Consider the following 66268-nt stretch of genomic DNA (forward strand, 5'->3'; position numbering starts at 1 on the left):
ATTAACAATAGTTTGAAATCTTCCAAACATGGTTTGGATAGATTCATTTTCTTCCATCTCAAAGAGTTCATACTTACGGACGAACAAGCTTAACTTGTTGCTTTTACCTCCAGGGATCCCTCATAGAATATGGCTAGTGTATCCCACATTTGTTTGGTGCTCCTGAAGCTGTGTACTTTGGTGTATTCTTCTTTAGTTAGAGCACACATGAGTGCATTTCTAGCTTTGGAGTTTAGCATAAATCTTTGTTTTTGATCTTCATTCCAACGTCCCTTAGGTATCTCCCTACCAGCATCATCATGTGGAATGTAGTCTCCCTGTTCTACTACCTCCCACATGTCTATATGACAAGCATCAAAGAATGCGATCATTCTTTGTCTCCAATAGTCGTAGTTGGTTCCTCTGAAGAGAGGTGGACAATTTACTTCCTGTCCTTCATTTTCCATGATCATTCCCCTGTAGTTTTAGATGATCCACCCTAGGGGTCAAGCTCTGATACCAATTGAAGATTAGTGAAAAAAACACAGAAGGGGGGTTGAATGTGTGTGTACGAAGGATTTTAAAAACATTTTTGCAAAGGTGCTATTTTTCGTTTGAAAATAATGTTTCAGCTGCGTAAGGAAAGTGCAAGATTGATTAAAAGGAACTACGTGTCTGATGATCTATCATCTAATCGAAAATGGTTTTCTCAGTCAAACAAATATAAGTTCGTCTAGATATTGTGTAGAAAATAGGTAGTAGTGAATGAGGTTTTTTCAGAGTGATGAGTTAATATGAGTAAAACAGCTTTTCTAAAATAAATAACAATGCACAGAGTTTTTATACTGGTTCACTCATTCTAAGCTATGTCCAGTCTCCTTCAACTGAAGGGTTCCACTAATCATAACAGATTACAAGTATTCTCAACCACCTTTGGTTCATCAACCTCACTTGCTGACGCTAGTATTTTTAAACCACTTCTGGTTCCCCAAGTATTCTCAACCACTCTTGGTTCGTCAACCTTACTTGCTGACGCTAGTATTCTTAAACCACTTCTAGTTCCACAAGTATTCTTTTGCTAGCCTCTTTAGGCTTTACAGACGATAATTGTTTTGAGTGTGTTTATAACTCTCACAGAGAGAATGAAAATGGTTTCAACACTCACTAAGGTTTTCAACCCTAGTTTTACAAGAAAGTGTTTTGAGTGTGTTTGTAACTCTCACAGAAAGGATAAGATGATTTCTACACTCACTAAGATAGGTTGTCTTAGTTTTACACAAGTATTCAACTTTTGCACAAGAAGAGAAGTAAGACTGTTTTCACGCATGTTTTGGCTTGTTACTTGTTGTTTTTCTCTTCTACTTCTTTTCTATTCAGATCTTGATATTTATAGCCTTATGTTGGATCTGCCTATTATTTTAATTTGAATGTTTCTGTTGAGGCGGAGCTTTCTGTTGGTGCAAATAAGTGTTCTTTCATGGCTACACAAATCTCCTTCATTTAATGCATTTGATTTTTGCATTAAATTCTTTTCTTGCTCAGTTTGTCTCACGTGAAGTCCTTTGCATGATTTTTCTCCTTTTATTTCTGACTTCAATCATGCCCTAGGTATGTTTGTCCTTTTTCCTTCATTATAGATGTGAAGGCGTTACTTTTCTGAAAAGTAGGTGTACTTGTCCTGACACGCACAGTTTTAACTTGTGGATTCGTGCTCTTGCATTTTTCTCCCTTCTTTTCGTATCTTTGATAACTCCATGCACTTTTCTTATAACTGGATATTATGTATGATCTTCCTCGTTGTGCCTAGTGGATCCTAGACGGTTTTCATCACGCTTATTTTGCGTCTGGGAAATTGAGTCTCCGTCTAAGATTTAAACTTTGACTTTTTCAACTTGTCTGATCAATCTTGAGGATGAATAATTCTTATTCCGTCTGGAATGCTTCTTCGTCTTGGATTGTTCAGCGACCGATGATTATTCTCTTGAGCATGTATGATTGACCCTTGAGCTTCTTCTTGATGTTTGTTTGGTGCTTGAGTCAATTTTTTCTTAGGTCTTGCTTTGCTTTTGTTTCTGATTTCTTCTATTGTGCTCTGGATTGTTCTTGGCGTATCTTCGTTTGGTATTCATTATCGACTAATATGCAAGCCATGATTCTTCTATTGTTTAACTTGTCTTGTTGGATCCTTGTTTTGCTCGACCTTGCTCTTATACATATCTGAAACACTACTACACAGTTTAGTAATAATAATATATATTATATTTGTCATGTTCAAAACTTTTCTAATAATTACTTCATCTGACTTAACAAGTTGGGGTGGATTTTACTCTCTACTTCCCCACCCTCGTAAAAGGCAAGTTAGGTTTGGGTTCAAGTTTTAAAGAGGTGGGTTTAAATTTTTAAAATTCATTCTCATCCATAAAGGTTTTGTTGGGTTTGAGTAAACTCACGAGGACCCAACACATTGTTTTTTTTACAATTTTAATTAATTTACACATTTTAAATAAATGAAATTATAAGTTAATAATTATAATAAAATAATAAAAAAGAAAGAACTTATAAATAGAAAAATTAGGAATTAATTAAACATATAATTTTAAATTTGTTACTTAATTATTGTTATAATTTGAATTATTTAATTATTAAAATATTTAATTTTTATTTTTAATATTTATAAAAATTAAAAATTTAACTTTAATATATATATATATATATATATATATTTGCTACAAAAAAATGCAGTGGGGCATGTATAAAGGCAAGGGTAGGGCTGAAAGTTACATACCTGAACCCGATTTTCCAACTTGAGGAAAACTTGTACCCAAACTTGTACCCGATCAAAATAGGTTTTTCTCGTCAAAATTGGGTTGAGGTCCACGGGTACCCACAAGTAAGGGTTTAGTTATCATGCCTAGGTGGTTGAGGTATTTGGTCCCATGCACACTGCCCATGGCCCCGCATGCACATCAAACAGGGCTCAATTCACAAAAGTGCACTATGAATAAAAATTTATAATGTAATTCTTGACTTTTAATTATTGTACCAACATAAAATATATACAAGAGTTACAAAAAAAAAAAAAGTTGTCTCAATCTATTCTAATTATTCACTAATTATACCTAAACAAAATCTGTACAGATACTAATGGAGGACTACTCATGAAGATACACATTGGGCCTATCACAAGGTCCATGGCTAGGAGCACTTAGGATTGGGCTAGCATAAAGATTGGTGGGCCAAGCTCCTTATTACTTGGGCTACTTCATGAAGCCCATATTCTTTCATAATGTATTAGTATAGTATAGTATAGTATAGTATAGTATAATATAGTATAGACATCATACTTGTGGCCTTGTATTTTCAGCCTTCTAGATTAGGCTTTTGGGCCTTAAGTCTTAATGGACCTGTTTTTAGGCTTATTAGGCCTTGGGCTTTATATGGCCAATATTGGTCTAATTTTTTTGGATTTTTTATTTTAGAATTTATTGTATAGGATTTATAGGTCTTGTATACGTAGGCCATCTAGTATAGGACTTTGAAGGTTTATGTAAGTTGCATTTGAAATTATATGTAATTTAGAGCCCATTTGCATTACATTTGAGTCATGGGCCTAAAACATGCTCAAATCAAATGCAAATGAACTCAAAATCACATTTTAGTTCAGGCATAAGAAGCTAGAAGCATGTATAGTCCCATATTGAAAGTTTTGACCAAACCAAATTGAATTTCAAATTAGTTTTGGCTCAACTTTCAAATTTGGCCCACCATCTCTGCTACTTCTCTATAGAAGCTTTCTCCCTTGTATTTACTCTCACTTTTTATATATGAGAATTAGAATTCAGAAACCTCTCTCTAAATTCTCTCAATTCCCTCAAAAGTCTCATTGGAGAAATTTTCTCCTTAAGATTTCTTTACAAGGAAACCTTCCTTGTGGATTAGGGTTCTTGCTTCATCTTATTGAAGCTTTTGGGACGCCAACTCCTCCATTCTTCCTTCTTTTACTATTTTTTTCTTTTATTTTATTCGGTGGAATTCACTCTTGAAGCTCAAGGAAGAAAATCAAGGTCTTAAAAAGCCATCGAAGAAGGAATAATGCTTCATCCTTCAACTAGCTTCCAACAAATACACACAATATCATAACAAATCAATCCTAATAAAAATAAAAATAAAAACAAAAGAACTCACATGATCTCAATACCCCCCTCAAGTTGGAGTAGATGAATTATGGATGCCAAACTTGGATAGTATGTAATCAAATTGAGTCTTTGATAATGCCTTAGTGAAGATATATGTTAGTTAAGTATGAAATGACACATTATTTTTGCATAACCATGGTATAGGTATGAAATATCAACCACCAAAATTAGTGTAATATTCATCAAAGACACTGAGTGCACATAAGGTGGGTATTCCTCTATCAACATAGTTTATTCTATACCCAAGGCCAAGATTACCCTGGACAACTTGGTTCAGGGACACAAGCCACTACCATTGATGACATATGACTTGTAGTAATTGTTCCTTGCAAATGTGCATCATGTATAAAGTGATAGCCCACCTCTATGTGTTTCGTGCATTCATGGAAAACATGATTAATAGTAATATGAAGAGAAACATAATTATCTCAATAAATCTTTATATAACTAAGAAGAATACAACCAAAACATGACATAATTCTTTCAACCATCTTAATTCACAAGTAGTAGCCATTGATTGATACTATACTTCAAACGAAGAGTGAGATACGATGTGTTTCTTGGTTTTCCAAGAGTAGGAGGATATAAAAAAGAATGAACCAGTCAATAAGTGATCTTATAGTCAAAGGACAATTGGCTCAATTTGAATCATACCATGTATATAGTTGTAAATCACAATCAACATGCATCATAGTTCCTTGTCTTGAATTTCCTTTCAAATAACACACAACACACAAGGCGGGATCCCAATGTTCTTATCTCAGATGTTGCATGAACTATGTAAGTGTATGAACATTATAAGAAAGTTTGGGCCTAGTAACATCTAAGTAAACCAATATGTTCACCAACTTGTGATATCATTCTAGAACTAGAAGAAGATTACCTTTAGCCAAAGTTGGGCAATGATGTTGATCCATGGGAAAACCAATAGAGTTGGCTCCTAACAATCCTACTTTAGATATGATAACCAATATATATTTGTGTCGACATAAGAAAATACCAATAGAGTTATGCATAACCTCAATACCCAAAAAAAATTTATAACTTCAAGATCTTTCATATGAAAGCAAGCATTCAAGTACAACCTAAAGGTTTTGATGGAAGCATTGTTATTCTAAAAAATTACAAGATCATCCACATAGACCAACACATCATGTTGAACATTTTCATGTTAAAGAGTAAAGAGTTAATGATATGAAAGGATTGCACAAATCCATAGCATCTCAAAGCTCTTGCTAATTTGGCAAAACCAACATTGGGGAGATTGCTTCAATTCATACAATGACTTATGAAGTCTACAAACTTTATTTGAAGTTTGAGATTGAAATCATGAAGAAATTTTCATGTCCACCTATATCCATTTGATGAAGCTCCCATTTTCTAGCAATTGCAACGACAAGAAATGTATGTATTGTCACCATATTTGCTATCAAGGCAAAGGTTTCATTGTAGTCAAGTCATTCAACTTAGTTATTTCCCAATATCACTAGCTAAGCTTTAAATTATTCAATAGAAGCATCAAAACTATATTTGATTTTGATAAATCCATTTACACCCTATAGATTTATTTTCAAGTGGGAGTGACTATAAAGTCTAGGTCCCATTATTTTCCAGTGCTTGTATTTTAGCCTACATAACTTTTCGCCATTGTTTATCTTTCATGTCTTTGGAAAAGGAATGAGGTTTAATTCCTACACTAAAAGTTGCTAACAAATGTCAGTGGTGCACAAAAAAATCATCATAATTTATATAATGAGTTATAGGAAAGAGTGTACCTAAGGAGTGAGAAGTAGCAAGTGAACTTGGAGAAGGGTCCAATCTACAAATGGTGTTTTGTCACAAAATCTCTCAATTGAGTAAAAGGTATTTTAGCATGGTATCCATGGCCTAAGGACTATGTATCCAAATCAACACTTGTGGCCCCTTTTTCGGTTGTAATGATCTCAATATCATGAAATTCAACATGTGAAGCTTCTAGTTCTTGCAAAGACAATGCATTGTTCTTATTTCATAATTAGGCTATACAATCTCCATTTCTTTCCATTGTCAACATTGCCCCAAGATGCAAGTTATTTGGGTTTGCTTCTAATGTCGAAGTTTTCAAATCAACATAGGAAAATTCATTTTTAGAAAACACATCATCGACTACGAGTTGTAAATTCATCTTTATTAGAATCTCATTTATGCACATAACACAAGCTCCTAAATAGACACAAATGATTGAGAAATGGTGGTTTGTTGCATAACATCTCATAAGGAGCTTTCTTGTTCAAAAAAATTGAGGGTTTGTGATTGATTAAGTATCTTGAAGTTAAAATACATTTTCCCCAAAACTCAATTAGAAGATGAGATTGAAAGTGCAGTGCATGAACAACATTAACAATATGTCTATGCTTCCTCCCTGCTCTTCCATTTTGTTGTGGAGTTCTGGTACAAGATGTTTCATGCATAATCCCATGGTTTTGAAAATAGTTATCCATCATACAAATTATGTACCATTCTCACTAAAACAATTCTCACCTTTTTACCAAACTAACATTCTACCATAGTAAATAATTGATGCATGTGTGTAAAATCTTCTTTCCTTTCTTCCAAAAGATAAATTGACACGACTCATGTATAATCATTTACAATGGTTAAAAAATATCGAGCACCACAATAAGAAAATAGATCTATATGGTCCCCACAAGTCACAATGGATTAACTGAAAACTCTCCAAGGTTTTATATGTGCTAAAAGGGAAACTTTGTCTACATTATTTAGCATTAAGGAAAACATCACAATATTACATAACTTATTAAAGCTTGGAGAGTTTTCATTTAATCCAACTCAAAAGCCTTAGGTGACAAGAGCCCCAATCACTTGTGCCATAAATAAAACACATTTCCACCATCAAATTTTACAACAACACCAACATCCTCTTGTAGGTAGTAGATGTTAAGAGTGTTCAAAGCTAAACTAAACCAACAAAAAAATCACAAACCAATCCAAAATATTAAAAATCGATAGAAATCAACAAATTAATGGTTCGGTTTGGTTAGTAAATTTTCAAATCACTCCAAACCAAACCAAATTACTCTTATTTGTAATTTTTTTTTCCAAATGCATAATGCATGTATTCAAAATTTTCACATAACATAAAAGGTGTTTTACAAAATTGTAAATTATTAAAAGGTATTTTTCTCTCCAAATACACATTAAAATATTTAAAAGGTGTTTTATAAAATTGTAAACTACTAAACTGGATTTTAAAATGAAAGATTATGATGTATTTATAACATTTGAAAATAATTTTTTTTAAATGATAAACTACATATATGAGAAAAAATATTTAATATGATAACTAAAATTGTATTAAGGAAATGTCTTTACTTAAATAATAAAATAACATTTGGTGTTAAATACATTAAGTGACCAAAATATTATAGTATTTGCATACTTTTAGTTTTATTTTTTACTTATGATCTTAAACAAATAATAAAATATTACAAATTTTAATTGATTTTTAAATAACAAATTTTTAAAACCACAAAAACATAATCAAACCAAATCGTAAAAGATTTTTTTGGTTTTGTTCAAATTTCATAATTTATTCAAATCAAATTACACTTAATTTTCTTATGTGGTTTAGATGACTTTTAATGTGATCAACCCGCATTGCAAACACCTCTAGTAGATGTCAAAATCTCTTTCTTTTCCATCCTTATTGATCATAATGTCTTGTTTAAATATTACATAGACACGTACGTTTATAAAAAAACACTAATGGCATAATGATTTTAATTCCTATAATTAAGAAATCTAATTATGCACATTGAATGCATGGATTATATACATCATAAAATCGGAATCATATTAATGACTAATTGACAAAATTCTCTATTGACATCCCCCCACAAATTGATACAGCTTGTCAAGAAGCATCAATTTTCTAATGAGAAACTAATGGTGGGCTCGTGGTATAGCCTTGGTCAATATATCTATAAGCTGAAGTTGTGATGTGACATGAGAAAAAGATATTACTTGATTGTCCAATTCTTCCCTAACAAAATGAAAATCCACCTTAATATGCTTCATGCAAGAAGACAGATTATTAGCCATCTAAATGGCCTTATTATTGTCAACATAAAGTGAGGTGGCAGTGATTTGAGGGAAGTCAATCTCAACCAAAAGTCCATGTAGCCAAATGATCTTAGAGAAAGATATAGACATAGCCCGATACTCCAATTTTGTTGAGGACCCAAAAACATAGGATTATTTTTTTACACTTTCAAAAGATTAATGCAAGACCAAGAAACATACACCAACCAATGACTAATCTTTATGTATCAAGACATCTAGCTAAATATGCATCATTATAGCCAACCAAAGTAAGAATTTTCCCAATAGGAAAGAATATGCCTTGATTAAAGGTGCCTTTCAAGTAACAAATAATTCAATGAACAGTGGCCAAATGGAGATGGCACAGAGTGTGCATGAATTAGCTCACTTGCAGGAATACAAAGGCAATGTTAAGACGTGTGATAGTCAAATAATTGAGGCTACCCACCAATTGATAATATAATAAAGGATCAAATAATATATCACCCTCATCATTGGGTTATCCAAAGTAAGACCAGACAAATAAAGCAAGCTTGTGGTATACTTATGTTAATGAAGAAAAAATCCCTTGGAATCATAACAAACCTCAAGGCCTAAGAAATAGCAAAGACTAATAAGGTCTTTCCACTAGTGGAAAAATAGGATACTACGTCACCCATTTTACGTCGGATATACAAAGAACCAACGTAATAAAAGCGCGGTGGCACGTTTGGTAATTTTCTTAAATTATTTACGTCGGACCTCTAAGGGTCCAACGTAAATTTTAACATCTACGTCGGCTATTCATTGTGTCCGACGTAAATAACCCACAGGATGCATAAAAGAAGGTGTCTTGCGCGCACTAGCTAGTTCAAAAATTTCATGGCTTCCTTCTCCCGCCTCCTCCTCAAATTGTCCACTTTCTTCTATCTGTTTTTCTTCCTCATCCCTCCGCCTCCTCCTCAAATCGTGGCTGTTTTTCTTCGCGTGATGATGTTTTTCTTCTTCGGAGGGTTGCATTTTTCTTCTTCGGAGGGTTGCGTTTTTCTTCTTCGGAGAGTTGCGTTTTTCTTCTATGAGGTAGTATCTTCTATCAAGTTTGTGTTTTCTGAGATGTTTTTTTTCGTAATAATGTTTCTGTTGCATTTCGCGCATGTTTTTGAAGCTGAAGAAGTGACCAAGTCTGGGTTTGGAAACGCAGTCCTGGGTCTATCAAGCAGAACGGGTCGTTCTTCTTGCAGAACGGCCCGTTCTGCTTGCACTCAAATTTTTTTTTAAATTTTTATAACTTTTTTACGTCGGACCTAGGCATGTCTGACGTAAATTTACGTCGGTTTTCGTGCCCCAACGTAAATTTACGTCTCCCGCTTCTATGTCGGATGTTTTTCTGACGTAAAAACCCCTAAAATGACCGACGTAAAATGTGTATTATGTACTAGTGTTCATATGAAAAGAAGCTTGGAGTTGTTGTTTAATTTGTTGTGAATAAAAGATAAACACTAGAAAGGGGGTTGAATAGTGTGTATCTAAAACTCATACATTCTTCATAGTGAAGTAATAATACTAGTTAGATGAACACAAAGAGCATTCAAATGGAACACTAAGTATTTTTATACTGGTTTGTCTCAACCACCGAGACTATGTCTAGTTCTCAATCTAACTAGATTGAGTTCTAGTATCTTTAAATAAAGATACATATATTCTTTTAACAAGCTACTTCTACCTTAACCCTAAGTATTTTCTGACTTGTCTCTTTAAGAACTTATCCAAGTATTCTTTTAATAACAAACCTCTCCAAGCTTACCAACTAAGTATTCTTTTATAGTCAAGCTTCTCTAGGCTCAAAACAAGAATTCTTTGTCACTTAGACGTTATAACAATGGTTATGAATGTTACACAAATATTGTGTTCATTTCACTTAGATGTTATACAACCACTATAGAGTAATAAGCTTTTTACAAGAAAGAAAAAATGTATAAAGAGTGTTTCTTTCTATATGTCTTTTTTTGTATATTGTGCATCTCTGTTTTCTTGAGCTTTGAGACTTCTTATATAGTAGCTTGGAGAAGATGACCATTACAACACTTTGAGTCCAACGCATAAGTTTGTTTCATTTGTCTTAATTGTTTTTCTTATGATGGCAGGTAACCATTCGACTCATTTAATGTGAGCATTAAACGCATTTCACCAAATAGTATCTCTTATTAGATCAATGAGGCTACTTAACAACTTTTCATACCAAACGGAGCTCATAGAAGTAATGTCAACATAGAGCAATAGCAAAATTGACTTCATTTTCTTTTCTCCGTGATTCTAGGGATCTTTGTCCTTGGTCCTGACAAAAAGTATTATCTTGCTTTCTTTAACAAATTTGTGAGTTCCAAGATATTCTTCTAATTCAAACTATTAAGAAATAAAGCATTCAAGAAGCTTTCTTGTTATTTTCAATAAATAAGAAGCATTTAATGTATATGAGATAGATTATATGTTTTGTCTGATTAACATTATCTTATACACGATTTGCGTCTTACACTTTGTCTCATAAGTATTTTCAAAGATATTTTTGAAGATGTTTTTTTAAGACATTTTCTCTTATAAAAAATATTTTGTTTGTTAGCATTAAAACTCTAAATTCAAAGGATCCAAGATCGCCTTTTAACTTAACAATTCCCCCTTTTATGGTAATATATAAACACATTTTTGTATTTTTGAAATATCCATTTTTATTTCTCTTAGAAAATATTTTTCTTTAGTAAGATGAAAATAATTTTGTCTTTTTATTTTTCGAAATGTTGTCATCTCTGAAAAGTTATTTTTCTTGAAAAGATTTTTGACCTTTGTAACCTTGAAAGATAACAAAATTTTTCAATATTGCCTAAGACATTTTCCTAAAAATGCATAAGTGATTTGATATGTTTTTATTAAAGTGATGTAAGGCAGACATCTAAGAAATTGTAAGATCACTCAAGAAAATTGATTTTTACGAGTACATTCTTTTAAAGACATGTATCGTCTCTCATTTACTTAGTTCTATCATCATTTCAAATAGCATTTGAGATAGACTAAAGAATTATCTCAGGTCAACTAGAATGATATTTAATTAATCCTTAGAGCGTGTCAAGCTAAGTGTGCATAAAGATCTTATGAGATCTAGTCTTGGCATTTTACAGTAAAATCAGAGCGTACAAAAGTATTTTTGTATATGGCATAGCATGTTTGTTTTATCTCTCTCTTATCATGCATATCAGAGTATATTGAAGTATATCAGAGCATGTATTCTACCTTAGGTGTTACAGCATATATAATCAAACCATATGTCTACCTTTGATGTTATATGCAATGAATAGGGGACTCCCCCTGAAAATGTTCATGATCTAAAGAATATAACTTGCATAAGTCAGAGAAAATATAATGTATACTAATTAGAGCATATTTTTCAAAATTTTAAAAAATTAAATCTAGGTATTTAGAACATAAAACAAGATCAAAGAAAAAACAAACCTAATCACTTTCCCTCTTTTGACACCAACAAAAGCTATTCTAAGGCATCCTCCTCATCAAAGCTTAGGTCGATATTAACGTGAGATAGCAGCTTGTTAAACTTCCTTTTAGTGTGAGCTTGCCTCCTCAGAGTGTAGTGTAGTGCTCAATAGAGGCCAACAGTCACGTCATTGCGGTCCTCTTTAGTAGCGAGTGGAGAAAGAGGTGGAGTTGGTGGTGGTGAAGCATGTGAAGTTTCTAGCGACATCGTCAACAAACTTCATTAGTATGAGCATGGGTTTGGATTGTGTTTTAACAATGTAGGAAATATAATTAAGTGAGTCATAAGTTTGGTATGGTGACAAGATTGGTAAGACATAAGTTGTTACTAATGTGACAAGACTCTGACTTTCACACTTCTTCACGCATTACTTTCCCAAAAACCAATGCATTTAATGATGTCTCGCATTAATAAGTTTTAAATACACCTAATATCTTTTTAAAAACTTAGACAATATGTTAGTGCAAATATCAAGTCAAATTAATCAAATGACATGTAGGCATAAAATGATTTGAGTCTGATGATACAAACTACAAAGTAAGATGATACAAAGTAAGACAATACATGTAATACTCAATTTGACATACATTTTAGATGCAAATGATCTCCAATGAATTTAAATCGTTCTTCATCTAAAAGCCTTTGTAAAGATATCAACCAATTGATTATTAGTGTCAATAAATTTTGTCAAAAAAAACTTTTTATACATAATCATGAATAAAATGATGTCTTATTTCAATATGTTTTTCCTTGGAATGTTGTATGGGATTCTTAGACAGGTTAATAGCACTAGTGTTATCACAGAATACAGGTATATTATTTTCAAGACTAGAATAGTCTTCAAGTTGATACTTAATCCGTAAGAGTTGTGAGCAATAGCTAACTACTGAGATATACACTGCCTCTGTAATTGAAAGAGCTATGGAGTTCTATTTATTGTTTACCCAAGAGATAAGGAAACTTCCCAAAAATTGGCAGGCTCCACTTGTACTCTTCCTTTCAATCCTATCTCCAACATAGTCAGCATCATAGAATCTTTCTAGCCTGAAATTATTATTCCTTTCATAAAACAGACAAAGGTCAATAGAACTTGCAAGATATTTCAATATTTATTTAACAACCTTTAAATGTGACTCCCTAGGATAAAATTGAAATCTAGCATAGAGACAAACACTGAACATGATGTCAGGTTTGCTTGTAGTTAGGTAGAGTAGAGATTCAATCATACATCTATAGATCGTCTAATTTACTGGTTTAGCTGATTCATCTTTTAATTGACCTACAGACAGATACATGAGTGCGGGCATTGACTTGTAGTCATGCATCCAAATTTTCTAAAAAAGCTTTCTAGTGTATTTTTGTTGATGAACACTACAAGAAAAATGCAAAGTATCGACATATATAAATCTGTCAAAAAAGTTATATTTTCAACGAATTTTACCGACAAAAATAAAAATTTGTAGGAAAAGTTATATTACTGAGGATAATTTTCGACAGATACAAATCTATCAAAAAAATTATATTTCCGACGGATAATTTATGATGGATACAAATCTGACGAAAAATTTATATTCCCGACGAATAATTTTTAACGGATACAAATCTGTCAGAAAATTTATATTTCTGATGGATATATCTGTCGATAATTTTCGACAGATACAAATTTGTCAAAAAAATTATATTTTTGATGGAAAAAAATTTGTAGGAAAAGTTATATTATCGATGGAATATTTCTAATGAATTTATATTTGTCGAAAATGTAAGAATTTTTGACAAAAATTTTCGACAGATACTTAAGTCAAAATTTTTTGATAGAATGTTACTAACGGATAATGGTATGTTTGGCAAAAATTTAATTTTTCAAAAATGTTTAATAATCTATCAGAAATTGCATTCATTGAAAATGATTAATATTTCGTTCGGTAACAATAAAAATGATTAAAATTGACAGTCATATATTATAAAAGATCAATAAAATTGTAAATATCTATATCTATATATATATATATATATTCTAATAAATTGTTATCTAAAAAAGACTAGTAAATTATATATATATATATATATATATATATATATAGAGGGAGAGAGAGAGAGAGAGAGAGAGAGGAGGAGGAATTAAATAACTCACAAAGTAACTTTTGGTAAAGTTACTCCACTCAATAACTCATGGTTTATGTTGAATTTCATCGATCCAATTGTTAAATTAAAACTTATTAAATTTTACAAATAATTAATTTAGAAAAAAATTATTAGCTTTGAAATAAATTATTTGCTAACAATATAGTCGAAAACATAATATTTTAAATTATTAAACTAGAATTTTATTGACAATTTACTATACGTTCTTGATATTTTAAATTAGTTTTTTTTATTAATGATTGATAATTAAAAAATAAAGCAAGTTTAAATACATTTTTTGAATTTTAATCTTAGATTTAAGATAAATAAATATATTAAGTTAATTAATAATTTATTTAAAATGTTAAAATTTAATTTATAAGTATGTAATAAATAAATATTTATAATTTTATAAATTATAAAAATAATATTTTAAAATATATAAATTATTATTTAAACTTTTAGTTATAATAAATAATTTAAATTGTATCATAATATTAATTTTAAATAGAAATAAGTAGATTATTAATTATAAAAGTAAGTATATATACAAATAAAGATTAACTAAATATAATATAATTATTATTATTAGTAATATAATTATTATATTTTTATAACAGTTTGAAAACATCGAAAGGAGAGGGATCTAGAGATAGTACAAGTATGAGATTTTATAGTTGAGGATGACTTAAATGAATTAATTTGTACTACATATACTAATAACATGCATATACTTTTCGATAGCTTATTTGATTAGAACTCTACAGTTAAGTTTTCTTGACTTGGAGTAATATAGGGATGGGTGACCTTCTAGGAAGTTTCCCAGAAATTGCGCGAGTAAGGACAAAGCCCGCCGAAAGTGAAGTGTCATGAAATGGAACCCTTGAGAGTAAAAAATGTGGGGTGTTACGTTAAAAAATTTATTAAAATAAACAGAAATTTTTCGACAGATTTATTCGTCAAAATCACATAAATATTTTTAAATAATTTTTGACAAATATATCCTTCGGTAATTTTCAACGGATTAAATTGTTTCCGACGGATTTTTTTTTCAACGCCCCTTTTTTCGACACCCTTTTTTTTGACGAATTTGCACCTGTCAAAAATTCTCTTTTTTCGACGGATATTCCTTTTTATCGACGGATTATATTCTTCAAAAATTTGCATTTTTCTTGTAGTGAATGAGAATGCTTTCGTCTGTTTGCTTGATCTGAAGTCTTAAAAACAACTTCAGGTTACTTATCATGCTCATTTCAAATTTTGTTTGCATAAGCTTTGAAAAATCCTCACACAAAAATTCATTAGTAGCATCAAATATTATATCATCCATATACATTTGAACTACAATAAAATATGTTCCAGACTATTTTCTAAAAGGGGTTGTGTCAACCTTACCCTTCACAAAACCATTACTAAGTAAAAAATTACTTTGTTTTTCATATCAAGCTCTAGAAGTTTATTTCAAACCATAATAAGCCTTTTTAAGTTTGAAAACATGTTCTCTAAAATTATGGTTTTCAAAGCTTGAAGGTTGTTTAACATACACTTCCTCCTCAGTTATTTCATTTAAAAATGTGTTCTTTACATCCATTTGAAAAAGTTTTATGTCTTTGTGAGCTACAAAAGGTAACATAATTCTAATAGCTTCAAGTCTCACAATAAGAGTGAAGGTTTTATCATGCTGCTTGTAGCCTTGTGCTACCAATTTAGCTTTATTCCTTACCACTTTACCTTATTCATTTAGCTTGTTTCTAAACAACCATCTAATTCCAATCACACTTTGGTGTTCAGGCTTTGGTACTAAGGTCCAGACGTCATTCTTTTCAAATAAACAAAGCTCCTCCTCCATGGCAATGATGCAGTCACTATCTCTCAAAGCTTCGTTTATGTTATTTGGTTATATTTCATAAACCAAAGCACACGAGGCATTATCTCTGAGAGTAGATTTGATGTTGATGCCTTCAGTCTTATTACCTAAGATCTAATCTTAAGGATGATAATTGACAAACTTCCAGCCTCTATGAGGTTTGGTCGATTTGTTTGTCCTTAAAGAGAATCCATATCTGATTTGTAGCATTTAGTTCCTTTGTCTGATCTCCTTCAATATGCAAATATACAAAGTCATCTTCAAGATCTGATAGTTTCCTAATAGTCATTAATGCATCATTAAACCTTATATGGATAGATTATTTTACCATAGATGTTCTAGATTTGTAAACTCTATAGAACTTTGAAGTATCAGATTATCCAAGGAAGATACCCTTGTCCACTTTGGAATCAAACTTGCCCAATTAATCCTTAGTGTTTAGGTATAAAATTCACGTCCGAAAGGATGGAATATGATATGTTGGGTCTTCTTCCTCTCCATAACTCATAGGGAGTTTTGTTTAGTAATGGTCTTATTAATATTTTGTTTTGAATGTAAGATGTTTGTTAACTGGTTCTACCCATTAGTGTTTTGGCAAATTGTTTTCACAAAGAAGTGTTCTTGTTATTTCTTGTAAAGTCAAATTCTTTCTTTCAAATACCACATTTTGTTAAGGTACTTGCGGTGAATAAAAGTTATGAAAAGTACCATGTTTTTCACAAAAGTTTTTGAAATCAGAATTTTCAAACTCAATTTCATGATAACTTCTGATGGAAGCAATGCACAAACCTTTTTTTGTTTAAACACACTTACAGAATATTTCAAAGGCCTTAAAAGACTCGTGTTTGTGGGATAAGAAGTATGTCATGTATATCTAGAATAGTCATCTACAATGACAAATCCATACATTTTACCTCATAGACTGAGTGTCCTAATTGAACTAAACAAATCCATATGTAACATCTCTATTGATCTAGAAATGGAAACAATATTCTTGGCTTTGAAAGATGTTTTAATTTGTTTCCTTTTCTGACAGGCTTAACAAAGACAATGAGTTTTCCAAGAAATCTTAGACAGTCTTTTCACTAAACCCTTTTTGGTTATTTTTGAAATGTTTCATATTGACATGCCCAAGCTTTTTGTACCAAACCCATTTTTCATCTTCTTTGGACATTAGGTAGGTTACATTTGGTTTTCTCAAACTAGTCAAATTAATCTCATAGGGATTATTCTTTCTTTGAGCAGTAAAAAAACACAGATACATCATCTTGCTTAATTATACATGCATCTTTATGAAAGAATAATGTATAACCATTATTACAAAATTGACTTATGCTAAGTAAGTTATACTTTGGTCCTTAAACATGTAGAACATTACTCACAGTAGGCATAAAGAATTTTCCAATCTTATGTATACCTCTGATTTTACCTTTTCTACTTCCAAAGGAGACTAATTCTTCATATTGTTCAAGATCTAGGAGCATAGACCTTTCTCCTGTCATGTGTCACGAGCAACCACTATCCAAGTACCAATGTGAATCATTCCTTCTTCCCATTAAGGATATCTGCAACAAAGATTATTTGAAATTTTGGTACACAAACTTTCTTAGGTCTTTTTTTGTTAATCCTCATTCCCTTAGTCTCACTCTTTCATCTGCTTAGAGATTTCTCTCCATTACCACTGGCTTTTTGAAAAAAGGCCTTTGGTTTGGCTTGAGATGTCTCTCATCCAAGGTCAAAATCCAAAACCACTTTTTTCAGATAGAAGTCTTTTATTCTTTAAGATCATGTTCAATTTAGAAGATTCATCAACAAACTTAGCTAGATTCTTCATGAGTTGTAGGTTTTCAACCTCCAATGTTGTAATCTCAGGTGGTATGAAGTTGGTGGTCTTATCCTTTAGAAATTTTATCTCTCCTATTGCGTTTGAAACGTTCTTCCTGACCAGTTCAAGATTTTTTTAAAAAAAATATTTAGTTTTTCTTTTAATTTATTGTACTCGAGGGAGATCATGTAAGAGTTAACGAAGAGAGTCTCATAAGACATCTCATCATCATCTGATTTATAAGAATATGGGCTTAAGTTGGTTTTTACCTCTATATCAGTGGCATCTAACTCAGCATCTAACATGAGACATATGTTGGCTTTCTATTCGTCTAAATTGTTGCTACTACTACTATCTAGATCTTCCCAGGTAGCCATCAAACTCGTCCTTGCCTTCTTTTTGGAAGACCACTTTTTCCTTTGAGAAGGGTAGTCAGCCTTCTTGTGACCAAGCTTCTTACATTCATAGTAGACAACCTCCTTATTGTCAGTCTGGTTTGGCTTTCTAAATCTTTCCTTCCATTTGTAGAAGTTTCTTAGTCTTCCTTTCTACTTTTAGAGCTTTCCCTTTCTTTTTCCTCTTACTAGTATCACCACTTTTCAAAGTAATAGTGCCATATGTTTTAGGGTGATCTTTGCTATTCAAATGAACCTCATGAACTCGTATAGCTCCAAGAAGTTCATCAAGAGTAGAACTTTAAGGTCGCACACCTCTAGATAATTCTGGCTTTGGGCTCCCAAATCTTAGGAAGATTATCCAAGATATTGAGGTTATTTTAAACTTTGGAGAACTCAGTTCTCTTTCATGTTCAGTCCAAACATTTCATCTATGGACTCGCTCTCTTTCATGGAGAATAACTCATAGTGTCTTTGAAGTGTAGCAGCTCGTCTGAGCCTTACATCTTCAGTACCCTCATAAGTTACCCTAATGGCATCCCACATTTCTTGGTTGTTGAGCAACTCCAGAACTTGTTATACTCTGTTCTGGATAAAGGTCAATGAAGAATGTATCTTACTTTGGTGTTAAGCTGCAATGTGTTGTAGTCATCTTGATTATATTCATTCTCAAGCTTGGTACTAGCAACATCACCTTGAGTGATGATTCTCCCAAGATGGTATTGTGTGGATTTGATGAACATCTTCATTTGATCCTTTCCATATAGGTTGTCATCTCCATCAAAGGTAGGAGGCCTTGTGAGAGAAGCTCCTTCTGGTAGGTATTGTCCTTCATTACTTCCCATAATGAATCATTTTCCTTAAGCACAGTTAAATGTTCAATCCTATCAAAGGTTAAGCTTTGATACCAAACTATGAAAAAAAGATAAACATTAGAAGGGGGATAAATAATATGTATAAAAAAACTCACATTTTTATAGTTAAATAGTAACACTAATCAAATAAAGTGCAATGAGCAGTTATATGAAACACTGAATTATTTTATACTAATTCATCTGAACCATTGAGACTAATAATATGTTTAATTGAGAATCCTCTAATACCATGTCAAAATCTCTTTCTTTTTATCCTTAGATAATAATGTCATATTTAAATATTACATAAACACTTACAACAATTAAAGACACTAACTACATAATTATTCTAATTCCTATAATTAAAAAATCTAATTATTTACATTGAATGTACGTATTATATATGTACCTGTCTAAGCGCACACTCGTAATCATCTAGTAATCTGAGAGCCGAACGAGAGTTTCAACTGGATGCTTCAAAGGGGGGAGGTACCTGCAAAAGGCACTCCGACGCTCAACTCAGGAAAAGCACGAAACTCGATGGTAATAAATGAACAGTAACATACCTCATTTTACGCGACCTATTTATACTACTCGTGATGGGCCCTGAGCATGGTGGACCTCTTTTGACACTTACCAAATTAGGTAATACAGTGCTAATCGGCTGATTATGCCTTAATTACATGCTTGTCCTTGTTAGTCATGATTATTGTCTTAATCACATTGGTCAAATCGGCCGTTGGCCGAGTCGGGAGGTGGAAGACCGGGGTTCCCTCTTTCGGTTTTGATCTCTTGCCGAGCCGAGGGAACCGGGAGGGCAACTAAGATTGCTTCCTTGGGTCTCGGTCTTTCTCCGAGCCGAGACGTTGCTAAGAAGGCCAACAAGTTACATTGTCCTAGCTAAGCTTTTGATAATCTCGTAAGTTCGTTATCACGGCCATTGCCATGTTCAAGAGTCGTGCCAAACAATCTTTATGCTTTGGTCATGTCGGCGGCCGAGATGGTCTCCCAGCCATCTCGATGGCCGATAAGGCCTCCCAGCCATCTCGATGGCCGATAAGGTGTCACGTGTTGTTCCACGTGGTTGATAGAACCCTTCTGGTACAAAAGCCCCCCAACTTTGAGGAGTGGAACGACGTGAAGGGTAGACATGGCGCTTCATTCATGGTGGTTGGGTGTTAGAATGTGGAGGATTGTAACCGTTGGGGATTGTAACCATTGGGCATTAATGATGGGGGGCGTGAAGGGTTGTCTCTTGTGGATCGTTGGATCAAGTTGATCCAACAGTTCACAGGGGTGCGTCGTTTGGGATCTCGTCTCTAGAAGTTATTATAAATAGGCATGGTGGGGACCAATCTAAGTTACGTTTACTTGTTTACTTGCTCCGGGCCGTAATAAAGATCAAGCTTGAGCACTTCAGAGCATCTGACCGAGACCGACCAAGTTTAACTTAAGGTACATTTCTATGGCCGATATAAATGTTTTTGGGTCGATTCTTCTGAGGATGCAAGTGGGTCTACTAGCACCAGTTCGCATTCGGAGCCTAATCAGTATTGTGCATCGGCTTCAACTTCAAACGGTTCAGATAGTGTGGAGGTCGTTCTGGGGTTTGAGCGTGCCGACAGTGGGGAGGAGTCTTCATCTGTGTCGGTATCAGATGGTCGTTCTGCTACTCATAAAATTGGATCGGCTTCTCGTCGTTTCCCTCCTATAGAAACCCCGGGTTACAGGTGGGTGCATGGGGAAGTGGGCAGCGTATACTCACGATATACCAATAGGAACTCCAAAGCGTTGTTTGTTAGTGCCGAGAAGTTCCTGACTTTTTTGGAAGAAGAGGAGCCTTCACCCATCTTCTTTCAGCCGTGCCGAAGCGACGGGGGGCCGAACCCGGACTTCGTCTACTTGGACCAAGAAAATTGCAAATATCAGTACTTCTACGTATATGATTACCTGTTTCGAGACTTGAAGGGGACTCTTCCCTTCGACGACTTTTTCGTGGGTATCCTCCGACTACTTAATGTGGCACCGACCTATCTTCTTCCCAACAATTGGGCGGCCATGCAAGGGTTCCGACAAGTCTCGGCCGACCAGGAAGGCGAAGTGGATCTCCCTGTTTTGGAGGGCCAACTGCCTATAACAGTCGTAAACCACATCCTACAAAAGGTTCAAGGTAGGATTCATAAAGGTGTTGATTCGGTCGAGTACTAGGAACAAGTACTTTTTTGATGCCGAGGGGAAGTCGTTGTTTCCCTTGTACTGGACTCGAGCGCCGTGGAAGTAGGACGTGGTGTCAAGGTCGTGAATGTCCCCAGAGGAACGCGCCGACCTTACCATTCTAGAAAAGTTGCCACGGCCTATGTCGCGCCGACCATTGGTTCGACTGCACGAATCGAACAATGTTATGGATGAACTAATTGGTATAGTAACTTCCTTATGTGTTTAAATTCATGCGTTACCATTGATTTTGACTAATGGTGTGCAGGTATCATGGCGAGTTGTGGGAGTGACGATTTGGACATCCACAACTTGATCCAAGGCCGAGTCGCTATGCTGGCCCGAGGGGCAAATGAAGGGCAGCCCATTGAGGGCGCAACCCCCCAAGGCGTGGGGGGAAGCTGACCGCACAAGGCAAGGGCAAAGGGCCCAAGGGCGCCGCTCGGCCTAAGCCAACAAAAAGAAAGCTCGATGAGGGTAGGGCCGAGGAAGAGGCCTGGAGGGCAAAACGAGCGAGGCCGCCAACCATCTCGGTGCCGCCTAGTGGGGTCGGGGTTTTTGGCATCCAACGTTAATGCCTAAGACTTCCTCAGTCAGGACCTGACGTCTGAAGAGGGGCAGGCTTGCCTCGGCCAGTTGAGTTCGTCTCGGAAGTGGAGCTACTTCTACGAGCTTCAAGTTCACGCGCTTGCTTTGGCGTAAAGCATTGTCATGGAGCCCAACTCTAAGGTTGACGAGCTCCGCCGACAGTTGGCTGACTCAGAACGGTCAATGCGTGAAACCTTGGCCGCACTAACTGACGCTCAAACTAGCAGCGCCAAGTATCACGCTGAGATGGATCGTCAGGGCTGATTGGTGGATGATCGTCAGTTGCAAGTTTAGCGACTGGAGAACTCACTGAAGGCTGAGACCGAGAAGACATCCCAGCTGAACGGGGAATTAGAGGCCGAGAGGAAGGCCTATGGGTCCTATAGGGAGAAGGCCCTAAGTAAGGTTCTCTCCCAACACCAAGCCGGCTTTTCGCAGGTGACTCAGCAAGCCCAGTTTTTTGGGAGCTTTCTCGATGACTTCGTCTTTGACATGTTGAGGGATTTCATCCGTGGGGAGTTTGTTAACTTGACACAAATTCCCCCCAATGAGCAACTAGATGTTGAAGCTCATCTCCCTCCTCAGATGGGGTCGGCTGGTGAGGACGAGATAGTGTACGAGGTGGAGGCGGCCGAGGAGGAGGGGTAGGTTAATGAAGACCTGGACGTGGAATCTTAAATTAGGTTCTGTATTGTTGGGCCGATAGAGTCCCATTGCAATGTAATTTGGGCCAGTAGAGCCCTTAAATGAAGTTTCTTTTTTAGCCATTTGGTATTGTATTAGAGTAAATTTACTAAATTAGGCCGCGTCCTTGGCCGAGAGGGATCTCGGGAGGGAAGACGTAAAAGTAATTTAAGTCACGTCCTTGGCCGAGAGGAATCTCGGGAGGGAAGACTTATAAATAATTGTTTAAGCCACATCCTTGGCCGAGAGGAATCTCGGGAGGGGAGACTTGTAAAAATAATTTAATGTTAAGTCGCATCCTTGGCCGAGAGGAGTCTCAAGAGGGAAGACTTGTAAAATTAATTTAACGTTAAGTCGCGTCCTTGGCCGAGAGGAATCTCGGGAGCGAAGACTTGTAAATAATTGTTTAAGCCACATCCTTGGCCGAGAGGAATCTCGGGAGAGAAGACTTGTAAAAATAATTGTTGAAGCTACATCTTTGGCCGAGAGAGATCTCGAGAGGGAAGACTTGTAATAAAAAAAATAACATAATAAACTAAGCGTAGTTGCAAACTTTCTCTTCATTGATGAATGGTTGCCTCGTTAAAAACCTTGCCGGCCAAAAACCCCTTTTCACAATTTTTTAAGGGGAAAAAAGACTGGTTCAAAGGAAAAGAATGCATCATTTTACATGTGTAACGTAAATCAAGGCCTAACTATAGTATGTTTTCAAGTGGGTGGAGTTCCATGTTCTTGGGATGACCTTGTCGGACAGTTCCTCAAGCTTGTATGCTTTGTTGTCGAGAGCATGTCATACTTAGAACGGGCCATCCCAGTTTGCCTATAACTTTCCCTCAAAGGGGTTGCATCTTGCCGATCTGGTTACCCTCAAGACGAGATCACCTTCATGGAAGATTCTCGGCTTCAGATTGGAATTGAAGCGTCGACTCATTCGCTGCTTGCATGCCTCGGCAACGATATGTGCTTTTTCTCGCATCTCGTCTAAGACATCTAGCTCGGCGCGGAAGGAGTTGTCATTGGATTCTTCATGAAAATGTGTCCGCCGGAACGACGGTTCACCAACTTCTACTGGTATCATCGCGTCCGAGCCGTACGCTAGCCGAAAGGGAGTCTCTTTTGTACTTGATTAGGTTGTGCACCTGTGACTTTTGGTAATTCTTCGGCCCAAGCTTCTTTGATCGTGCCAAGCCGTTTCTTCAACTCTGTGAGGATAACCTTGTTGGCTACTTCGGCCTGACTATTAGACTGCAGATGCTCTACGGACGTGAACCGGTGCCAAATGCCAAGGTTTTCAAGAAAAGTGTTGAATTTTTTATCAGTGAACTGTAGGCCATTGTCAGAGATGATAACATAGGGAATGCCGAAACGGATGATGATGTTCCTCCATGTAAATTTCTAGATGTTGGCTGTTGTGATAGAGGCGAGCAACTCGGCCTCGATCCATTTAGTGAAGTAATCCACCGCAACCAATAGGAACTTGCATTATCCTTTGGCGAGCGGGAATGGTCCGAGAATATCTATGCCCCAAAGGGCGAACGGCCAAGGAGAGCTAATACTCTGGAGTTGTTCGGCCGAGGCATGGATGAGATTGCCATGTTTTTGGCATTGGAGGCATTTCTTCACGAACTGGGCACAATCAGTCTTTAGAGTCAGCCAGAAGTAACCAGCCCTTAGTACCTTGGTTGCCAAGGTCCTGCCACTGGAGTGAGATCCACAAACGCCTTCATGAATTTCCCGCATGACATAGTCGACTTGTTGGTGATCAATGCACTTCAATAAGGGGGTGGAGAACCCCCTCCGACATAACTCACCCGCCACGACTAAGTATCGTGCGGCTTGCGTCCTTGTCTTCTTGGCTTCACTTGGTTCGGCCAGCTCTGTGCCGTTAACAATGAAATTCAAAATTTTAGTCATCCATGATTTTGGTGCTTCCTCGACCGACATACATTCTTGTTCAACACTCGGAGTGGGTAACTCCAAGTGTATGGTGGTTCGGAGCTGTCCCGACTTATGAATGCTTACTAATCGTGCCAACTGATCGGCTCTCTCATTGCTTTCGCGGCATGTGTCAGACTTGAACATCGTTAAACTGATTGCTCATTCCTCAAAAAAGGTGGTAATACTTTAGCAAGTTGGGGTCTTTGGCCTGAAATTTGTCGTTTACTTGTTCCGTGACGACCTTTGAGTCGGTCCAGCATACTATCTTTTTCACACCCATCTCAGCTGCCAATCTCATTCCTGCCAATAAGGCTTCGTATTCGGCCTGGTTATTGGATGCGCGAAAGCCGAAACGCAAATATTTTTCTAGGGTAATACCAAACGGGCTTTCCAGGATGATGCCGACGTCGCTGCCTTGGCAGTTGGAGGATCCATCGACGTGCATGATCCATGTACTGTCCTCAAAGTGACCGGGCAGGGAGAGTTCGTTCATAAAATCGGCTAAGTATTGTGATTTGATGGTGCCTCGGGGTTCGAAATGACTGTCGAATTTAGATAGCTCGATCGACCATGCCATCATGTGGCCGACGAGTTATGGCTTTCTTAATACTTTAGCAATTGAGCAATTGATTCGGACCACCACCTTGTGGCTCTGAAAATATTGTCAAAGTCGTCGAGCTGTGTATATGAGTCCTAGAGCTACCTTTTCCAAGAGTTGGTATCAGCCTTCGGCATCTTGCAACACTCAGCTAATGAAGTATACGGGTTCTTGTTGGCCATCTTTTTCTTGTACCATGACGGCGCTTATGGCCTCGTTGGAAACTGCCAAGTAGATTACTACTTCTTGTTCGAGAGCTGGTTTGGAGAGCACAGGTGGGGTGCTGAGCCGCTCCTTGAACTGTTGGAAGGAAACTTCGCATTCGTCTATCCACCGGAATCGGTTTGTTTTCTTTAACAGAGCGATTATAGGTTTAGCCGTTTCAGCCATACATGGAAGAAAGCGAGACAACGATGTAACTTGTCTAGCTAGTCTTTAAACTTCTTTGAGGCTTGTCGGGCTTCTCATGTCCAAGATAACCTGACATTTATCCGGGTTTGCTTCAATACCTCGGCTCGAAAGCATGAAGCCTATGAACTTGCTGCCTGAGACACCGAAAACACACTTGTCTGGATTGAGCCGCATTCAGTGTCTTCAAAGTTCTTGAAAAACTTTGGCCAGATCGGCCACGTGGGAGAGCGTGTCGGCCTACTTAACAACCATATCGTCTACGTATATCTCCATGTTTTTGCCTATTTGACTGTGGAAGATTTTATCCATGAGTCTCTGATAAGTGGCTCTAGCGTTCTTCAATCCGAACGGCATTACTTGATAACAGTAGTTGGATGACTCGGTGACAAATGTCGTCTTGTCCTCATCTCAAGGATGCATTCAAATCTGATTGTATCCGGAACATGCATCGAGGAAGGTCAAGAAGTTATGGCCAGCTGCTCCATCAACTAGTCGATCGATGTTCGGTAGAGGATAAGCATCCTTGGGACATGCCTTATTTAGGTCTGTATAATCAGTGGACATTCACCATTTGCAGTTTGAATTTTTAACCATGACGACGTTGACCAACCACAGTGTAATGGACCTCTCGGATGAAGCCCGCGTCCAACCCTTCTATTGCTTTTTTCCTTTCCTCTCCAGTTTTTCTCTTCCTTTGAGCAATTGGTTTCACCTCTCGGCACACCGAGAGCTTATGATAGAGAAAATTAGGATCGATCTCAGGCATGTCGGGGGGCCGCCACACGAAGATATCTTTGCTTTCCAAAAAGACTTGTCCAATTTGTCATTTTGCTTGCTTGGACAAGTTAGAACCAAGGTAGGTTACATGGGAATCAGTCAGCCCAATGATGAGTGGTTGCCGATCTTCAATGGGTTCGACCCTCTCGTCCTGCTCCATTCGAGGGTCGAAGTCCATAACTAGTGGATCAAGTTCTTGTGTGATCGTGTGTACGCGCTTCACGCCGCGCAGTTCGGCTTCTTCGAGGAGTGGTAGTCAAAGGCTGGCAAAATAACATTCCCTAGCTTCTTTCTGATCGGCGTGAATCGTGATGATTCAGCCTGACTCAGATGGAAACTTCATTGCTAAGTGCGAAGTAGACACGATCACGCCTAGCTTATTCAGAGAAGGTCTTCCGAGAAGTATGTTGTAAGAAGTATTGGCATGCATCACTACGTACTTTACCAGAATATCTCGGTATTCGGCTCCGTCAAAACAAAACCGTGTAGACAACTTGATGTATCCCTTGGTGTGAACGCGTTTGCCAGAGAATCCGACTAGCGGTTCATTGTATGGAACCAGATCGATTTTCAGAATGTCAGGCTGCTTGAAAGTGTTCCAGTAGAGGATGTCGGTCGAACTTTCTTGGTCAACGAGCGTCTTCTGGACAATGCAGTTGTGAATTTCAATGTTGATTACCATTGGATCATCCTGGTCTGGGTCGATGCCTTTAAAGTTGGCTTCAGTAAAGGTAATGGCTGGCAACCTGCATTGGACCTTCTCGACGACATGTATGGTTCAGACAGCTCTCAAGTGTCTCTTTTGAGCCGAGGAGGTGGAACCTCCTCTTGCGAATCTGCTAGAAATGGTGTTTATGAACCTTCGGGGCTGGGTTGCCTATTCTTCTTCCTTTCGGCCCCTTGATCGGTTGCGTTCCCTGTAGGGATTCCTTTCGGAACTTTCCCTCTCAGGCCGATCATGGCGGTGCAGACGATCGTCGTACCGGGGAGAGGAAGGCCGATCTACGAAGCATTGGAGTTGCCCTTGTTTGATTAAGTCTTCGATCTTGTCTTTTAAGGTTGAACATTCTCAGTCGAGTGGCCCCGGTTGTAGTGGTATTTACAGGATTTGGTTGTGTCGGCGCACGGAGGAGTCGAGGCTCTCTTCGACACTGCCAAGGCTTATAATGCAAGTGCCTGATCTAGGACAGTCGATCAACTAGTATTCAATAGTGTGTAATGCGAGTATCTCGGCCTGCAAGAGGGTTTTTCTCGGGGGACAAGGTCCTTCAGGCAGCTCCGGTAGGAGCTTTCGACCGGCTTTTCAGTTTTGGCAGTTACCTTCGCCCTGCCCTGGTTACGAAACTCAGCAAGTTCCTCCATTTGCATATACTTGTCGGCACGTCGTCGTAAGTCATCCATGTCGGTCGGTGGTTTCTTGCAAATGTTGTTGGCAAAAGGTCCCGGTTTCAGCGCTATGGTGAGGTGGTGAAGTGCCACCGCAGGGTTCAGGTCTCAGATTTCCAATGCCGCTTTGTTGAATCAGCTCATGAAAGTCCGAAGAGATTCCTTCTTTTCTTGTCGGATACTCACCAAGGCTAGGGAGGTCAACTGGTGGGGCCGGCTGGTGGCGAATTGGATAGTGAATTGGGAGGCCAACGTGTTGAAAGAGTCAATTGAGTTGGCCAGAAGTCGTGTGAACCAGCTCAACGCGTGGCCTTTCAGGGATGTCGGGAAAATTCGACACAAGGCCGCATCATCGGTCGTGCTTAGTGTGACCTGGGTAAGGAAAATGTCGACGTACTTATCGGGATCGGTTGTTCCATCATACTTGTCCAATGGGAGGGACTTCCAAAGGTCAAGGAGAGAGGCTTGCATGATGTTTGAAGTAAATGGGTGTCGGTGGGCTCTGACTAGAAGGTGAGAGTGTCGGTCGGCCGTTTAGGCGGCCTAATGATGATTTCCCTGGGCGGGGGTTGAGTTGTGAGGAAGGGAGGTGTCATGGCCGAGTGAGTGGAATGACCCCTGTGTATGAGTTCGGCTTAGTTTTGAAGGTTTCCAAGAAGGGTCTTGGTTCTTCAGTGCCACGTTTTCTTCTCTCAGGGCGGCCATCTCCCTTTCATCCTTCTCCCTTTGTTGCCTCATGGCGATCATCTCTTCCTTCAACTGTTGGACGGTTTTTGAGAGGTCGGTCTCGTCGACCACCTCGATGTGATCTTCCTCGAATCGGGAGGGTCTTCCACTGTCGTAGTCTTCCTTATTGCTACCATTGTTCTGCTTGTTCAGTTCGTCTTCAAAGCTTTCGGTTCGGGCCCCACGGTGGGCGCCAAAATGTACCTGTCTCAGGGCACACTCGTAATCTTCTAGCAATCTAAGGGCCGAACAAGAGCTTCAGGTAGATGTTTTAGAGGGGGGAGGTACCTGCAAAAGGCACTTCGACGCTCAAGTCAGGACAAACACGAATCTTGATGGTAATAAATCAATAGTGATATACCTCGTTTTATGCAACCTATTTATACTACTCGTGATGGGCCCTGAGCATGGTGGGCCTCTTCTAACACTTACCAAATTAGGTAATACGATGCTAATCAGTTAATTATGCCTTAATCACATGCTTGTCCTTTTTAGTCATGATTATCGTCTTAATCACTTTGGTCATATCGACCGTTGGCTAAGCCGGGAGGTGGAAGACCGGGGTTCCCTCTTTCGGTTTCGATCTCTTGCCGAGCCGAGGGAACCGGGAGGGCAACTGAGATTGCTTCCTTGGGTCTTGATCTTTTGCCGAGCCAAGACGTTGCTAAGAATGCCAACAAGTTACACTGTCCTGGCCAAGTTTTTGATAATCTCATAGGTTCGTTATCACGGCCACTGCCATGTCCAAGAGTCGTGCCAAACAGTCTTTTATGCTTTGGTCATATCGGCAATCGAAATGACCTCCCAACCATCTCGATAGTCGATAGGATGTCAGGTGCCGTTCCACGTAGTTGATTCTAGTACAATATACATCATACAATAAGAATCATATTAATGAGATAAGTCTAAGTCTTACTTCATTAAATGAGGAAAGAGGAGAGTGTGGAAAAAGCTTAAAAAAAACAAGAGAGAGAGATAAGTATGCTCCAATCGGTGTAAGTTGGCACACCCTAGAAGTCGTGTGTATATAATAGAAAGAACGTGGATTTTGGGATGGAAAACCAAGATGCACATAGGGTCCACCAATGGCAGTCAATTTTGTGAAAGAATCAAATTTGAAATACACAGTGCAATTGTACGTGGGGTTGCCACTTGTTGCATAATCCAAAGAATCATGATTTGAAAGACAATAGAATAGGAAAAAGTTGTCCCAGTCAAATTCATAAACCCATTTAAATGATAAGTACTTTCTAGTCAACAATCTACATTGCCTTCACAAATTATCCATCTTCTACATTTTCTCTTGCAAAGTGTTGCACAAGACACACTCTTTTCCTTTTCTTAGTTAAAAAGGAAAAGCCTCTTATTTCCTTGGACAAAATGTGTGTTATCCAAGAGAAAATCTTATATATGTTGGACATATACTAGTGTGCACTATTATACATCACTTAATATTTTAATTCACTTTTAATATCATGATCGATAATCATACATATCATATTTAATTCATAAAAGTATTACTTGTGTTTCTTTAATAATTAATATTTGATTTAGTTACATGCTCAAGCCATTCAGTTATGAATGTGTGTCATTTTTTATTTTTTAATTTTCTTAAACTAATGAAGTTGTTTTGTTTTTAAAATTAAGTTACATTTATTTTTCCTTGTACTCTTTGTTTTTATATTCTTTATTTTACTGCAAAAAAAACACAAATTTTAAATTGCATAAGTGTTCCAATCCATAATTTATTAACTAAAACATCAAATTTTCTCAAAATAAAAACTTTTTTTCTGCTTCAACATCTAAAATCACATCTTATAAAATCCTTCAAATTTTATTAATTCTCTTAGTTCCAATTTTTTTTTAAAAAAATTATTTCTCGTATTCATCACAAATACAGTTATGATTTAAAAAATATAATAAAAAATAAAAAAATTACATTTTTTTTAAAATAATAGACTTAATTACCATGAAAACAACTTAGGAAATTAATCAAAATAACATATACACTCTGTACAGTTAAAATTACAATTAAAACTTAATCATTTAATTTATCAGTATAAACCAACGCATTTGATATACTTAAATTAGTTATGACTTGGATTAGAATCCTAATTTATCCTCTTGATAAACAATATATAAATTCGATCATAAATTCTCACCTAATTTAGTAGTCTTTTCTAGTCTTGTAAGATGTGTCTCTATTCTAAATTATACACTTAAAAAAAACTTAATTTTTAAATAAATAAACTTAAACTATATATAAAAAATTTATTACATTTAATAACAAACAAAAAAATGTCGCTATAAAATACATATATGTAGATATAAAATCTACTTTACTATAATTTATACATAATTTTAGTGTTAATTTTGAGTAAAATTTAATTATATATATTATGTGTTAATATAACTAATTATAAATATATTTTTTTAACAATATACTAATATATATATTATATATATAATATAAATAAAAATAAATTTTAATAACAAATATTATATTACTATAAAATATATCACTACACATAATTATTTTTAATGTTATAATATCATTTGATTTATTTAGATTAATCACAATTCAGTGTGATTAAATTCTAAATACAAAATAACAATAGACAAAAGATATACTTGCTAGTTCCATTTTAGTAAATAAAATAAAATAATTAAAAATACTTTTCGTTACAATAATACTATAAATAATATATTTTTCAAAATCAAAATACATATTTATGTTGCACTTAAATGATATACGGTAAAAATTTCCTAAAAGACATTTTACAAAGATAAATTAGAACTCAAATTACATCCACAATAACTTCTTTATGCATGTTTGGAAAAGTGTTTTAAACAATGCAACTGACATTTTTCACTTTCCAAGATGAAAAATGTAGAAGTAAAAAAGTACTTGTCTTAAGTTTAATGTGTAATTTTTTGGATTTCAATGCCAACCCAAACACACTTTCATGAAGAAGTATTATATTATTTTATATATTTATTTAAAATTTAAAAAGTTTAAGTATATTTTTAATCTTTTTATTTTTAGATATACATATTTTTCCATGAAACTTAAAATTTGTATTTTTAGTTCTTAAAATTTTAAAAATTATTATTTTGATCTCTTAAATTCAAAATTTATCTTTTTAATCTCTTAAATTTAAAATGAGAGTTTTTAGTCTAAAAAAATAATATATATATATATATATATAATTTTAATTATTTTACTCAAATATCATTAATTAATCTATCGTATAAAATTATATTATTAATGTCAATATTAATGAAAATATTATATTACACTAACTAATACTACAAAATTATATCTATGTATCCTTTTATTAATAAGATATAGACAGTAAAAAGTTTACATTATTTTTAATTATAATTTATAAATTTTTAATAATAATTTTATTAATTTTACAATAATTATTTTAAAATCATAGAAATCATCAGTATTATGATTTTTAATCCATTAGCAATCACTCATACATAATAATTAAATTTATAAACCATAATTTTAATTATGATATTTTATAATAGTTTTTGAAATTAAAAAAAAATATTAAATGAATATCAAAATTGAAATATAAAAATCACATTAGTTTATGTTTTTTCTTTTATTAACAAGAGTTGTAATGATAATAATAAGATTAAATATAAGATTTTGTGTATATTGACCAACATTTCACTTAGTCATGTCCTATGTTACTAATTTTATTATGTATCATTGTTTGTCAGATTACATCAATTACCTTGCAGCAAAAATCTAGATGGATAAAACTACTGTAAGGACACATTTGAATTTTTAGGATTAAGTAGAAAGAGTTATACCTTAATTATTAATTATAAATTTTGGTTTAATAGTAAACATTTGATGAAAAACAATAATAATAAACTGTAAAATTTAAGAATTAAAATAATTTAAACTTACATACTACTACGTATATGAAAAATAAAATAGCATGATTTTTTTAATATTAATGTTTTTTTAACATGAGTTATAGTTATAGTGTCCCAGGATTGTAGGGGACGGTGCAAACGAAATTAAAATGATGGAAATTTATTTACATTACACCACCCTCCGACCAACCATGGCTGACTTGTTCATCATTTGTTTCTTCGTTGCAATTGTTCTTCTCTCTCTCTCTCTCTCTTTCTCTCTCCTCAACAATTCATCAAATCAATGCCTTTTAAAGCTCAAAAACCCGCCACTTCTCTCTCCGCATTCTCAACACTCTTCTCCTGATTCCACCTTCTGCCTCCTCTCCTCCTTTGCTTTTTCAGCTTTTCTCTTCTGCTAGACTCACAATTCAATATCAAATGTGACCACCTCTCTCGGCGCGAATTCGAACATTGGTTCGTCACGTCGTGGGAGATTAGCCCTTCTGCAACACTATACAACGTTGGAATTCGAATGTTTTGTCTCGGGTGTTTTTCTTTTTCTCTGGATCATGAGTCGTGGCGTATGAGGTTTGCTACCTTTTGATCCCACCTTCAAGGGTACCCCTTTGCGCTGGAGATTCCGAAAAATTGAATTTTTGAAAGATCTAGCGAGGTCAAAAGTCAAATATCTTAGCACCTCTATGATGGACCCCAAAACCCCATTTGAGGATTCTTCCAATTTTGATTCTTTCATGTTCAATTCATCGTCACGTAGAAGTGGCGTGGCCGCTCAGTCTAGGAGCAACTCCATCCAGGAAGTGGGTTTTGGCCACTCAGGATCCACGCGTGTGAGGTATGGGTCAAAGGGTGTTGATTCTGAAGCCCTCAGCATGTCTCAGAAGGAAATCAGTGATGAGGATGCAAGGTTGGTTTATGTTGATGATCCTGAGAGGACCAATGAAAGGCTTGAATTTGCAGGGAATTCAATCCGAACTGCCAAGTACTCCATCATCACCTTTCTTCCAAGGAATTTGTTTGAACAGTTTCATAGAGTTGCTTATATTTACTTCCTTGTGATTGCGGTTCTCAATCAGCTCCCTCAGCTAGCTGTTTTTGGAAGGGGTGTTTCCATTTTGCCATTGGCCATTGTGCTGCTTGTCACTGCTGTGAAGGATGCATATGAAGATTGGAGGAGGCACAATTCAGACAAAATTGAGAACAACAGGTTAGCATGGGTTTTGGTTAATGGTGAGTTTCAACAGAAGAAGTGGAAGGATGTTAGAGTTGGGGAGGTTATTAAAATCAGTGCAAATGAAACCATTCCTTGTGATATTGTGTTGCTCTCAACTAGTGACCCTACCGGGGTTGCTTATGTGCAGACTATTAATCTTGATGGAGAGTCTAATTTGAAGACTAGGTATGCAAAGCAAGAGACTCAATCTAAGTTGCCTGAAAAGGAGATGTTGAATGGGTTGATTAAGTGTGAGAAACCCAACAGGAACATATATGGGTTTCAGGGTAATATGGAAGTTGATGGAAAGAGGTTGTCTCTTGGATCCTCCAACATTGTCCTTAGAGGCTGTGAGCTCAAGAATACTAATTGGGCACATGGTGTTGCTGTGTATTGTGGTTGTGAAACTAAAGCTATGCTCAACAGCTCAGGAGCTCCATCGAAAAGGAGCCTTCTTGAGACTCGCATGAACTCTGAGATCATCATGCTTTCTTTATTTCTTGTAGTTTTGTGTACAGTCTCCTCAGTTTGTGCTGCTGTTTGGTTAAAGCGCCACAAGGGTGAGTTGAATCTCTTGCCGTATTACAGGAAACTGGATGTTTCAAAGGGGGTAGAGGACAGCTATAAGTATTATGGATGGGGATTGGAAATCCTTTTTACTTTCCTTATGGCAGTTATAGTGTACCAGGTCATGATCCCTATATCCTTGTACATTTCCATGGAGCTTGTCCGTGTGGGTCAGGCATACTTCATGATTGGAGACACCAGAATGTATGATAAGGCAACAAATTCAAGATTTCAGTGCAGGGCTTTGAATATTAATGAAGATTTAGGTCAAATTAAATATGTCTTTTCCGACAAAACTGGTACACTGACTGAGAACAAGATGGAGTTTCAATGCGCAAGCATCTTGGGGTTTGATTACAGTTCTGCAACAGACAGTCTTGAGAATGAGCAAGTTGAATACTCTGTTCAAGGTGCAATTTCTTCTTTAAATATGCTGGTCTGCATTTGATTTATATTAAGTATACTGCATTTGATTTTTTAAGATAATTTTTGGCATGACAATTTGACATGTTTATTTTGTGTCATTATTTACTCTCAGCGGATGGAAAGATCATTAAGCCAAAGATGATGGTGAAAGTTAATCAAGAGCTTTTGCAACTATCAAAAAGTGGATTTGCAAATAAAGAGGGCAAACAAATTTATGATTTCTTTCTAGCATTGGCAGCCTGCAACACAATTGTGCCTCTTCTTGTTGACACATCTGACCCTATGGTCAAGCTGATAGATTACCAAGGGGAATCGCCAGATGAACAATCATTGACTTATGCTGCTGCTGCATATGGTTTTATGCTTATTGAACGAACCTCAGGCCACATAGTCATTGATATTCATGGAGAAAGACAAAGGTAAATTTTATTTTATTTTTTTAATAATTACTGTCTGCTTCTTTTTCTTCTGTTGACAAGCATATTTTTACATTGACAATCTGAATAATTTGGTGTTAATGGTTTAGTAATAATGTTATGCAAGCATACAGAAAGAGATTCTGAAATATATATACTATTGGAGTCTTCTTTGTGATAATTACATATATTTAGTTGTTGATATTACAGTTAAGTCTTGCATTAGTGCATATGTCTTCTTTGTGTTCCATTCTCCCCTGGATATGTAGAAATTTAGTGTGAATTAAGTTTAAGCATTTTTCCTACGTAATGAGGTCCCATAGTTATCCTTTTTTTAATGAGTATTTCTATTATTGCCCATGCAGGTTCAATGTCTTAGGTTTGCATGAATTTGATAGTGATCGGAAGAGGATGTCGGTTATATTGGGGTATAACAACAATTCTGTAAAACTCTTTGTTAAAGGGGCAGATACATCGATGCTTAGTGTGATAGACAAATCATTGAACACAGACATACTACAAGCAACTGAAACCCATCTTCACTCTTACTCCTCTGTGGGTCTGAGAACACTTGTTATTGGGATGAGGGACTTGAATGTTTCGGAATTTGAGCAATGGCACTCTGATTTTGAGGCTGCAAGTACTGCTTTGATTGGTAGGGCTGCTATGCTTCGCAAAGTTGCTAGCAATGTAGAGAACAATCTGTGCATATTGGGTGCAACTGCTATCGAAGATAAACTGCAGCAAGGTGTGCCAGAAGCTATTGAGTCTCTAAGGACTGCAGGTATTAAAGTATGGGTCCTGACTGGGGACAAACAGGAAACTGCCATATCAATTGGATACTCCTCAAAGCTCCTAACGAGCAACATGACTCAAATTATAATTAATACAAACAATCGAGAGTCATGTAGAAGACGGTTACAAGACGCCCTAGTCATCTCTAGAAATCAAAGGGCTGTGTCTAGAGTTACTCACAATTCTGATGGAAGTTCAGATGCTGTTTCAGTTTCAGCTCCATTGGCCTTAATTATCGATGGTACTAGCCTTGTTTATATTCTTGACAGCGAGCTTGAAGAAGAGGTATGTGCCATTAAATCTCAAAAGGTGTATTTACAGTGTATTTCATGCTGATTCCTAAGGTGCTGACTTAGCTCCATGGTGTTGATTCCAGCTCTTTGATCTTGCAACTAGATGTTCTGTTGTTCTCTGTTGTCGAGTGGCTCCACTACAGAAGGCTGGGATTGTTGCGCTTGTGAAGAATAGGACGGATGACATGACACTAGCCATTGGAGATGGTATGAAATCTTCTATTTTCTTGTTTCAGATTGTCATTTTCCTTCAAAATAATGAAAATAAAATAGGATAACAAAGCAAACAAAATAAAGAAAATAGAAAAGGCACTGGTAGAAAATACAGATTAATTTTGCTTGGTGTGATTTATGTGTTTATGTAAAATAATCTTTATCATGCATTTGCTATAGGTGCTAATGATGTATCGATGATCCAAATGGCTGATGTTGGAGTTGGAATCAGTGGACAGGAGGGTCGGCAAGCTGTAATGGCTTCAGATTTTGCAATGGGGCAGTTTAGATTTTTAGTTCCTCTCTTATTGATACATGGACATTGGAATTACCAACGATTGGGTTACATGATAATATACAACTTCTACAGAAATGCTATCTTTGTTCTTGTCCTATTTTGGTAGGTTATAATTCAGAAAATGTTTATAATTAGATGTTTTCTTTGTTTAATTTTGAATTTGAGTATGCCACGAAAAAACCCTTAACAAAATTTTCTCTCTATAAACATTATTTTTCCTTAGTTCATTTTATTGGACCTCGTATACTTCTTTGAACTCATTTGGTGATTTAGATAAAAAATGAAAATTTCTTCTATGTTCTATTCTGGTATCTCTTTGGCTGTTACAGTTTATGCCTCCAAATCTTGACATCTTTGTATTTATTATGTCTATGTTTTCCAGGTATGTGCTCTTAACTACCTTCACTTTGACAACTGCTATAAATGAATGGAGCAGCATGTTATATTCGATAATCTACACTGCATTGCCAACTATTGTTGTTGGTATTCTTGACAAGGATCTTAGTAAAAGGACTCTCCTAAAGAATCCTCAGCTTTATGGAGCCGGACTAAGACACGAGGCCTACAACAAAAAATTGTTTTGGTTGGCAATGGCTGATACATTGTGGCAAAGCATTGCTGTCTTCTTCACTCCCCTAATTGCATATTGGGGAACCACTGTAGATGTAGCAAGCATAGGAGATCTTTGGACTCTTTCAGTTGTTATTTTGGTTAATTTGCACTTGGCCATGGATGTCATCAGGTGGAGTTGGATTATTCATGCAGTCATTTGGGGCTCTATTGTTGCAACTTTAGTATGTGTCATGATTATCGATGCTATACCTGCCTTTCCTGGTTACTGGTATGTGCTACCTTTTCCTGTTATCTCCCTTTGAACTTTTATACAAATAAATCTAATGTGGTATCCTGCATTAAAAGGATAGGCATATTTGCAAATGTCAGATGTTCAACTAAATGTGTTTATTCTTCTACATATATTATTAGTTATTAGTTGTTTCCATTTGGTGGTATGACGTATTTTTCTTTGGTGTTTATTTATTGTTTCTCCGATTTTCATGTTATAGTCCAGTTGTAGAACAACAATATTCTATGACTGCAGAGTCAAAAAAAAATTGAAACAATAACATGTTTGACTCTAGAGAAAAAGTAGCTTTTTAACTCTTAAGTCACAAGTAACTTGATCCATAGTTTATAACTCAGCTTAATTTCACTTTATCTTAGTAAGAACACATTTAAGTAGATTTTAGGGAATTAGGGTGGATTATATTTCTGATTAGGGATTACTAGATACAGGGGCTGAGTCTGGTGCCGTAAACACGATGCAGTTATGATAAAATCTTCATGACTGCTGAATTCTAGTTATAGCCTATAGTTAGACAGTTAACTAAACATTTTGCAATTGTAAATCCCAAGCATGCTAATACTAATTCCTTCTTTTAGATTCTTTCACACACAATCAACTTATGCTTTTGTCCCACTTTCCTTGCCAATTAAATATGTTTTCTAGTTCTGAATGCTTTGAAATCAAGAGTGTCACTGTCTTAAAAATAAGTTGATTGTATGTTGTGTTCCAAGAGAAATGCTAGCAATACATTCTTCATTTTAACCAAAAGTTAAAACTCATTGAAAATCACAAAATTTTGTATTAATTAAGAGAAAAGAGGAAAAGCAATCTAAAATGTTATTGATTTAATCAAATAAGTTACAGCCACTGATTGTCATTTTGTTCTTGTAGGTTTCACTTCTTACTTAACAAGTCTCACAAAATTTTGTAGTTTCAATAAATTTAACCAATAGTTAAGAATGTGGTGTTAGAAGTAGTTTATTATAAAATGTGTTACTAGCACTCCTCTTTATTCTAAACCTTAGATACAAGACCAAGTTTCTTCAGGATGAATTCTTTGTTTCCCTTCAATCCTTATGTTTTAGAAGTTTTTGCGATCATTATTTCCATATATATAAAATCTGACGTTTACATGTGTACAAAAACTTGTGCAGGGCTATCTTTCATGTTGCAGGAACTGGAGTGTTCTGGTTATGTTTGCTCGGAATTGTGATAGCCGCGTTACTTCCACGATTTGTTGTAAAATATATTTATCAGTATTATTTTCCAAGTGACATTCAGATTTCAAGAGAAGCTGAGAAGTATGGGAATCCAAGAGACAATGGAGGTGGACAAATAGAAATGCTTCCTGTTTCAGATGCTCCACCAAGATAACAGAAGTTAGTTTCTTCCCTGTGTTCTGTAAAATTTCTTTTGTAAAGTTACATATTCTTTAGGCTACATCAGAGTATTTCTGTTGGTTGCCAGATTTCATTGTTCTATCCGAAGGATAGAGTTTTTGTTTTTAATGCAGAGGCTGCTTGTATTATTATTCCTTTGTGTCGATAAATTAGCCTGTTGTAAATTAACAATTATTATAGCAGATATAGAAAAGATGTTACAAGTTAAATTTTAACATGAAGAGTCGAGTTCATTGCCTGCTTGATGATGCTAATTTTTTCTCTTCAGCTTGCTCAGATTTTGTTTTAATGCAAGGCTTTGTGATAATTATAAAAATACAACTTTGTTTACTGTGTTTTAGACTTTGAATCTCAATCTGCATATTGGGTTTCTTTAGCTCAAAGTGCTAGGTCATCCTAAGTCATGAAGTGTGGAGGTCAACATCCTACTCAAGAGTTGGATTCCCAAAATGCATTTATAGAGTTTATGGTGTATCTCACCCACACATATTCAAATTTATTTATATTCAAGTAATGAATAATACAAATAAGGATACAAGAAAAAAAAAATTAAAGAAGATTCCTAATTTTGGCTTTACATATTAAACACATCTTTAACACTCCCCCCTCAAGTTGGAGCATATATACCATATGAACTAAGCTTGTTATAAATACAATCAACATGGGTCCCCTTGAGAGATTTAGTAAATAGATATATATTTAGGTGGTCACTAGAGATTTAGTAAATAATTAGTCACTAGAGCCAATAATGTAGGTGGTGATTTTGTCCAAGAGTACTTTCTCTGGCACAAAATAATAATCTATCTCTGTGATTAGTCGGTTAATGGAAGATTGAATTAAATGCAATGTGAAGAGTGACTTAGTTGTCACAAATAAGTTGTAATTGTTGAAGAATCTTAGCTATGTAATTTTGCCAACTGTTATTTTAAATTTATTGACTTTAAATTTAATTATAGTGCCTAGAGTTAGGTTTATGTAATACAATCTTTTCTTTATGATATTCCTATATGCATATTAGGATCAAGACATTGGTACATTCTTTTTAAAAAAATATTTTTTGTAAAACAAATTTTACAACTAAACAAAAGAAATATGAGAAGAAATAAATGATATAGTGGAGAGAATAAAAATAGAAATTATTATTATATAAATTAATTTATGAATTGTTATATGATAACATTATATTATAAGACAATATCAAATACAATATTATTATTCCTACCTAATAATGAATTTGTTGGTCCATGAAGGTATTTTACTACATTCAAGATGGACTCCAAAGATCTTTGGATAATAATGAGCTCTCCAACATGATTGTGAAACACTAAGAATGAGTTGGTATTATGGTGAAGTGCATGTAGGTCGTAACTTTCATTACCCACCTCATTTAGTACTTAAAAATAAATAGGTTAATACTTAAGAAAAATGATTGAATTATGTATTTAAAACTTTTTTAAATATTTTTTTTCTTCAAAAGCTAGCTATCTTATAAAAACATAATTCAGAATAGATCATCAAGTGTTTAAATACATAACAAGAAAGAAAGAAACACAAATAATTTTTATATTAACTCATTCTACAACTAGAATTATGTTCAATATATTTTTCACTAAAGGATTATTACACTCATGTTAAGAGAACAAATAAGTATTATTTGTCAAGTTTTATAAACTATCAAGCTCAACTTGAGTTTCATTTCACCAAAGTATTTTTTTTTATCAAGCATCTTCAAACTCTTTACAATACAAGGTTAAGGTTACAAGTATTTAACTTACAAAGAGGAAGGATATGGACGTTACAAATAGTTGTATTACTCAACAATCAACTAATACAAAATATATTATTGGGATACAAAGATCTAATATTAATATGGCACATACAATAACTTGAAATTTTCACAAATAGTTTTCTTACTTAAAACTTGTATGAATTGGCGCATCAAACTTCTCTACTTCTTCATGGGTCTCTCTTTATATATGGCTACCAGAAGAAACATGTTGGGAGACACATTCGGGGTGGGAGAATGTTTGTAGTACACATTATCATGCAAGTCATGAAAAAAAGATGGGGGAAGGGGGGAAACATTTGTTGTACACACTATCAAGCACATCTTGAAAAAATGATACAAGTCTTTTGTCTTTTTGTGTTAATTGAGAGAGAAAGTTGCTACAGTTGTCACAACAAGTGCAACTAAGCAATGTTTCCACTTTTAAATAAGTTGTTAACAAAGATTTTTTTTTAATGCTTGCCTTATGTGTGTATGCATCAGAATTTGAACATCCAATTTTGTAAGAGGACAAAGTAACATACATAAGGTTGCTAATTGAAAAATTATCATCATTAGTAACAATAACAAATTTGATTGACAAGTGACATCTCACTATCCATAACTATAATGAGTCACTAGATATGTATGAAATATATAGAATATAACAAAAATATATTCTTGGATGTTTAGTTAGTGTATATCCATTGGATGGTTTTGTATAAACATATTGAACGTCTTGATTTTATCATATATATTTCATTATTGTAATTTGATTTTATCCAAGTTCTTACATAAATCTTTAATGTACATTTTTATGTCAAAACACCTGCGAGTTATAGATTTCTATCTTTGGTTTCAACAACTATGAGTACCTATTTAGCCGAGGTCAATAAATTTTATACAATTCATTTATGTATATCAAGAGTTTTGCACTTGATGGACATGATTAAACTAGTATTTGAGCCAAAGTAAAATATTATATGAATTGAACTTCAAGACCAATCTAAAACAATTTCTCTTTTGTTTAAATGTGGTAAAGCTCTTTGTCCTTGGATTTGGAAACATATCTGCAGACTAAACTAGTGGCAATTAGAACAGAAACACAGAAAACAAGATGCCAACAACTTGTTAAGAAACAAACAAAAAGGATATGTCTCTTCATAACATATTTGTTAACAACTGGCTTTACAAACTTTATTTTGTACATCACAACATCTTGGGTATATATTATGCTACTAGCAATATTGTTTTCTTCTTAAAAGAATGATTAACAATAAACTCTGATTAACCAATTTAATCAAGAAGTGGGTGAAGGATACACAGAATTTGAACATGGATAACGGATAATTCACATGACAATATTATTATTTATGGAATAAATTCACTATCAATATCATGACACTAAACTCATCCTTTTTCTTATGTGTTGGGATACAAACAAGTCTCACATCGATAAAATAAGACAAAAAATAACAATTTATATAATACAAACATACTTCAATGATCGAGAGGCCTTTTGGGTAATGACCAAAAAGTAAAACTGTGAGGACTTAGGCCCAAAGCGGACAATATTTCATCATTGTGAAGTATGTTTATGTAATAACCTTATAAAAATAACCTTCATCTTTGGTATCAAAGCCTAACCCCTCATAACTCATAACATATAATGTACTATATAAAGACAGATTTCATACAAACATACTTCAACGATCAAGCGGCCTTTTGGGTAATGACCAAAAAGCAAAACCGTAAGAACTTAAGCTCAAAACGGACAATATCTTATCATTATAGAGTATATTCATATAATAACTTTATAAAAACAACCTTCATAAAATATTCTCTCGAATAAATATTATAAAATAACTCCAACCCGACAAGGACAAGTTTGACATTTGTTCATCTTCTTAAAAGAAAAAACAGAAACACCACAAAAAGTCACAAGTAGGTCCATATATGTGTTATATCAATAAATTGCCCTAAGCAAGTTCTTCTAAAGGCATGAAAAGTAGCTTTGTCGTATATATCTTTTGTGGGACCTTTTTAGTGATTTAGGTGACCTGTTGAAAGATAAATTTTCAGTTTTCTTATGAATTAAACAATCTTCATCGTCCGGATAAAATAAGTGGATACGAAGCCAATTATAATAAGTAAATTAAAAGATCTTGTGTACACATAAAGTGATTGCTTTTCTATGTACACCATAACCACAACCACATTCATGCTGTTCAAACTTTACACATAATTTTTTTTTCTTTTTTCTTAAAAAGTTAAATTATAGTTCTGCCTCTTATAATATTTAATTCACAATTAACTTTTTTTAAATATATTAATTAACAATACATTTTCTTTACTTTTTATTTCTTTATTTATTTTCTAAATATCCTTTTCTAAAAGAAATTATATTAGAAAAAAATTATTTTTAAAAAGTATTTTTTTAATCAGAATTTTTTTTTCTTTCAGAATGTTCTTTCTGTAATTTAATTTTTTTTTTCAATAAAGTACTTCCAAAAAAAGAAAAAAATGCTTTTCGAGAGTAATTTCTAGAAGAGAAAAATTATACTTTCAAAAAGTATTTTTTGAAAGACAAAAGTATACTTTCAAAAAAGAACTTTTCGGAAGAATTTTTTTTCCCTTTTAAAAAAGTACTTTTTAAAATTGTATTTTTTATCTTCCAAAAAGTATTTTATGAAAGTATTTTTTTTTTTAGTTTTAGAAATTACTCTTCGAAAATATGTTTTAGCACCCCAACTTAGAGAAAAATATGCTTTCGGAAATTCAAGAGAAAAAAAGATACTTTCTAAGAGACATAAATATACAAGGAAGAGAAATATTTTTTCTCTTTTAAAAAGTACTTTTTGAAAATATATTTAAGAATCGAAAAGTACAATTTTAGAATGGTAATGATTAATATATATTGTTTCTAATCAATAATTCATTATAAAATCAATAAGTCATATATTTAAAAAAGCGTCTTTAGAAAATTTATAGTCTTGTAACCAATGTTTACAATATTGGAGATAAAGTAAAAAAAATAATATTTACAAAATACTAAAATTAAAAGTGTCAAAAAATAATAAAAATAAGTCAATCAATGTCTTGTTTATTGAAAGAAAAATCAAGAATAAAGCATAAAAAAGATAGGCATATAAATAGTGATTAGAGAATAATAGAGTAGAGAAAAAAAATGAGTGAAGGAAGAAGGGTGAATGAAAAATATAATTTTTAGAAATAAATTTTACTTTAAACAAGAAATAAAATAAAAGGGTATTTAAGAAATTTTTTGAAAAAAAAATAACATTGGCAAAGGGGACACATCTATTAGTAAGGGGAGGTGTATATAAAATTTTTCTTCTCAATCTTAGTTTCAATTTTATAAAATTCATAATTTTAGTTGAATTAATAAATATTCATGTATTAACCATTAAAATTATAATGTTAATCATGATCAAACATTAATCAAGTGACGTGAAAATTAATATTTAACAATATCTATGCTTAAATACACTTTTAATCTCTATTTTTCACAAGTTACCTAGTGTGCATGCATAGTTGATGAACATTTACCCGATGGATTTATAGGTGACTCTTATCAAATCACGTCCAACAAGTTGGAACTCGCCCAACGAGAGGATTGATAGAGAGTCCTTCCCACTTAGCGAGCTATGGTCATCTGTCCAGAGAACTCGTAAGGGACTCAATCTACTCAACAACTTAAATCTATTTAATAATCCATGTTTTACATTAAATTACAACTATCCAACTGTTAACTTAAAAGTTCTTACCGTACAAATCAAGTCTACAAATTTTTTAAAAAAAAATTAAAAATCATATAATACTTCGTTATACAAATTCAAATCAACATATAAAATACTTTTATGATTATCCACAAATTTGAATTAATGAAACAAAATATCAAATAATTTTTCATTTTTTTTTAAATTTGTGGACTTGATTTATGTTTTAAAATTTTTTAATTTAACAGTTGAATCGTTAATATTTAATATAGAACATGAATTATTAAATAAAATAAGTTTATCTGGACTTCTTTCCAAAATAAATAAATCTCTTCTCTCTTCCTATATATATATATGATTACCCCTTAAGGGAAGTTCTTACATGATAATCCTAAGTTAAATAATGTTTGTTATTTTCATTGCATTGTAATTAAGTTGTATCAAGTATAGTAATGTGACAAGTTATTATATATAATAAATATATTTAATCTTATCATAATTAGTTTAAAATTATATCTAATATGTTAACGATGTAGAAAGAATTATCGACCATCCATAACATTTAATTCATAGCAAAAACAAAAATAAAAAATTGGAGACACCCCCATAAATGGATCTCATTCTTAATATACTGAGAGTCTGAGACCTTAATTTTTTAAGGGGATACATTGGTTTATAGAAAAAAAAAACATTATGTTAAAATCTCTTGAGGATAATTCGGAAGTGTCCTTTGGTTTTTCTTTTCTTGTTTTGGCAAGTTAACTGTTTGGTTCCCATGGTTGTGGGTGGCTTCATGTTGCGACAACCTAAGTCACTTTTTGGGTCCTAAGTAATTGACTGGATTACATTTGAGGCATGTCCCAAAGTTAGAGATTTTGCAATAAAGCCTTTTGGAGCAGATATTCATAATATTCATATTCCCACCCACTTCACAGATTCACACTTACTGATTCAGATTCAGCCTCTGCCTCAACCCATCATCATCATGGTCATGCCATTCAACCCTTCACTTTTCTTTCATTTTTCCTTCTCACGTGCTGCTCTTTTCTTGTGCAAATTTTCAGTAAGGTTCACGCTAAAGTTTGCATTTTTAAACTCACAAAAAGAAAAGGCTGGAATTTTATTTGCCTAGCTGAAATGGGTATATGAAAGCTATACATGATTTTGTTGTTGTTTGTTTAAATGGTAGAAAAGTCTAATTTTTTTTTTCTTGCCAAGATTTGGTCTTCGCATTGCAAGCTTATATTTGTATAACGAATGGTTTGATGTGGTCCACATGCCCATTACCTCAAAATAATTATGCACGAAGTATATGAAGGTGTTTTATTTATTTTTAGAATGTAGTGAGAAGAGTAGATTGTATGATTTTTAGTACTATGAAAAAGGCTGAGGGAGACCAAGGACATTGGAGGAATTTGTTAAGAGAGATCTTGTGGTTAATAATGTATATGTGAATGTTGCCTTTAACCGAGTCCAATAATATTGTTCGATCTATGTATGTGACCTCACCCAGTGAAATAAAACTTTTTGTTGTTTTAAAGCTAGTGAGGTGGAAGTTTTGTTCAAGGAAACTATTAAGTAAATGAAAGAAAATGAGGCTTTGATGTCTTTTGGTGCTATAGTAAATATAAGTGGTGGAATTTGATTTGAACTATTTGTGTTGGATTCTGATTTTAAATTGCACTGTTTCACAAGAAATAAATATTATACAGTTTAAATATGAGGCCAAATTAGTAGGTTTTGTTGCAGCAACTGTAGCAATGGGATATGGACAGAGGCTTGGTGAAAGAAGATTCTTATTCTTCTTGTGTTATGTTTGAAGTATTAGGTCGATGGCATTTTCAAATTGATTCTTAATGTACCATTTCCATTATTTGAACACTGCTTATCACTTTGCTGGAGCATAACCATGAAATACTATGATATGCTTAATGTGTGGCTTTTTGTTGTATAATTTTCGATGTTGCAATGCATATTTTATGCCAACCGTTACTTTCTTTCAGAGAGTTAGCACCTTTGGTCTTAATGCAAGTTGTCTATTCCATGTATGCCTAGTTGACACAGAATGGTCCTCAATTGCAGAATGGACTTGAAGAATCAACCAATGATGAAGTGGATGTTCATTTGAATGAAGTATCTAGCAGACAAACTGATCCACAAGAAGATGATAGCAGTACTCCAAACATAAATAAAAACCCTGCACCAAAACTGGTGGCCAATGTAGTTCATAGAACTAGTGAACACAAGAATGCTAAAAGAGATATTGATCATCAAGAAAAAGCTCTCAAGAAGCCAGACAAAGTCCTGCCATGTCCTCGCTGCAATAGTTTGGACACAAAGTTTTGCTACTTCAACAATTACAATGTTAACCAACCAAGGCATTTCTGTAAGAATTGCCAAAGGTATTGGACAGCTGGGGGGACGATTCGAAACGTTCCAGTTGGGGCCGGTAAGCGTAAGAACAAGAACTCGGCTTTGCAGCATTGTCAGATGACTCCTGATGCTGAATCTGTGATGCAGACAGATTCAAAACCTGCTACTGCTACTGATATGTTTCTTTCATCTAACACACTTTCTGTGACTTCAAGACCTATGAAAGGAATGGAGAACATCTCAAGTCTTAGGGAGGAAGCTCCTCTTAGTGAATCCTTAGAAACTCTGTTAAGTCTCAAGGGCCAAACAAAAATTGAAGTGCCAACTTCTACTCTCAAAGATGATGATGAGGAGGAGGAGCCATCTATCTCTTCTATGAGATCTTCTGAAATTGAGCAGGTTGGTTTGACACAACATTCTAATGGTTTTATCCCTTTACATTCATTTCATTATTATCCTCTTCCTTCATGGCCTTACCATTGGAGTCAATGTTGGAATGTCATGGAGTTTAGGCCATGTAGCACAAGTTCTAGACCTGCTTACACAGATTCTCCAACCATGATGGCAGTTCCTAGCTTCTCCATGCCATCAGTAACACTACCAGCTCCAGCAGCGACGCCTTATTCGTATCCGAGTTTCATGTCAAACATGACTGGCCTAAAGGAAGAGACTTCCCTTGTTGGATCTGCATTTAGTGGTATCTCATTGTCAACAACATCTTCAGTTAGCAACAGTACTTGTTCTAGTAATAGGTCCCCAACCTTAGGTAAGCATTCTAGAGATATAAGTACACTGAGGGAAGATGCAATGAAACAGAATCTGTGGGTGCCTAAGACTATAAGAATCAATGATCCAGAAGAGGCTGCAAATAGTTCTATATGGTCAACTTTGGGAACAAAATCTGAACAGAACAAACTCATTATGAAAGGAAGTGTTTTTAAATCATTTGAACCTAAGTCAAGTGCCAGTAATCATATGTCAGATGATAATCAAATCCTAAGAGCAAACCCTGCTGCTTTTTCACGCTCCGAATCGTTTCAGGAAAGTGTGTAAAATCATGTGTTTTGTTACAGTTTTATGTTGTGATCAGGTCCACTGTGTCATGTTGGCATTTTTTGTTGGATGAGGCACTTTCTGTCATGGATAGTTCCATGTATTGATGCTAAAGAAGATAGCTATAGCAAGAACCTTGAAGAAATTTTGAGCTATATGTTCATCAGTCAATAAGAATGTCAACATGGTGTTACCATTTGCTTCATGGTAAAATAAGAATCTCAAGATGGTGTCACCATTGTTCAGTGAATCTTAGGTTAGGAATTTGCATGTGTCATTGACTTAGTGTGTTGTTTGACAGACTCATCAAGGTATTTATTTTATTGTTCTCTTTCCTTTTTCCAAAAGATTGACCCTGTATTGTATCTTGAGAGTTGATTATAGCAAAGAGTAACATGCTGAGGCTTATTTCCATCAATGCATATTTTAGAGCACAATATAATGAATACATACTTTTTTCTTTTTCACTTTACTTCTTTGTTATTTATTTTTTTTCAAAGAAGTTGATTAATATATATGCCTTTCTTCATTCTGCGTTTCCTTTGATCAATAATAGCTTTTTTCATTTTCACCTTTACCATAGTTATTTTTTGTGATGACTATCATAAGCAATATAAGCTGGGAAAAACTTTGGTTACTTTGTTTTTGCCTGGTGTTACACGGATTGATTTGTTCACACAATAATGAATAATTATTGAGACAAAGAAAAATAATTAAATTAGTTACTTTTAATTAATTTTATCATAAATTTAATTTTTATTTCAAAAATATTTTTTGCTTTAAATGATTGTTATATTTAATATTGATACTTATAATCCAATGAATAGGAAACAAGTGAATATATATGAAATAAAATTAACAATAAATTAAAGGTATAAATAAAATTTATCTCTGAGTAACATTAAAAACTATAGATTATTGCTTATAATTAGTATTACAGAAAAATCTAATTTATTGTTTATAATTAGGACAAAAAGTAGTATAAAATTACAGTCTTCTCTTGGGCTCTGGTTTTCTTTGCCAAATGAATAAATTATGTATGTACTTATTTGAGATTAAAAACATCAAATTCTTTGCAGTCTAATTTCATTTGTTTACTGTTCCATAGCTTAAACATTGTAGGAGTAGCTTTCAGAATCACTTCAAGTTTTCTATTAGAATTTAGAAAGGAACTCTAAATGAGATTCAAGTCCATTAATTATGTGTGTTCACTATATCAGCAACTAGACCACAGCATAAAAGCCTTCTACAATGTAACATTTACACTAACCAAAAGTAAAATCATATGGATGCTGATGACTATTGACTTTGGAGATTCTGAAAACACATGAATAGGTTAATGGAACACTTCAAAAAATGGAAGCTAGAATGCTATGCCAAAGGTTAGATGCTTGTCATGTATTCTGTTTCTTGCACACTAGAGGCAAAACTAAAGTGAAGAATTTTAAATATTTTTATACTTATAAATAATTACCTATACACTGTCAGTGTAAAACTTTTTTACACTGGCAACCAATCATATATTTTAATAATGTCATGTCAGTTGCTCATTTAATAAAATAAAATAATTTAAAAAATATGATTAGTTATTAGTGTAAAAAAATTTATACTAATAGTGTATAGATGATTAACTTTATAACAAAAAAGTGTGTAACAATGAAAATTAAAATGATTCATTTTCAATTTGAATCACCATAACCTCAACGTGATTATCAATTATTGGAAAGAATAATGAGAACGGGAATAGGAATGACTAAATAGGAATGACTAACTCAATGTTGTTAGTTGTGTCTGTGTATGTGGCTAACATTCTGTAACAAGTTTTTCTTAATACATTTTTATTAGTTAAAATTCATTAAAAATATTTTTTAAAAATCACGAGATTCATTAAATTTCATAATTTTTAATAAATTTTAATCAATTAAAGAAGTGTATTAAATAAATGTGTAATCCATATTTTGTATTGGAAAATAAAGATTTTAAACATATGAATTTGATTTGGAAAAGTGGGAAACTTATCAAAGGTATTTTAATTCTTCAAATCATTATTTTTCCTTCTTGAACATTTTAGATATACGAATCAAATTTAATATTTTTAATACTAGTTTGTCGGTCCAAACTTTTTAATGGTTTGAAATGTTTATGACTAGTTTTATGGCCCAATGCAGCAAGTACCATATAAGTTGGCATTTACAAGTTCCCTTGAAAAAGTAGTTGGATAAACATGGTACTACCCCATAATCATTATTAAGTGCAGCAATCATTACTAATCAAAAAGTGCAACAATCATTAATGATAAACAACCCGACCATTTTGGTCGGTTTGACTAACAAACTGGTTAGATAATTGATCTGGTTAACATTTTGGATCATATGTTAAGAAATCAACATAAACATAGGGATGTGTTAGATTGAATTAGATTGGAGGTATACTTTAATTGGTTTGGAAATAGTTTTCGTTTTTCAGCTTTTCAATTGTGAAGTAAAACTAACTCAATTTAAGCATATTTGAATTAGTTTGGATCAGATGATTTGATTTATTTTTAAAATAATAATAATAAAAATAAAAATAAGAAATTATATTATACAATTTGTAAAGTATAATGCTATATCATCAAGTCCAATTAATAAATATTACATACTTATAACACGTAAGCTTAAAGTATTTAACGTTATAAAATGTTATACATAGGTTGAGAAATAAACAAGTTCAGAATAAAAGAGGAGATAACATGATAACTCAATAGAATTTTGTTATTACTTTTTGAACTCAGAACAAATTCAATTGACTCTACAATTGATTATGTTTCAACTAATTGGGTTATATACCCTTCTAACAAACTCCATATACAGGAGTATAAAACCAAAATAGAAAATATAAAAGTATATAGATATATTAGAAAGTAACAAAGAAATAGATGGTGTTGTGAAAAATATGATTAAAAATAAAAATTTACCCTTCAAATATGCAAATCGTAAAAAAATCTCGTAGATTCTTTCACAAAAAGATTATCTAAGAAAATGGTTTTAGATATGTCAAGATTTAAAGGAAAGTATGATAGACACCTAATAAATAGTCAAATGAAGTGATATAAATAATTATATATATTACATTTCTTATCTTATAACGTGATAGTGTTTTATGTGAAGTTAAGCCACAAACTCTTAATAAATACATAGTCTTTGATATGTGTAATGTCAAAATAAGTGTTTTACTTTTCTTCAAATTATTTTAGATTAAATTAAAACCAAAAATAAAATAAATTTTTTTCTAAAATTCCATAGTTCTTTAGTAGACTTTAGATTGATTTAGGGTTTAAGTTAATACTAGTTATAGATGTGAGTCAATACTTTTTTTTTTAAGTTAATGGATTAATCACCACATCAGTTCTCGATCAGGTCAATTGAACCCAATGATTCAATATAATTTTTAAAACTAATTAAATTTGACTCATGAAAACAAACTTAATTACCTTAACAAGATCATAGAAGACAACAAATTAAGTATTTGAAATAAGAAAAATAATAATTGCAAAAGCAATGAGTTATTTGATAAAAGAAAATATTTAGTACGTTTAAGAAAATTCAATTTTATTTAATATAAAAAATAAATTTATTAAATATATTATTATTCAATTTGGTCTCATTATTTTTAAATTATTCAATTTGGTCTTTTAATTTTAAAAAAAATATTTAATTTTATTTTTTTATTTGATTTCATTAATCTTGGTAGTGTCAATTTAAATATAAAGATAATATTAAATATTTTAAAAAATAATAGAAGATCAAATTTAATTATTTAGAAATAGTGAAACTAAATTAAATTCTAAAAATAGATAGAGAAAAAAAAAATCAATTTAGCCTATAATATTTAGATGCAGATATTTCAGGGAAAAACAAGGATTGAAATCCCTGAGTTTGACTTTATGCCTTCAGAGAATTGGATGAAAACCAAACCAAAAGGAAAACAAATAAATACATAAAAGGGAAAAAAATTAGGCACACGTAGTTAATGAATTCTGATAATGAAGAGGATTGTAAAATTGTGACAATCATGCTATAAAATTAAAATTTTGTACATGGAAACTTCACACAAACTTATCATGTTTCCCTGGAGGATGGTGCAGGCGAGTAACTGTGATCACTAGAGTCCCTTTTGCATGAATTTTGAACTTGTACTGCAAACTGCAAATTCCAGAGAATATCTTCCACAGAAGGCCTTTCAGTTGGGTCACTAGAGAGACACCTTACACATATCTCCATCATTGTCATCAATGACTCATCTGAACAATCCTTGTGAACTGCTGGGTCAACAATACTCCTTCTAGCTATGTCATCAGTTTTAATGCTTACCTGTAACTGCAGAACAACAACATTGTTTGGATTAGGATGTAACTTAATGCCTCTTGTGCATAATATAAATCAATATGGGTTCTGTAACTTGGGTTGTACTCAAATGTGTTGCACAAAATCATTAGGATCGACTTAATGATGAAAGTTTGGAATAGTATACTCATAATTTTCAGATTAAACTATGTTGTTGTTATTGTAATCCCTATTGATAAAAAAAGAAAAAAGTGTGTTGCATAATGTTGCTTAGGTTTCATTTGATTTGTATTGAGGTACACCACAAAGAGTATAACACAAGTGATTGTGTCACAAGTGTATTGGTAGTTGCTTGATGACCACCAATGCACAAGATCATTGACTTTTGTAGCAAATTATTTTTGTATCACTAAGAGATATAACTCTCTCCCACCAAATTGGTTCATTTTATGGATAAAGTAGTACTTTCAGTTATGATTCTATACACAAGACAAGGATCAAACCTTAATCTTAAGTTGAATACAAGTGTCGAACTACTCATTCTAACAACTTTTGATTTGTAGCAATTATTTTAAAAGTCATATATCTAAGATGATTTCTTATTGAATGATAATGTAAAATAATGTTAAACTCTTGGCATAGTATAAAAGTTAAACTCATTTTTTTATGTTGTATTGTTCCTTACGTTTTAGCAAATCAAATGTAGTCTTAATCTCAAATTAAGAAACTTATCCATAACTAGTTTAAAATTTTAGTATGAAATTTGAAGGTAATACTCACGAGATCTTTTAGTGTTCCAACTTCATTGTGGAACATTATTGGTCGTCCCAGAATGATTTCTAGCAAGATTACCCCAATATCATAGACATCATTCTTGTCTACATCCTTGATCCTGCATAAATAATTAATGCAATTACCTCAATTAATGCCAAGAGAAAAGAAATGTACATTAGTTTACACAATCAGCAAAGCACCCATGTAGTTCTACAAGACTCTATAAAAAAAGTTCTATAACCATTCCACATGATTGTAGACATTTAAACCTTTATGAACCAGGCTCAACAAGTTGTGTTTCATTAACATTTGTTTCACAAAGTGATCCCAAAGAAGTGCATAGGATTAGAAGCAGAAATATGTGGATCATAGTTGGGATTTATCCGAGGTGTGGAAGCATCAGGGGTTGAGGAAGAATTAATAAAATTCTTACCTATCTACTATCACTACAACTTCTAGTATATTTACTTAAACTGTGTACCCTTTCTTCGTCATAACATTTATTTCTGTTGTGTTCAATTTGCTAAATATAAACCTGAAAACTTCCACCTTAACAACACATCTTTACATGCTGAAATTCTCATGGACCCCATGGAATAGGGAATGTGACCAACTTATTTGGGAGTGGGACCCACAAAATTTTGTAAATCTTATATGAATTTTACTCAATAATAGTGTCTTTATATGACAATTCCTATTTTCTTAGTAGCTAAAATTAAATTATATTACAATATCAGGAATCAACATTATTTTTACCTTGCTTGGACATTTCCTTTTAATCCAGAGGAAGTTCCATTGCTGATCTGAAAGTTTTAAAGAAAACAATTATGCTGAGAAAAATCAGAAATTGGTGAAGTTGTAGTAGTAGAAAGAGCATATAAACAAAGATTTTATCCATTTACCGTTTTTTTATTTTCAGCAGAGAGTGGCAGATTATAACTGCTTATTTTAACATTGTGATTGTTATCCAAAAGAACATCAGTTATCTTCAAATTATTTGAATATAGTCCAGGCACTATCCCTGTGTGCAAAAATTGAATGCCTTTCACCACTCCTATTGCAGCTGCTATTCTCTGAGTCCAAGAAAGCTTTTCCCCAGAAGATTCTATTGAAAGTAAATGTCAGAAGAAATATTCATTTCCTTGATTGGGAAGATGAGAAAAGCTTAGGTACTATTTGGTTTGAGAAAACGTTTTCAAAACAAATATTTGAAAATAGGAAGTAAAATGACATTTGTGTAATTATTTATGAAAATAGAAAGTGAAAACAAAATTTTAAACCAAACAAGTCCTAGAAGGACTTCACTGTACAAAATCATTGAAATTTATGGTATGTGGGAATATATGTGATGGAAAATTTTGCTTACCAGAAACGAAGCTTCTTAAACTTCTATTTGGAACAAACTCAAATATGAGATATACATTGTTTACACATGAATCATCCTGGTTGCACTCAAAGGCATGCCCAAGAGCACTAACCAAGTGTGAATGCCTAAGCTTTGAAATCAACTCAACATGGTGCATGTAATTCTGAGGGCCATGTCTCTTTCTCATTTTCAAACCTCTAATAGCAATGTGCATTCCATCAGAGAGCACCCCCTTATAAATCTGCCATTATAGTTAAAATAAATTAAATTTTGCATGTCACAAAGATAATGGAGAACATCTATGCAAAAAATTATATGCATAATCAGCAGAGTGAATAACAGAACCTAAACAATACAAAACTATCCAGATACAAAAAAGGAAAAATATAATGTAATACGAAAATGTGAGTATGAAAAAACTATAGAATATGTGCGGATTGATGCTTGATGCCTATTGAAGAACCGAAGTTTTGCTTATGGATTCGTGTAACTTATCCTGTTCTAGGGATAGATGACTAGCTACTTAAGTAAAAATAATTTTCAACAGTTATTATGCTAGAGATTCAAATGTATCACATTTTTTTTTATCCATAGGAATTACAATGACAATAACAGAATTCAAACTTAAGATCATACATACTGCTCCAACTCTCCACCACTAGGCTGATCCTAGTGGTTCAAAATGTACCACATCTAAAGACAATAAATAGCCATGGACATTGTACTAAACAAGTTTTCTCAAATACATTTATTCATATAAACCTATATGAAGTTCCATTTTTGCTAACATACACTAATGTGATGTCCAGATATTGACATATTTGTTCTACTATGGTGTTTTTAGAGTCAAGTGGGAGTCATCACAAAAGTATAGTCATATAGTTAGGATATCAAACATTTGGTAGGTAAATAAGATTCTATCAACCTTAATGACATCAAGTGTGTACCTGACCATGTGGACCTTCACTTATGAAACATGATGCATCAAAATTATTTGTAGCTTCCTTAAGTTCATCCAAAGCAAAGGTCCTATAAGCAGGAAGGCTGGCTCCCATCTTCATTGTCTCTGATATATATCCTGCAAACAAAGAATATAAAGCAACTATATGTAATGTAACACAGAAAAAAGGTTGTTAATGGCATACTATAATTCCCTGGTTTCTATGATACATTCTGCACTTCATCACAATATATGTGCTCTTATTTTAATTGAACCAACCTACTGTAGCAATAAAACCAGAAATTTCTCCAACTCTAAATTCAATATTTTTGGCATACATTGATACATCTACAGCCAGAATGGAAAACATAAACATACTCCCTTAACATAAATATTTCATTTTTCACAAAAAATAATTATGTACAAATAAAGCAAAGGATTTGAGGATTTACTTGCATCTGTGAGTAGTTTTGCTGTGTTTGCTGATGATACATGTTCTATTATGGACCTTGTTGAAGCCCTCACAACACGCTTGTTATTCACTCGGCTCATGACATGCTCCTTTATGGATCTTGTAAGTGTCTTCACAGCATGTTTGTCAGCAACCCTTTTGATGATATGCTCCATTATTGACCTTGTAGTAGTTTTCACTTCGTCTTCATTATCTTCCTGGCTGATAGCATGCTCCAAAGTGGACTTTGAAGGTATTTTCACTACTTTTTTCTTATGAACTCGGCTAACTACCAAGATAACCACTCCTACAAGCAACACTCCACCAACAACACCTCCCATACTTGACACAATAACTGCTTTACTAGTTGTTCTCTTGTGCTTCTCTTGATGGGGTGTGATTCTCACTGCCAAAGCCTCATTGCTGCAGAAATCTGAAGGGTGCTGATCTTGGCCCTTATTTGATAAGCAGTTTCTATCATACAAAACAACCCTGGTCTTTGGTTCTAAACAAGTGGGAAGTTCCCCTTTCAGAAGATTTGAGGACAAATTTACAAAGTGGAGATCATCGTTGCATGACATGTTGTTGAAAAGCATCCCAGTGAATTTGTTTGAGGAAACATCAAGGTAATTGATGGAAGGCAGTGACAACAAGGATGGTGGAAATGGCCCTACAAAACCATTCAGTGAAAGGTCTAGCTTTTGGAGCAGATAGAAAGAACTTAAATGAGAAGGGACACCAAGCCTGAAGCTGTTGTTTCTTAGCACAAGGGAAACTAACTTGGTGGGGAGAGAAGGAAAACGAGGTCCAAATGTGTTGTTTTCCAAGTTAAGAACTTGAAGGTTTGCCAAATTCTTAAGATGAGGAAGTTCCCCAGATAACTGATTATTTGATAGATCCAACACTCTCAAGGTATGAAGAGCATCCAATGAAGTTGGAATGCTTCCACTAAGCCAGTTTTTCTTCATACTAAGCACGGCCAAACCTTGGAGGGAGCCTACCCAGTTGGGAATTTCACCATTGAAGTTGTTATCATCAAGCACCACTGACTGCAGGTTCCTCAGAAGAGAAAGTTGAGAAGGGATGGCTCCATTGAAGTAATTTGAGCTAATGTTAAGTATTTCCAATGAAGACAATTGACCAATGCTTTCAGGTAAGCCCCCCCAGAGTCCCAGAGAAACCAAAGAGAGGACTTTCAAGCTTGATAAAGTGCCTAGTGTAGCAAAAAGAGTGTCTGAGGAGAAGTTTTGAGGCAGTGGGGTAATAAAATCATTGTTGCCAACAACATGCAGCTGTGTCAAGGTATCCTCATAGCAGACTAGTGTCAAATATGTGGTAGGTTCAATGTTGCAAAAGTCTGTGGTGCTTCTGAGGGTACCTAGTGCTGATGGATAGCCAAGAAGTTGCTGAACTTTGAGAAGTGTTTGAGACTGAGAAAACTCTAACTGCTCTGAAAGTTGGATGCCAAGAAACAAGACTAAAAGGAGAAGATGTGAAAGGGAAACTGGTTTTGGTGCCATCTCCTCTTCCAATGGATAGAGAGAGATCACTTGGATAACTATAGACACAAGGGGTTTTGAATTAGGCTTCTAGGACCAAGCTTCTCCCTCTGCCATTCTTTGGTACTAAACACCATTTTGGTACTTAAATTTGGAACGTTATATAAATCTCTAAAACTTAAAAAATCATAAAATATGTCTCTAAAAGTATATATTGACAATACATTAGTCTAAAAATCTAAAAAACGTCATTAAAGTAAGAATATTGACAAATAACAATACATTCTAGAAATTTATTTAATAATTTTTTTAATTTCAAAAACTAATATAACAATGCAACAACTGAATAATTATTCTATTCATTCAATACAAAATGAACCCGACTATCCTTTCACTCTGGTTCTTTATCCTCTTCCATGGCATGCATTAAGTATTGACACATAACAAGCACTACTGCACTTGGAACTGCAAAAACATGAGACATTTTACAGTGGGACCACATTGTCAGTCCAGCCGTTAACAAGCTTTGCAATCTAATGTGGTTATGCTTTTGTGTTAGTTTGGATGCACTTAGTAATGACAAGAAGCTAGTTACCTAATGCTAATTTTATATTCTATAAAAAGTGTGACCCTTTTTGTAGTGTTGTGGACTGTGGTTTGGCATTCTCTCTTTTCTCCTCTAAGCTGCCTGATATAATATGGTCCCTCTTTCAGAGTAATTTTTTATTTTCAGTGAATTGGTGTGAAATTAAATTGTTAACAAAGAAATAATGATAATCATATATAGCTGCATTTAAGTTCAATGCAGTGACAATTGAACTGAACTCTTACAAAGTATTAAAATTCGAATATTAGATAATGGGAAGATTTTCTATTGAAATATCTCAAAAGAAAAACATATATTACATATATTTCAGGTTTTTTTTTTATGAAATGATATTTAGACATTATTTTATAATGAAATGGTTTACAGTATACAAGAACAAAATGGTATTTTTTATTTTACATATTACATTATCTTTTATCAAAAGTAATACAAAACTATGTATTATGAATAGTAAAATTTTCTCTCAATATTTAAGACAAATATATATTCATAACTTAAACTTAATTGGTGATAAGTTTTAATAATTTGTAATAATCTTGGTAGGTGGTAGAAGAACAAAATGGTATAGAAAGTAGAGTTTATTTTCTTTTAAAGTTTAGTAAAATTTTCAACACCACACCAAATCATCTGATGTTATAGGTCTGACTACTTTGTTGATCTCTGTTCATTCATGAGACCCGTGAATAAAATAACAATGATTGTTAAAGTATAAGAGAATGCAAATAAAAAATAATGTAAAATAGTACAGTAATGTTTTTGTAAAAGTCTTGTCTCCAAACTCCTTCAATAATGTCCTAATAATTAACCCAGGAAGAAAAAAAGAAAAAAAAAACATTGCAAGTGAAAAATGTGTAATCATAAAATAAAAAGAGATTCTGCATTCCCGAGACACATGAGATTAATAAATAATTATGTGGTAATATCATAGCACTGAAAGGCACACGTAAATGTAAAAGTAGTTTGTCGTTTACATAAGAAGTTGCATACACTCTGCCAAATTGTCATTTTAATTGGTTTTGTTTTACAGTTACAATGACCACTTAATTTGGGACCATAGAAACAACCCAGTTCAATTCATATGCTCATTCTTTCTGGGAATTTCATTTTCAAGACGGGAAAAGATTAATTAAAAAAATAAATTTAGAATATATAGGGTCGTTTGGATTTGGATAAAAGCACTTTTCAAAGAAGTTATTTAAAAAAAACAAAATAATTTCTTAAAAAATTAAAATTAATTTATGCATGAATTAATTTATAGAAAAGATCTTTTATATTAACTCTCAAAAATAACTTTTTAATTTATAAAAGAATTTTTTTCTTCTTATTTCATTTTTCTAAAAGTGCTTATACAAAAGTTATTCAAATATACTCTATATATATGTTATTATTGAATTGATTTATAAAATATCAATATTTAAACAATTTATAAAGAACTAATATATATTTTGATTTTGAATATAAAATAAATAATATTAAAAAAATATATTTATTTTATGTACAAGTAAAAACTAGTTCAATATCACAATTAAAAAATACTCAAATTCACAAATTGTTCTTTACTCTAAACCTATTGATTAATTTTTATGCCAACTATATTACAAGCCATATTTATAATGAATTGTTGACAATATAAACATTTATGTTAAAAATACATAAGTAAAAAATAATAATAAATAAATGAATTATTTAGCTGTGAGTCATTGTTTGAAAACTATGTGTCAGTGACTATAGGAAAAGGAAGTTAGAGAGAGAGAATATATTGTTGAGCTCGTGACACATTTGTGAATTGCAAAACGGAAGCTTTTGTGAGTGAATGAGTGAAAGGGACAAATGCTTGTGCTTGTGGGACCAAACCTCACGGGTCTGCTTTTTGTTTCTGCTTAGCATTCCTGAAAATGAATGCACAAACACAAAGGGAACATCCATACCACTCATTGCACTTTCTTTTACTCAAACTTTATATGCACATTTTGTAGGAAAATATGTAAGCTCGACTAAGATATGTTTTTCTATAAATACTCGTGGAAAAAAAAAATTTAAGATTATAAAATCGTATTTTCACTTCATTAAGATGATATTAAAGTTTATCATAACTATTCTTGTTAGATTTACAACTATCAGGTCGATATTAGATCATCTACTATCATACGGGTATCAGACCATCCATATATATTCAGTTTTGTAAATTTAATATTTGAAATATTTACTCTGCAGTTTGAGAAGATATTTTAGAGATTTTATATGTATATATAACTTAAGAATAATTTTTTTCTTATAAATTAATTTTGTAAGATTGAGTTATACTTTTTAAAATAATAATTTCTTTTAATATATATTCTGTTAATTTATGTATAAGTACATACAAACTTATTTCATTATTTTCTTATTATTTTTTCATTAAATGTATCAAATATATTTGTAATATAATATATATGGTCCAGAAATTTGTTCTTGTCTGTGTGGATAATATATATCTAGTATTGATGAATCAAAGAAATAGGTAACTGTATACTTACTTGAAATAAGCATTTACAGTAGTTTAACCTGTTACATTTCTTTAAAATAGTTAGAACTTACTTTCGTTTTATACCTTAAAATAAGAAATGCAGCTACCAAAAGTTGTTAAAATTTGTGTTATTTAACTAAGAAATAAAGTTTCAAGTGATAATTGAGGTACCACTTTGACTTCAATTGACCGACAGATAGGAGGAAGTTGTACCTGTTAAGTAAGAAAAAGAAGAAAAAAAAAAAGAAGAAAAAATAAATAAATAAAGACCTAGTCAGTGAGAACTTGTTAGCAAATCTTGTGTGTTTGGTATTGTTATGGACCAATCACTAATGCCTAGATTCCTAATACAAATGGCCCAATAGCCCAACCATCATATCAGAAGAACATGTCATAGTAGGGATGACAAAATGGGTCGTGGCCTGCGGGCCGGCCCACTAGCCAGCCAATTTTTGGCGGGTCGGGTCCATCATTTTAGCCTGCCAACCCGGCAGGCCAAATAGCGGGCTGACCCGTCACAACCCGCCAGCCCGCATAAGTGATTTAGTGATTGGGCTTTAGTATAAATAAAATAATAGGCTCTATATAAAAAATAAAAAAAAATCAGGCCCAACACGTAAAAAACACCGAAGAGCACCTAAATTGGGCTTTAGGAGAGTCCGTTTCAGGTTTCAGCCAAAAAAACGTTTGCACACCCTGGTGGAACTTTGAGTACACTAATTGCCATTTTAATAATAGCTGGAATCAAAAGAAACATGGACTATTTTTTTTTCATTTTTTTGCAAATTATTTTTTGGGTATGCGGGCTGGCCCGCCGGCCCGCCAACCCATCCTTAGGCGGGGCGGGCCAGCATTTTCAGCCCGTTTTTCATCGGCGGGCCAGCCCGTCCCAGCCCATTTTTGACGGGCCATTGGCGGGGCGGGCCAAAACGGGGCGGGCTGGCCCGTTTTGCCACCCATATGTCATAGCAACAAGTCAGCAACCTCTCAATAAATCGTGAGAAAAGGACACAAAAATATGTCAAATGGTGCTAGCAACTATTTCCTCTATTTTTTTTTTGTTTGGCGTTTAAGATTTATGCACAGAAAATGATTAATATTTTAGTTTTTCAAAGTATTTATTACTTATTTTTTTGTTATATTTTTTAGGTCGTTGGAGAAAAAATAGGTAAATTAGAAATTATTAAACACATTATTCAATAAACACACATTAATTATCAAGTTTAGGACACCTTGTGTTACTTTCTTTTCCTATTTTGCCATTGTATTTTGGGGTATATTAGATATTAAGATTTTATTTTGTATTTTTATTTAGCCTTTGTATTATGAGGCAAAATTAGTAGTAGGATTTAATTTAAGACTTAAACCTTGACTTGTAAGGTCAAAGTCCACTTTTCTTCCTTTTTGGATCAAAAGGTATTTTAGTCATTAGGGAGGTGAGAGCTCATTATATTTGAGCTTCATTTAGGTTTCATGTAGGGTACTTGGAGTCTCAAAATTTTGGCCAAAGTCACCCAAGAAACCCTAAGTGCCTTCCTTCCCTCTATTTATACCCTAAACAATCCTCCTTGTGACCACTCAAGAAACCTTCCTTAGTCTCCTAGGACCTCACGCCATATCCTCTCCTCTCTACCCTAGAGTGAGCTTAGGTTCCCTTGTCTAGCCTCTACCAACCCTTGGTGGAGAGAGCTAGCCAAGAGCACCAAAAACATCTTACACCTATTTTTTTTCCTTATTCGCCCACCTTCACCTCCTTATCACCCAATATTGTTTTTCATCACCCTTGAGGAAACATCCAGCCATCATTCTTCATCCTAATCTGTAAAGAAAGAGGGAGCTCCTCCTTGGAAGTCATAGATCACACTATGGAAGGAAGAAGTCCATCAAAAGAGAAGGAAGAAAAAGAAGAGATTCGGGCACAAATTATAAAATAAAATACCCATATAAAGGCAAAAATGTTAAAAAGCATTGAAGTATAAAAGCTAAAATTAAAAAAAATAGTATAAGTAAAGTCTAAAACATAAAACACAAACATGTCAATGCATTATCAACATCGCATCAATGCCATGTTACTCATCACGCAACTAATAATGTAAAATAGTATTTGATTTCATGAATTGTTGAGCAAAAGGCATTTATAAACATTCGACGCTTTAGTTTTGATGATTACAAAGTAATAAACTTGAGTGACTAATATTTGGTTAAGTTATTTCAGGAAGCATGCATCCAAGATGTAGAAGGGATGAAGGCATAAAAATGTTTTATTTAATAACATCTTCTACAAACATGTACAAATGAGATAAGTGTAACTAGGGGTGGCAAATGGATGGATCAAATAATTTTTTTAGATGAATCATATTGGATAGAATAAAAATAATCCATTAGTTTATTTAGATCCAATAAAAATTCACATAAAAATCCAATCCATCCTATCTATTTAAAGTAAAAAATTTATGATGGAAATATGTCAAGGCCAAGGAATCCAAGAGGTGATACATTAAAGGAACCAAGAGGAATGAGATGATTTTGAAGACCTTTTTCTTATGTTTGTAAATATAGTAGTTGCTTTGTATAGGTTTATTTTGCCTTTGTATTAGTGAGACACTTTATTTCATTTTTATAGATCATTATATATTCTTTCTAGGGTAGGTTACTTGGAGACTTTGACTCCATTTAACCTAATCTTGAAGAACACTCTTTTTCTATTTTTTTAGTAGTAGAAGTGGGGTGGCATTTAGTAATGCTTGAGGGTGTGACTAGTAATTTAACTTAGGCAAAATTTTACATATTGGACTCATTTTGCTCCTAATTTTTCATGGATTTGATTTAGCTAGGTCTCATCATTTTTGGATGGACCTAAATAAACCAAACCAAACATTTTTAAAATAATTAAAGTGAGCAAAATGGACCCAAGGCCGCCTAGCTTGCCTAGTTCTTCTTCCTTGGCCGAATTGCTTCTCATTCCTTGAAGCCTTGAGAAGCTTGTGCTACAAGCTTCTCCTTAGCTTGCTTTCCAAGCAAGCTAAGTAAGAAGCTTGCTCCACAAGCCTCTTAACTAGCTTGGACAGTCAAGCAACTCAACCATGGTTCACTTGAACCATGGTTAAAGTTAGCTTGCTCCCTAAGCTACCTCCTTCTGTATATTTGTAACTCCAACCTTTTCCCTCACTTTGGATGAATAATAATCAGAATTTCTCTCAAATTCTCTCTTCCAAAGCCTTAGAATTTCATGGAGAACTTTCTCCCCTAGGTTCCTTCAAAAGGTTTCTAACCTTGGTGCCTTGGTGATATGAACCTAGAGGGATGGATTCATTTTACGGATCTATCTAGGCTAGAATGCTCATAATTAAGAAATTAAAAGAAAAAAAATATGGATTGAGGTAAGAAATGGAAGAACAACACCACAATCCCTAAATATTGATAATTTGAGGAAGATTCGCCACTTTGAATTAGGAAATTCAAGGATAAGAATCAAAAGTAGTTCCTAAAAACCTAGAAAGAGAAAATCCTCTCAATTGGAAAAATATCCAAATTCTGAATAATTCATTCTCTCTCAAATTTTTACAAAAGGTTCCTATTTATAAGCTCAGATGTGCAAGATGACATAAATTCCCACTAACAGTTAATATCCACTAGAATTAACTCCTCACTAGCCCACTAACTAATTAAATTCCACTAAGAAGCCTAAAACACTAATTGTTGGCCTAGGTAATTGGAAAGCCATCTGACTTATTTAATAAAATTGATAAAATAAAAATTACATTAAAAAAATAAGATAATGGACTTATTTAATTATTGAGTCCCAAACTACTTAAATTTCAACCCATTAATCCTTCATCTTTATCATATGACTTTGGGCTTGTTAGTCTTCAATTTTACCTGGCTGGATTCGCATCAAATGGTCTTACTAATGAAATCACCTTCACTCATAAGGAAAAAAATTGTGCTTTATCCTCTCTCACCTCAACAAGTGGTTAAGGATCAAGCACAAATGAAAATTAAAAGAAAAGAAAAGAAAGAAAAAAAAGAAATCAATTTGTTTTGGGAAGAGTAAAGAGGAAGTTGTATCCTCTAAGGGAGTTATGACTAAAGAGAATTGCTTTATCACTAGAAATCCTACAAAAAATATTCTCTTTATTCATAAAAACCTTAACTTTTACCCTCATGTTGCCACTAATCTTGAAGAGGAGATTCACAAATCCATTATCTTTAAAGAAAAGGAATCTCAACTTCAAGATTTAGTGAAGAAGAAGTGGACTTCACTTAGTCCTACTTCTTGTACTATTTCCTTGGTGGTGCCTAAGGTAGATAATTTTCCTGTGTATGACTTTTCCTACTTTAGTTGTTTTAATAAAGCACCCAATTCTTGGAATATATTATTTGATGGATACAACATTTGAGCCTTTAAGGCTCCTTTTGAAACCTTATTCTAATAACTATCCAACAAATAATATATTCCAAAATTGCTTATGAAATTTTCTAGTTGTATTTTCCTTATTTTCTAGGGAATGCCTAGGTTACCACATAGGGTACTTTAGGCAAGATGTTCTAGTTTTTAGGATTAAGTCTTTAGTGTGTTATAGTCATAGTTTTAGCACATTTTTAGGACTTAGTAATATATCTAGATTTTGTTTAGGAGAGGATCCTATTCATTATTCTAGAAGGTCTAGTATCATTAACTTCTTTATTAGGTTCTATGAAAGGATTCCTCTTAGGATACACCTTTCACCTTCATTAATTGACAATGTCACCTCTAATGAATATTATTATATATTTGTAGGTGTGGATGACCATCATGAAGACTCTTGAGATTTGAGGTCAAATCCTTTTTAAGAGGGAGGGGATGATGGAAATATGCCAAGGCCAAGGAATCCAAGAGGTGATACATTAAAGGAACCAAGAGGAATGAGATGATTTTGAAGACCTTTTGCTTATGTTTGTAAATATAGTAGTTGCTTTGTATAGGTTTATTTTGCCTTTGTATTTGTGAGGCACTTTATTTCATTTTTATAGATCATTGTATATTGTTTCTAGGGTAGGTTACTTGGAGACTTTGACTCCATTTAACCTAATCTTGAAGAACACACTTTTTCTATTTTTTCAGTAGTAGAAGTGGGGTGGCATTTAGTAATGCTTGAGGGTGTGACTAGTAATTGAGCCTAGGCAAAATTTTACATATTGGACTCATTTTGCTCCTAATTTTTCATGGATTCGATTTTGCTAGGTCTCATCATTTTTGGATGGACCTACATAAACCAAACAAAACATTTTTTAAATAATTAAAGTGAGCAAAATGGACCCAAGGCCGCCTAGCTTGCCTAGTTCTTCTTCCTTGGCCGAATTACTTCTCATTCCTTGAAGCCTTGAGAAGCTTGTGCTACAAGCTTCTCCTTAGCTTGCTTTCCAAGCAAGCTAAGTAAGAAGTTTGCTCCACAAGCCTCTTAACTAGCTTGGACGGTCAAGCAACTCAACCATGATTCACTTGAACCATAGTTAAAGTTAGCTTGCTCCCTAAGCTACCTCCTTCTATATATTTGTAACTCCAACCTTTTCCCTCACTTTGGATGAATAATAATCAGAATTTCTCTCAAATTCTCTCTTCCAAAGCCTTAGAATTTCGTGGAGAACTTTCTTCCATAGGTTCCTTCACAAAGGTTTCCAACCTTGGTGCCTTGGTGCCTCAATCTTCTAGCTTCTTGAAGAAGCTATCGAACCTCTATGTTGCTTCTCCACCATTGAAGCTTCTTCAAGGTTTTTCTCTCTTCATTGGCATGTCAACCTCAAGAGAAGAAAGGGATTGAAGGTGGAGAGTGAAGAAGAATATCAACCACTTTTACTCACTTCCATCAATTTATCTAATACATCCATTAACTTTTTCATGGATGGATATTCGATCCATCCATAAAAGTAATATCTTAAAATTAAATAATTTTTATTTTTGAAATATTTTATCTCTCTTTTCTTTATAAGTCATTACATTTTTATATATAGTCTTTTAAAATTCATAAGACTTTTTTATGTCAAAATAATTTTTTAAAATCTCAATCCAATAAACATCTCATAATATAATCCAATGGATTTTGAAAAGTAGTGGATGGATAATTAACCATTCATAAAGTTAAATAGATAGATTGAATCTGATCCATTATTTATTTTTATTATAATGGATGGATTGAATGAATTTACTTGTGGATGGATTGGATCAATGATGGATAAATAAATTCATTTTTCACTCCTAAGTGTAACACATACTAATTAGGATAGTTAGCATTTGCTTCCAACGTCCAATGCATTATTACAAGCATTTGTGTCCTATAAGTGTTCACA

At 33.7% G+C, this 66268-nt stretch overlaps 3 protein-coding genes across 5 annotated transcripts; 2 read left to right on the top strand and 1 right to left on the bottom strand.

The window, feature by feature from the left end:
* Positions 1 to 32247: 32247 nt before the first annotated feature.
* Positions 32248 to 38788, top strand: LOC109811735 (phospholipid-transporting ATPase 1). The gene is made up of 7 exons (XM_020375548.3): positions 32248 to 34270; positions 34399 to 34705; positions 35068 to 35782; positions 35874 to 35997; positions 36184 to 36403; positions 36684 to 37142; positions 38300 to 38788. The coding sequence occupies exons 1-7, from the start codon at positions 32764 to 32766 to the stop codon at positions 38517 to 38519; spliced, it is 3552 nt and encodes a 1183-aa protein (XP_020231137.2). The 5' UTR covers positions 32248 to 32763; the 3' UTR covers positions 38520 to 38788.
* A 5944-nt stretch (positions 38789 to 44732) lies between these two features.
* Positions 44733 to 47945, top strand: LOC109811729 (cyclic dof factor 1). Of its 3 annotated transcripts, none has more exons than XR_014428647.1 (2): positions 44733 to 45188; positions 46130 to 46270. XR_014428647.1 is itself a non-coding variant. In XM_083062552.1 (2 exons), exons 1-2 carry the CDS (start codon positions 45033 to 45035, stop codon positions 47471 to 47473), a joined length of 1422 nt encoding a protein of 473 aa, XP_082918678.1. In that variant the 5' UTR covers positions 44733 to 45032; the 3' UTR covers positions 47474 to 47945. The 3 variants fall into 3 exon arrangements, 2 of the variants coding, with proteins under 2 accessions (XP_082918678.1, XP_082918679.1); XM_083062552.1 differs by having other exon boundaries at positions 44733 to 45110; positions 46130 to 47945; XM_083062553.1 differs by having other exon boundaries at positions 44734 to 45035; positions 46130 to 47945.
* Positions 47946 to 51430: 3485 nt separating this feature from the next.
* On the bottom strand, positions 51431 to 56989 carry LOC109811743 (putative inactive leucine-rich repeat receptor-like protein kinase At3g03770). Its single transcript, XM_020375562.3, has 7 exons — positions 55331 to 56989; positions 54886 to 55016; positions 53939 to 54179; positions 53475 to 53677; positions 53329 to 53375; positions 52579 to 52690; positions 51431 to 51831 (listed from the first exon to the last, which is right to left on the bottom strand). The coding sequence occupies exons 1-7, from the start codon at positions 56847 to 56849 to the stop codon at positions 51574 to 51576; spliced, it is 2511 nt and encodes an 836-aa protein (XP_020231151.2). The 5' UTR covers positions 56850 to 56989; the 3' UTR covers positions 51431 to 51573.
* Between the last annotated feature and the right edge of the window lie 9279 nt (positions 56990 to 66268).

The sequence above is a fragment of the Cajanus cajan genome, chromosome 8 (assembly GCF_000230855.2).
Source record: "Cajanus cajan strain Asha chromosome 8, NIPB_CcT2T_4, whole genome shotgun sequence".
Taxonomy (NCBI): domain Eukaryota; kingdom Viridiplantae; phylum Streptophyta; class Magnoliopsida; order Fabales; family Fabaceae; genus Cajanus; species Cajanus cajan.

Coding starts and splice junctions, on each gene's coding strand:
- LOC109811735 (XM_020375548.3), top strand. CDS start 32,764: ATGATGGACCCCAAAACCCCATTTGAGGATTCTTCCAATTTTGATTCT. Junction 34,271..34,398: donor AGTTGAATACTCTGTTCAAG/GTGCAATTTCTT, acceptor ATTTACTCTCAG/CGGATGGAAAGATCATTAAG. Junction 35,783..35,873: donor ACAGCGAGCTTGAAGAAGAG/GTATGTGCCATT, acceptor TGTTGATTCCAG/CTCTTTGATCTTGCAACTAG.
- LOC109811729 (XM_083062552.1), top strand. CDS start 45,033: ATGGTCATGCCATTCAACCCTTCACTTTTCTTTCATTTTTCCTTCTCA. Junction 45,111..46,129: donor TTTTCTTGTGCAAATTTTCA/GTAAGGTTCACG, acceptor CCTCAATTGCAG/AATGGACTTGAAGAATCAAC.
- LOC109811743 (XM_020375562.3), bottom strand. CDS start 56,849: ATGGCACCAAAACCAGTTTCCCTTTCACATCTTCTCCTTTTAGTCTTG. Junction 53,678..53,938: donor TTTAAGAAGCTTCGTTTCTG/GTAAGCAAAATT, acceptor TACTTTCAATAG/AATCTTCTGGGGAAAAGCTT. Junction 51,832..52,578: donor TTGGAACACTAAAAGATCTC/GTGAGTATTACC, acceptor GTTGTTCTGCAG/TTACAGGTAAGCATTAAAAC.